This window comes from Mytilus edulis, chromosome 3 (assembly GCF_963676685.1).
Source record: "Mytilus edulis chromosome 3, xbMytEdul2.2, whole genome shotgun sequence".
NCBI lineage: Eukaryota > Metazoa > Mollusca > Bivalvia > Mytilida > Mytilidae > Mytilus > Mytilus edulis.
Window position 1 is genome coordinate 58,851,028 of NC_092346.1, and position 65,715 is coordinate 58,916,742.

Genomic DNA, 65,715 nt, shown 5'->3' on the forward strand with positions numbered 1-65,715 from the left:
TATTGACTGGAAACTACAAAAATGCTTATTTGGACCCTTTTTTGGCCCCCAACTTATTGCAACCCCCCATGGACCAAGAACCCAAAAACTTAATTCCAGCCTTTCCTTTGTAGTACGAATCCTTGTAGAATAATTTCAGGTAGATCCAAAAACTTAAACACAAGTTATTGTCTGGAAACTAGAAACATGCTTCTTTTTGGCCCCTTATTCCTACATGTTCAGGGAAATTAACCCCAAACTCAATCCCAGCCTTCCTTTGTTATATGTCAGAGAGATCCATACAGTTACACACAAGTTATTGCCTGAAACTGAAAAATGCTTGTTTTTGGCCCTTAATTCCTAGACTGTTTGCCCAATAACACTTAAAATAAATTCCAATCTTCTACTGATGGTATTAATCATTGTGGTATAATTTCAGAGCAATTGAAATATTTGTTTTGGGTCCCATTTGGCCCCTCCTTCCTAAACCTTTGAGACCATAACCCCAAAATCAATCCTAACCTTCCTTTTGTGGCTGGAAACATTGTGTTAAAATTTTATTGATTTCTATTTACTTTTATTAAAGTTATTATCCGGAAACCATCTGTCTTCGAAGGACGCTGACGATGACGAAGTGATACCAATATACGACCATTTTTTTTCCGTATAAAAATAAGTTACAAAATTTTAGACCTTGAATAAAAAATATGAATTACCAAAAAGAATGTGCCCATAGCACACAGATACCTCGCTAGTGATATTTATTACAAAAGTCGTTAAAAGGAACATGTGTACTAAGTTTCAAGTTGATAGGACTGAAACTTCGTCAAAAACTACTTTGACAAATTTTTGTAAACCAGAGCGGGTCAGATGAAGAGACTCACAGACTGAAAAAATAATGTGGAGCATAAAAATGAGAAAACTGACAGGAATAAGGTCATACAGTTTTAATTCCTTTTTTTAATGTATCAATATGTATAACGAATTGATGAGAATGTCAACGTCACAAAAGCACTAGTGAAAATTAATCTTGATCAGGGTGATGTAATCATCAGTCTTTCTCTGCAATAGCTACTAAGTGTTGGTCTATTTCTTCTTCACTCAGAGTTCTGAAAAAGAAAATTAAACCATTGTTCATATGGAAACAAAAAAGCTACCAGGTGTAATAATAATATGCATGGCTCTAATATTTCTAGAGGGCCATTATTTAAGAGGTCAAGTGTACTTAAATGTAGTAAACATACATCCAGCTAGACTGATGTTCAAAATTAACAATTCCAACCAGATGACAGCTGAGCTCCTTCAGAAATTTTCAACCCTCATAAAATTTGTATAATACTCTTAATTTAAAACATTCATTCTTGACTAGATGATTGGTTGATTGTTGCCTGCTTAACTACCAGTGGCAAATATTTCATTCATTTTCAAGACAAGAATAATTAACATACAATCAACTACTGAGGATTCATTTATTTTCATGGGTACCAATTTTCTTAGTTCGAGTGTTTTAAAATTACTTATCTAAATTCAAAGAAACATGATGTTTTTGCCCCCATATTCATTCATACAGTATTTTAATATCATTGAAATGGAGATATTTTATATAGGTGAATATATGGCAGCCATAAATAATATTAATATTAAAGCCAAGAATTTGTCCATAAAATGATCAACTAAACATCTTGATCATAATTACCTGAATGATTTTTTATCAGCTGAGATTACTCCAACTTCTATTTCTGATGATTTAAAATCTGCAGACAAAACAGTTGACAAACATGTTATAGCCACCTGAAAGACATTTCATAGCACTTGGTTATCAGAGTTTAATTAAATGTACAGAAAAGAAAACAAACAAAGAAGAAATATTCTGTGTTGTGTATTTCATTTTCTTCATGCAAAAATTATATAATTTATTTTAAAATACAGTTGTTGATGAAATATTGAAACCGTTTGAGCACTATGTTACAGCTCATGGCTTTGCTTGGTACAATCAAAATGCATACAGTTATATAGGTAAAATCCTTATTATCCCTATAAAGGGAAAAATATACCTCAACTGCTTCGTTAAATGTAAAATCTTGCTTCTTTTTCACTTTCTTTTCTAGAAAACTGTTGGCTTCTAATTGTTTTACACCAGCAGCTGTAGCTTTGTATCCACAGTAGTAACCAGCTGGGTCACACTTAAATATCTGTGGTCCATTCTCATCATCATATCCTAATATTACCATACCTTAAATAACAAATTAATAATAAGTGAAAATAAAATTTACAAGCACATTTTCTATCAATAATATATATGATTAAAAAAAATAAAAATTGTATTTGTTTTATAATTTTAATTAAGTGAATTTAAAATAAATAAATCATTCTGGAATGAGATATCCCAACTGATCCTGAAATTTGAATTGTTTCCTTGATAGGGTTTATGAGCCAATATACCCTGTTAAAATCCATAAAAACATAATAATACTTGTAAAGGATTTTTAAAATAACTTTACACAAAACTTTGGTATAAACTACTGGAAAGTTGTCACTTTAGACATAGGAAAAATTGTTATAACAAACTTACTGCATCCTAGAGGTCTCATTTCAGCACTTTGTGTATAGATCTGTGATATATCAGCAATTCTCTTACATAACATGTCTACTGGAATCTCATATCCATATGTATACTTCCATTTGGCAGCTTCATATCTTGCTCTCTGTACCTGAGATCGACTATCAGCTGTTGACGAAAAAAAAAATTCCATTTATTAATACCTTGAGAATGGTGAAAGTGAAGCTTAAGCCACCCAAATTAGCACACGTTATATGTTTGCTGGTCATAACCATTGCTTATAAGTTTTACAACAATTGGTTGAAGCAAAGTAAGTTAGAGAACGGAAACCAGTTTGAGGACGTACAGACACAAGTACTGCGGAAAAGGCAAAACTTAATGCCCTCATTGCCCACATAAAAACCTAAACAATTGAATTAAATTTGTGTCTGTTTTTAGAAAAAAAAGTAATCTCTTTCCTTTAAACATTATTTTTAATGCATCCTTACCAACCATTCCAGTCATTACACATCCTATATTTTCTGTAAGTTGAAACAAATGGGTGACTGTTGAAGCGTCTAATAATTTATCCTGAAAAAAACAAAACAATGGTCCTTATCTTAAATGTTTTTTTAAATAATGTAAGATAAATTGCTACTTGCTTAAATCATTCATTTATTTTCTCAATAAAAATCTTATTTTTGAAGTTGTGTCCTTCAAATCTTTGGGAGAAATGTTTTTGTAGCAGTTTTTCCTCTTTTTTTCCAACAAACGAAAGTTACAATTCATCGTATATAGAAATTTTTCATGGGTAGAAATTAGAACCTTAAAAAATGCACTGATTGACAAATTTAAAAAAAAAATGCACATCAACATTTTTATGTATCAAGCAAAGGTCATTACTCTGCCAGTATTCATACAGTATACATGTAAATTGTACAATGTATCTTTGGCATAAAACAAAGATGTACATGTATGTACTGGGATATTAATACATTCAACTGAGTATTACACAAATGTAAACCTAATGAAAAAGTCATTTATTGCAGTTTGTAATATATGCAATTTATTTCTCCCAATAATCTGCAAATTAAAGTTTAGACCAGGTGCTCCGCAGGGTGCAGCTTTATATGACCGCAGTGGTTGAACCCTGAACAGTTGGGGCAAATTTGGTCACAATATTCAAGCTTGATACTGTCTGAATTTGGATTGTGATCTAATTTTTGACATAATATAGGTTTTTGTAACAATATAAATGTGGTCAAAGATCTAACAAATCTATTGCACAATACTGTGCAATTGAAGATATCTCCTTTAAACTTTAAAAAAAAAAGTAGTGTAAGGGAGGTAATCAAGTAATCAAACATATATATAACAGTATTCTTTAAATTCTAATAGCATTACCTCCATTACACTGCCTTTAAAGTGTCTAAATTGTCCTTTAACCAGAAAACCCTGGTTTTCCCCCTTTTCTGCCCCTAATGCTTAATGATTTGAGCCATAACCCCCATAATCATCCCCTTGTAGTATGGAAACTAGTGGTATAATTTCAGGGAGATTTATACACTTAAAACACAAGTTATTGACTGAAAACTAGAAAAATGCTTACTTGGGCCTCTTTTTTTTTACCCCTCACTTATTGAAACCCCCCTCCCACCTTGGAGCAAGAACCCTAAAACTCAATTCAAGCCTTTCTGTCGTGAATATAGGCCAAGAGACATTAGAACGTTTTGTAATGTAATTGTTTCCCGTACTTTCGCGCACACTATTGTTAATGTAACGTAACGTTATTGTTACGTATATATATATATCATCTTACGATCATAAAGCATCTAAACTAGCAAGACGTTATTATTCCTCCACAACAAAAGAGAATAACCCTCAAGATATTGGTGCCGTGACGAAAACCTCAACTAGAGATGAGTTCGAAACTCAAAACAGTACGAGCCGCACATCGACGAGCAGTAATAAAACTACTGAAAAAAGCAGACCCGACAGAAGAACCGCAACAAGATGTTGTCAACCTCAGATCCATGATGGAGCTTATCAAAACCAAGAAGAAGACATTGTCCGACCTCAATGAGAAGATTTTAGAATCTATTGAAGAAGAAGAAGACCTCGACGAAGAAATTGAAGAAGTTGACAGATACGAGTTAGAGATTCAAATTGGAATAACGAAAATTGAAAAGTTCATAAAAGAAGTAAGTGTTAGTCAGTCTAAAAATCAATCAGCTCTTAACCCTAATGCATCAGATTTTATATGCAATAACCCCAGCGTGCAAGAACATTCTAACCAGATAATTTTCAACTCAGAGCAAACAAGCCTAAGCCAGTCAAGCATGCCCACCTCCACAGTGTCAAGTCATTATAACAAATTGCCTAAACTCAACTTGCCAACTTTCGGCGGAAATTTATTGGAATGGTCAGCCTTTTGGGATTCGTATAATAATTCCGTACATGAAAATCCTTCATTGAGTGACGTGCAACGATTTAATTATTTAAAATCGCAACTTTATGGAGAAGCTAGCCAGTGTATTTCGGGAATGCAAATGACTAATACAAACTATAATCAAGCAATACAAATTCTACACGAGAGATTTGGCCAACAACACAAAATAGTAAACGCATACATGCATAATTTGCTAAATTTGCCTGCACCAACGCCCGGAATTAGGGGACTGAAATCGTTCAGTGACACAATAGAAAGTAATATACGTGAATTAGAAGGAATGGGTCGATATCAGGAATCGTACGGAAGCCTTTTAATACCACTAATACTCAACAAACTTCCATGTTTTGTCAGACAAAATATTACTCGAGACCACGGTAATGATGATTGGGATATTTCAAGTTTACGCAAAGCAATAAAGAAAGAAATTTGTATCCAAGAGGCCGCTAACGCCAATCCTATTGAAACCGATATTATCCCCACCGCATCGTTCGTGACAGAAACTACAAACAAAAGATGGAAGTCAACAGGGTCTAAAGATAGTAACAACAATAGTTCCGTTAAGACTAAAAGGCCGTGTTTGTTTTGTCAAAACCCGCATCACCCAAATGAATGTACAAAGATCACCGATATAAACACCCGCACCCAAATCGTAAAGGAAAAACGAGTTTGCTTTAACTGTTTCGGTAATCACAAGGTTTCGGAATGCAAGTCAAAATACAGTTGCCGAAATTGCAGTATGAAGCATCACAGTAGCATCTGCCGTAATAATTTACTAAATGAAAACTCCACTTCAAATGAAAATAAAGCCGTAACAAAACCTGTCAACGAAGAGCTACAAAGTACCACAGAAACAAAGAGCGCCGCTATGCATTCTGCCGTTACAGCACATACCGAAATTCTATTGAAAACCGCCGTAGCGCCCGTATGGTACCATGATGAAAGTGTTATGACTAACATTCTACTCGATGAAGGCGCCCAGAATTCATTTATTTCTCAAGAACTAGTAGAGAAACTCCATATCAAACCAACTGGTATAGTAAGCATGCAAATTTCTGCATTTGGCGGGAAAGAAGGTGATGTACGCAACCTGGAGAAAGCAACATTATCCATTGAGACCGAAAGAAAAGAAAGAATTCCAATGGAAGTAATTATTGTTCCAAAAATTGCCGCACCGATACATATGAAGAAACGGGTAAACATTAACAGCTTGCCCTATTTACGAGGATTACAACTTGCCCACCCAGTCACGCAGGATGAAAAGTTTTCCATTTCCCTTCTCGTTGGAGCAGATTACTACTGGTCTTTAGTACAAGATGAAATTATTCGAGGTGACGGACCAACAGCTGTTAAATCCAAAATAGGCTATTTGCTATCAGGACCGCTGAACACAGATACTGACAATACACAATGGAACTCTACAATGATGAATGTTTTAGTGGTGCACAAACCCGAGGAGTGCAATTTACAGAAATTTCGGGAAATTGAGTCGAGCGGATTAGAGACGGATTCTGATGACACCATACAAGATGTACAAAACCTAATGCTTGAGTATCAAAACTCTAGCATAACTTTTAAGGAAAATAAATATGTTGCAAAACTACCTTGGGAACCACCACCACTACCAAAGGATCGAGTTAAAGACACCATACCATTTTGCACATCTGTGATAAATATTACCGGACCTCTACACATCAAGGATACATCTCATCTTTTACACGGAAGGATTATTACGACCACAGAGATGCACAACGACAAACACAACGCGAATATTCAACAACTTGATACGATCACAGCAAACACAATATTTGAGCAGCAAAAGTACGGACTTCTAGAGGACTAGCTACCACACGATCAATTGTGAAGTTATATCCATTAGAACTATAGTAACTGTTAAAGGATTTTTGTGAAGGACAGTTAACGTAAAGTGAAATTACTTAAAACTTTCAATGTGATTCATTTATAGAACTTCAAAGTTTTGATTATTTATCATTTCAAATAATTATATTTATTATGCATTTTTGAGGCCCCCAGAATGTCGTGAATATAGGCCAAGAGACATTAGAACGTTTTGTAATGTAATTGTTTCCCGTACTTTCGCGCACACTATTGTTAATGTAACGTAACGTTATTGTTACGTATATATATATATCATCTTACGATCATAAAGCATCTAAACTAGCAAGACGTTATTATTCCTCCACAACAAAAGAGAATAACCCTCAAGATACTTTCCTTTGTAGTAAGAAACCTTGTAGCATAATTTCAGAGAGATCCATTCACTTAAACCCAAGTTATTGCCTGTAATCAAGAACCAGATGCACCAGATGCACTGCAGGGCACAGCTTTATACAACTGCAGAGTTCGAAATCTGAACTTTGGGGCAAGTATGGACACAACATTCAAGCTTGATACAGCTCTGAATTTGGATTGTGATTAAATAGTTGACACAACACAGGTTTCTGACACATAATCAGTGTGGTCTAAGAACTTAAACTTAAAAACTTAAAAACTTTAAATTTTAAATTGTACATTACCTATTATGGTCCAATATCCAAAATCTAAATATATGGTTAGATTCAGCATATCAAAGAACCCCAAGAATTCAATTTTTGATGAAATCAAATAAAGTTCAATTTTGGACCCTTTAGACCTCAATGTGGACCAATCTGATAACCGGGCCCAAACATCAAAAATCTAAATACATGGTTAGATTAAGCATAATTATATCAAAGAACCCCATATATACAATTTTTGTTGAAATCAAACAAAGTTTAATTTTGGACCGCAATTTGGACCAACTTAAAAACTGGGCCTATAATCAAAAATCTAAATACAGGTTTAGATTCAGCATATCAAAAAACCCTAAGGATTCAATTTTTGTTGAAATCAAACAAAGTTTAATTTTGACCACGATTTGAACCAACTTGAAAACTGGGCCCATAATAAAAAATCTAAGTACATGTTTAGATTTAGCATTTCAAAAAACCCCAAGAATTCAATTTTTGTTGAAATCAAACAAAGTTTAATTTTGGACCCCAGTTTGGACCAACTTGAAAACTGGGCCAATAATCAAAAATCTAAGTACATGTTTAGATTCAGCATATCAAAGAACCCCAAGAACTCAATTTTTGTTAAAATTTTAATTTACTTTTGGACCCTTTGAACCTTAATGTAGACCATTTTTAAATGGGACCAAAAATTAAGAATCTACATACACAGTTAGATTCAGCATATCAAAGAACCCCAATTATTCAATTTTTGATGAATTCAAACAAAGTTTAATTTTGGACCCTTTGGGCCCCTTATTCCTAAACTGTTGGGACCAAAACTCCCCAAATCAATCCCAACCTTCATTTTATGGTCATTTACCTTGTCTTTAACTTTCATAGATTTCTATTTTAATTATACTTAAGTTATTGTGCGAAAACCAAGAAAAATGCTTATTTGGGCCCCTTTTTGGCCCCCAATTCCTAAACTTTTGGGACCTCAACTCCCAAAATCAATCCCAACCTTCCTTTTGTGTTCATAAACCTAGTGTTTAAATTTCATTGGTTTCTATTTACTTATACTAAAAAGTAATTGTGCGAAAACCAAGAATAATGCTTATTTGGGCCCTTTTTTGGCCCCTAATTCCTAAACTGTTGGGAACTTAAACTCCCAAAATCAATCCTAACCTTCCTTTAGTGGTCATAAACCTTGTATTTAAATTTCATAAATTTCTATTCACTTATACTTAAGTTATAGTGCGAAAACCAAAAGTCTTCAGACGACGACTACAGAAGACGATGACGCTGACGTGATACCAATATACCACCAAAAAATTTTCAATTTTTGCGGTCGTATAAAAATGCTTCTTTTTGGCCACTAAATGTTCAGGGATATTAACCCCAAACTAAATCAAAGCCTTCGCTTTGTAATATGGAACCTTGTGGTACAATGTCAGAGAGATCCATACAGTTATTCAAAAGTTATTGTCCCGAAACTACAAAAATGCTTGTTTTTGGCCCTTAATTCATAGACTGTTTGCCCCATAACCCTTAAAATAAATATCAACCTTCTACTTTATGGTATAAACATGGTACAATATCAGAGCAATTTAAATACTTATACACAACTTATTGTCCTGAAACTAGATAAATACTTGTTTTGGGCCCCTTCAGGCCCCGTATTTCTAAACTGTTGGGACCGTAACCCCCAAAATCAATCCCAAACTTCCTTTTGTGGTTGCAAACATTGTGTTCAAATCCTATTGATTTTGATTACCTAATACTAAAGTTATTACCTGGAAACCATCTGTCTTCGGACGACGCTGACGTGATACATGTACCTACATGTACATGTATATGACCAAAAATCTTTAATGTTTGCAGTCGTATAATAAAATACACAAGGGAAATCCCTAATTAACTTACCTTCCAATTTATAAAACTGATATAGTATACTTACTGGAACTTTTTTCTGTGTAACACAAACAGCACTATCTTTTCCACGAATAGCAACTGATGTTAACCCTCCTTGGTTAATGGCTTTAAAAGCATACTCTGTAAAACACATTTAAAGAAATTTACTAAAACTTTTATTAAATACTGTAATGTTAATTCAGAATTTTTTCTAATACTAATGACATCCATAGGATAAGTTAGCCACACCTTCTACAGATGTATCGGCCATGGGACAATATCTTCCATAGTTTTTTGGGGGGAAATAAATTTTATTATTTATAAAAAGTAAAGTGATAAATACATGTACATTGTAGATGGTAATACATGTAACATATTGTATGCTGTATTCACATTGTTAATTATGTTTTTTTTATGTTCTGTTCACTTGGAATACACATTATATATATATTAAACATGAACAAGAGAAGAAGATATTTCTAATCGAATTATGGGCCCCAAAGGGCTTAAACATTACAACATCAATAATTTTCATAAAACAAAACAAACAATGAGATAACAAAAATATATTAAAAAAGTTTTTAATATCTAAGGCAGACTAAGTATCTACCACATAAGGGAAGTGCTCCTGTGAGACTTCCCCCACCTCAGTAGTCATGGTGGTCATCATATCATTGTGACTCTACTCATCTCTAGCTAAAAATCCTATATAACCACCGTGGGATTCTTTAGTTAGGTCACTGTGCCAATGTAACTGGAGAGCATGATTTTCATGGTAAAGACTGAGTGAAATTCACTCAAAACCTGGACTTGTGGGATAGGAGTCCCGAGTTTGAGTGTAGAATCATGCTCGCAAATTACACTATAAAAAGTCTTTGCAGGGTGTGTACAATGAGTCCTATGGACAGTATGTCTTTGCAGGGTATTGACAATGAGTCCTATGGACAGTATGTCTTTGCAGGGTATGGACAATGAGTCCTATGGACAGTATGTCTTTGCAGGGTATGGACAATGTATGTCTTTGCAGGCTATGGACAGGGTTGGCAAAAACCCGGGTTTTATGAGTATTGCCCAGCCCTGCAGTCTTAAAAACATTCAAGAGCCACTCTCAAAAGAGTTATGAGAGACTTTTACATAAAAAAGGACAGCTCGATAAAAATACAAAACATTTTTTATCTATATAAAACATTCGTCCTTTGAATTAAAATATCATGGCAGATTTTGGCAGAATAAAAGCACAAATTTTCATTTGTAAATAAAAATATAAATTTTTCATCATCATTTAAGTCTAAAAAATCAATATTAAAAGAAACTGCTCTAGTAAAAACCTCTTGTCTTGTATGTGAATATAAAGGGCATTTGAGTAAAACATGTTTCTCATCTTCAATGAGTTTCTGTTGCATACATGAATCATTAAAACAAAATCTATTTTCACTTAAAACCCCTTCATATCTGCCTGTTTCAATTCTTATTGGCGCCACACCACATCGAAATTTAGCAAAGGCGCTTTTATATTTTCCTGGCATATGAACACTTAAATAATGTTCTTTATAATATTCTTGTTTAAATGAATGTTAAAATGACAATTCACTTAAAAAAAAGCAATTTTATCAAAGTTTGGATTATTGAAATAATGCTTGGTAATTAACAAGGTACAATATGTATCCTTAACCCTTTCGCTGATGAGTCCCGGTTTACCGGGATTCACGCTTCAGACAGCTGACGATGAGTCCCGTTTTACCGGGATCGGAATACCTCTTTTATATTTCCCGCTCAAAACAGTGCTAACATGAGTTATCTTTCTTTGATGAATACCCGGATGAAAGTGTAAACATGGCGCTTCCGTTTGTTGAAAACCGTGTCAAAATCAGACGAAATTTACGGAATTTACGAGAATTTGAAATGAGGGAAAAAAAAATTTGAAAGAATATGGAAGAATTGAAGCCAAACTAGTATACTTTTTTGACATAAAATGTTGTTTTATGTACAAAACACTTGGAATGGACATCATTCAGTGCGAGGAATTTGTACAGCCTCATAAAATTTTTCAAAATTTTGCCGTTTTGGGTTAAAAAATTACGATTTGGGTCTTAGAGCAGAATTTTGAGAATTTCACCTAGATAACGGCGAAAAATTGAAAATTTGAATATTTTATGAAGAATAAGTTATCAAAACATGAACAAAACTGTGAACATGGTGTTAGTGAATGAAATAAATACACAAATAACTACAAACAAGTTTTTATTGACATTTATTATGAAGATCTCCCACTTGAGTAATATAGTAGCCAGGGAAGCCATCGTCTCAGAGTAGCTTTTGTCTGGGCATCAATCGGTGAAAGGGTTAAACGTGATAATCTTATATTCTGCCTGCATATAAAATTAAGGAAAAACAAGTGAAATTGAATATTCATTCTTCTAAAAATGACTCTCAATGGTTATCTGTATAAAAAGAATGTATTTAGCTGTAATACTATGAAACTACAACAAGTCTTTAATATTTTGTGTTAAAAAAAAAGCTTAAAAAATCATATTGCCCAGTAATGCCCACTATTACCATTTCTGGGAGTATTGCCCAGCCCGGGAAAACCCGGACCTGGGAATTACCGGGTGGGTAATACTTTGCCAACCCTGGCTATGGACAATGAGTCCTTTGGACAGTTGGTCTTTGCAGGCTACGGAAAATATAGCTGACGTCTATGGACGTTGTGGAAGTGTGGATGTCAAGTCTCGAAAGGGTACATACATGTATAATATTGTCTGTATGCTATATGCCCTCCTGGGGCCCTAATTTGGTAAATAAAATATTCTATTCTATTCTGTACATGCCTTCTTTATTATAATTAAGTGTTCACAAATTCTTATGGAGATAAACAAAAAAGAACTTGTTCGGTGTGAGCCAAGGCTCTGTGTTGAAGGCAGAACATTGACCCATAATGGTTTACTTTAAGTCTTTTATAAATTGTTATTTGGAATAAATTGTTATTTGGATGGAGAGTTGTCTCATTGGCACTCACACCACATCTTCCTATATCTATGATAATAATAAGATATAATAAGATAAGATTCTTATGAAAATTTTGATATGAATACATGTAGATAACAATACACCTTATCGCTAATCCAGGCTGACCTGGCCGCTTGAACTTTTCACGTCAACAACAATCAGTTTTCCATTGTGGCGTCAGAAATTTTGTTTTATGACGTCAAAATTTTACGGGAACCTGTGTAATATCCAGTAATGGCAGACAAATAGCGATAAGGTGTATATGTTACAGGGAATTTGTGAAATCAGTGATTTTGTAAAATCACTGAAATTTCAGGGAATTTGTAAAATCACTGAACTGATTAGTGATTTTATAAAATATCTGATTTTGACTAGTGATTTTACAAAATCCCTGAAATAATTAAGATCTTTTTTACAGATTCACTGATTAAATTCAGGGAATTTGTAAAATACATTCATTCATTTTTATTAAGAATTTCTGTGAAAAAAGACTACAACAGTAACACTCAATAAGTTTGAGGTTAATTTAGTCTTTATTTTAATATTAAGTGAGCGGTTTTCATGCACAAAACAACTGACATACTGTAGAACAATGGCTCAGGCACAAATGTCTTGAAATCAAGAGCAAACATACACACAAAAGTTACTTCAAATAATTGAGGTAAAATTAAAGTGCAACATATGGAACCAGGGAATATGATAAACATTTTGGATTATTTGGTCAATGAGCCACAGAAGGAAGACAAAACAAGCTGTTATCACTACCGTGTTTGAAAGAAAGTTACTGTTTATTATAGTTTTTCTGTATAATTACAGTAGAAAATAAAACCAATTATATCAATTTTTTAAATCAAATATAAAAACTGATCAGAACATTAGGTTGATTGCTGTCATTAGAGAAGAAAAACACATATATGTAAGGTATAAGAAATTGAGTGGGTTAGGGTATGTGATCCAGTGGCAAATATTACATGCATATCAGATCAAGAGCATCTTATTGCTGCATGAAAAAGTGTTGTATTATTAATTTGCTGCCTATAAAATAACATTTATATTCACAAAATAATAATAAAAAAAGACAACAGAAAACATTGGTAAAAACACTTTGTTTTGCACTTGCATGTTCATGAATAGGTTAATCTAACCAAGCAAAAATAAACAAAGTTTTACCTACTTTGATCATTTATCAGACACATGTATTCTATCACAAAGTAGTATAACTTTGAATAAGTTTCTAAAATTTCTCAACTCTTTTAATCCAAATAAAGTAAATATTTTGTTGATAAATGAAGGTATGAAGTTCTTCAATGTGAAGATTTGAAAAAATTGTTAAAAACTATATTCATCAGATGAAGATGTTTTAAAAATATTATGTATGTCTTGAAGACATGTACAGCATAGTTAAGAGAATTCACATATCAATAGCTTATAGTGGTAGGGATGTCACCCAAACTTGTCTTGCAAAAATAAGCAAATTCAGAGTGGTCTAAATACCTGTTTAAATGCCTTTTAGTCATTATCATTATACACAAGTTCTAGCTCATAGAGTTTATTTATTAAACAAATATACATTGTATTTATAAATCATTAGTGATCATTCATTTGGTCTATCTTTATATTAAGAAAAACACATCAGTGCTCTAGCTAGAAATCAAAAGGGGCAGGGTGCCAGTGGAGGGCAGGGCACTTTTTATGATAAGAAAAGGCGCTGCTCATTTTTTTGTCTACGTTTCTGTGTGTATCACGAGTTAACGAATCTCTTTTTTTTTTTACTGTATATGGTTTTTTTTTTAAATAAAGATGCTTTTTAACTATAGTCTTTATTTAATTGTTTGTGTAGTTATGAATGATATAGTATATCTTCATCAACATATTATGTTTTTACAGTTTAACTTCACTCTACCCATTATCAAAGAATATGTGTTTTTCTTATCTATATAGGAATTATAGCTTTTAATACATGATATGATCTGAATCTGAGAGCATTACTAATTTAACAATGTCAATGTTTAGAACATGGATTGCTAAAAGTATAATTATCAAGTAGAAATTGCAATATATATTTTTTAATATGTTCAAAGACAGTTAATATCTTTAAGGTAACATTATTATGTTATTATATATTCAATTGGTAATTTATTCCTTTTTTTTTATACTAGATAATAATTTTAGAGCACAAATTTTTAATAAGCTAAAACAGGGGAAGTAACTCCAAAATCAATTCCCACCACGTTTGGGTTAATTAAAAACTGCTTGTCGCTAACAAGTTGAGATGGAAGGCATTTCTGTAAAGGCATAGTTTTATTTTGATGACTTGTATTCAATTCTAAAGTCATGAAAGTCTTCATTTATATTCGCTCTTCCATTGTGACTTGGAGATCGAAAATGCCGACCCAAGCTAAACACACTCGCTGACACATTCATCAAAAGTATGACAAAAAGATACATTGTCCTAATTAAATTACCTAGTTATTAACACCTTCGAAGTCTTTATCATTGTAATTGATTGTAATGACATGATTAACCCGGGGGCAATCACACAGGTGTCATATATGTAATTAACTTGGAGATCAGAAATCGATGAAACAAAATTTTACCAAAACGGCACAAGATAATTTTGGAAAAAGACGTCAGGGCAGAAGGGCGCGGATGAAGGCACCCAGGGCGCGGCTGAGGGCACCCAGGGCGCGGCGCCCTTCTATTTTGGGCTAGCAGCCACTGCACATTTCTAATAGCATGTTATACTTTTACAAAATCTCTAGCTCTATTTTTAGTGATTTTGTAAAATCCAGAACAATTTCAGGGATTTTACAAACCACTGAAACTGTTAGTGATTTTACACAATCACTGATTAGTCCAGTGATTTTACAAAATCCCTGATTTTACAAATTCCCTGTAACATATACTATCATGCTATAGAATGTTTATTGAATTATATATATAGCAGCTAGCTTTTAATTTTTTATCATAGATATAGGAAGATGTGGTTTAAGGTTCATCATAACCTTTTGGCTAAAATGGCCGTATTTACACCCCAAATTTTACTCCGAGTACAGACTAATCTATACACCTGCAACAGTTTTAAGGGATGGCAGGAACTAGATATATAAATTTTAAATGCATTTTATGTTTCAGAAAATTATAAACTTTTCTAGATTTTGCTATCCATTTTTTTTCGTTCCTGCAGAAGGTGCAAAAATTAACTAAGTAGTGAAAACGATTGAGAAGCTCCCCTCATATAATCAATGTTGTGAGTAGTATTGATTTAAATGGACAATAGATGGACAATAGACACCTGTAAACAATAGGTGATTTAACAGGTTTAAACTGTGTAACTGAGTGGACCGTATCAAATGAAACTCGGGTGTTTGTTTATTTTGCTATCTTCTGCAGACTGGAAAAAAATGAACATCAAAATCCAGGTAAGTTTTTAATTTTCTGAAACGTAGACTTCATATAACTTTTATATATCTAGTTCCTGCCATGCCTTAAAACTCTCCTGGATGTACCAGTTTGTCTGTACTCATAGTAATTTTGGAGGTGTAAACACGGCCATATTTTTCAATTCCTTATGATGAACCTTAAGAATTTATGTAGACCAAAAGTTCAAAAAGCTTTAATGATGCTAACCTCTAAGTCTTGAAAGTGGTGTGTACTGAACTTATAGAGACGTATGTAAAGTAAAAATATATGTGATAATGTGGTTGTCACCCTCCCCCTTTTTTCGTTTCTTCTTATCGAACCAACAGTATCCCTTACCAACTTGATAAAGTCGTCCTTCAGGAGAAAATATAGTAATATGTCTGTCGAAACCTGCACTGCTACCTCGAGACATCTTTTTATGAACAAATGTCCATGAAATTATAAAAAATACCGGGTGATAAAGCTCTTTCAAAAGTGCTGACTTTACTGTCTGATTTCGTATTTAAAAAAAAACTAAAATATCATAGAGTAAATTGATAAAAAGCATCAAGCCGTGTTATTATATTTTTATTTATGTTTTCCATTAATATAAAAGTTTCAATTCAAACTGAATATTATTATCAAAGCTAGCCTTTCTTTTTTATCATTATTTTTCGTACCGGAAGTCAAACCTAGCTGGCAGCTCGTCAATCAATCAAAAAGTTTTGTTCCAAGGAAATCACAGGTAAATTGACATTTATTCATTACGGTTCACGTGTCACACACATAAATAAACTAAACAACTTTCTGTAATAGTGATAGTGATACGGTTCAGGCCGAGAATGAACAATAAGAGGAGTTTTACAGTAAAAAAAATAATAACATGAAACCTTCTCACAAAAGGTACTGTAAACTCTTTACTATACTTAGTTATATGTGGCTGTCACATAGTAACATATTGTTACTGTTTTAATCAGCAATTATGTGCTTTTCCCCTAAAATGTCACATTTTTCAAACATATGGCGTGACAATACTGACATATTTTATCTTTTAGCCAGTGCATTATGTATTCACTTCATGGAATTAGGACCAATAATGACAAAAACTGGAATGGAAGAAAACTTTATATAAAACAGTAAAATGTGCAAAAATGATGTAAATTTTTGGGGAAAATATTCATGAGGTACTACATATTTTTTGGGAAAATATTCATGAGGTAGTACCTCACACTTTCAGCTCTTTTAAGAGTATTTACAAGGTTATTTTTTATTTCAACCGATTTTTCATGTAGAAGTTTCGAAGATAAATGCTTTCTGCTAGGCACTTGATACTTAGTGTCAGCTTTTTCCATCAAGTTTTTAAATTCTTCACTTTCGACAATAGAGAGTGGTAAAAGATCCCCAGCTATGAACATTATAAGAGCATTTGTCATTTCTAACTGTTTTGGATCAGACGGTGAATATTTTACACTTTTTTTTATGCATTGTGTCAATGTTGGTTGAATTTCTTTATTCTCAGAATGCAGAATGTACAATTCTCTGTGTTTTCTCTGAAAATTACAAAAGGCCTTATTTAATATCTTGAAAATATTAAATTGTTTTAATTTACCTATTGAAATTTTACATTTATTTAAATTTATTTGATTGTAAATGATACAAAAAAAGAGCACTATTTTTTATTTTTTGAAATGATTTTCATTTTTATCCCAGCTTATTCAAATTATTTATCTTAAATAAGTGATTTAGAAATCTGACTTCTTAAAACAAAAATAAACTTTAGTTTTAATCACAACTAATTAATTTAATAAACAAAATATTTTCCAAATTTAAATGTAAGCTATTAGAGGATATAAGATAAATGAAATCTGATTAGAAATGAAAAAGAAGCATTATGAATTTATTAATTTTTAAAATTCTTATATAGTATTACCTTCATATGTGTAACAAAGTTGGATGTAACTTTATAACTTCCACTAACATGACTAATGAGGGTGCCACAATGCATACATTTTCCTTTGAAAGTATTTCCATTTTGGAAGTCATCAGGAACAGTAAAATGTTCCAGTACACTCTTGGAGCTCATTTTTAAATCTGATAAAATGTTTTCTTTCAACATTCATATATATAGTGAACAAATTTTGCAAGTGAGATTTTGTCATATGCATTATCCCTTCAAGAATTTAAACATTTACCTATAGGCCCTAGGGGTATATTTATCTCTCTCTAATTAGCCTTATATCTGTTTAACATAACTGTTATAAAAACAGTCATTATATAGTTTGTAATAAAACAAATAGCCAGAGGTTATATTTATTGGTTATTTAAGTCCTTGAATAAAGTTAATTATGTTAAATCAATGTCTTAAAATATCTATCTAAATCTACTAATTAAGGTCAAGACAGTGACTTCCTAGTGGTTTCTTATGGCATGTGTCTACATTTTTTTTATCATTCAATACAAAATGAAGAATCTACCATGGTTGTGTTAATACAGAAAGTATACTGTGAAGGCTTTTCTTTGTCAGCTTACAACATTTGTTAAGATTATTGCTTTTAATAATTTTTTGAGAAAACACAAGATTTAATCTTTTGATCCAAAATTTCAAATGTAATTGACTTGTAATTGAAAAGTAATTGTCAATTACAGGCAATTTTGGCTATGTAATTAATTACATTCAATTACATGTAATTGAAAAAATGCTCAATTACACATTACATTCAATTACATGATAAATTGTAATTAATTACAGTCAATTACAATTACATATTTCAATTACCCCATGTCTGTGAGGTACTAATGTTAATATGATGACAACACTGTATGGTAGGAACTTTTCTGGTTTATACATCATACAATGTCAGGGCGGTAAATTACATAGAGGCATGTAGGTAGTTGCCTCCTATTGCGGGCTGACAAAAATAAAAATGGAAAAAAAAAAACCACTGAATAGAAAAAATTGGTTGAAATCATGCATTATTTTTATAGCACTGGTTGTAAGTTAAAACAACAAGGTGGTTAATCATAATGGCATGCAGGTGTGTTCAATATTTGGATCTGAACGGTCGGTACCCAACTCAACTCCTTTGCACACATAAAATTTTCCCACCAAATACTATTGCATCTGCATACATAGAAGTGACAATGTTGGGAATATTGAATGCATAGAAGTGCTAAAAAGATGGGATTTGTCCAGTTAGAAAAAAATTACCTTAGCATTTCACAAAGCCAGAATAAAACTTTTTGGTGTATACAAACATTGTTACGTTTTAATAATTTGAACTTGATAGATAAAATTATGAGTGATTGAGTATGCATTTTCATTTTAAGGTTTGAAAATTGTGTCTTTGAAACGAAGTCAAAATTAGTTCGACTTGGACCACAAAAAATGACCAACTTCAGGGGGCTTTCATTTTAAGTCTTTTGCAAAATTTTCCCTTAACTAAAGTAAAAATATCCTTTTCTGCATGGAATGGGTCAAAAAAAAATTTTGCCCTGCTCCGCTCGGCGATAATAAACTGCCTCCCCTTACAGGGCAGGCAATTTACGGCCCTACAATGTACATTTTGTTCAGGTTTATACCCCCCTTGTTTTAGGGTTGTGTATAAAAAAATCAAAGTGCAAAATTTCAAATATTAAAACAGCTAAGATCAATGAAGATAATGAACAAACTAAACAGGCAATTTTGTACATACATGGATACAATGTATACAATGAGAAACATCATTCACCATGTTCACAGCCATAATATTTATTGTAGCATTGCATTTATGTCAGATTCACCTGTTATGGAAAGGTGTACTGGAATACATGTAGGACCATAATTGTATTCTGTTTTTATTTCATATCTATAATAAACAAGTGCTTTCAGATGGAGGCATTTTTTATGTCATTTTGATCATATTTTAATTTAAATGTCCTCAATTTGAAACATTAGTCTGACAATATTTTGGTTAACACTTGAATTGTACATGCTGAATGTCACACAAGTACAACAACATGTAAGAATATTATTCATTGAAATTCAAATTTACGAAAACAGTCATGATGGTGGGGAGGACATGTACATAGTTTTCTGAATTCTAATAAATTTCTAAATGCATGATATTTTAACAAAAATGTAACTGAAGCTGTAAAATGATGTAATGGGTATATATTACATGTATTATATAGAGAATGGAAATAGGAATGTGTTAAAAAGGCAACCACCAGACTAAAGAGTAAAAAAAAAACAGCTGAAGGCCATCAATGGGTCTTCAACACAGTGAATACATTCCTTTTTGAGATTGATCTATGAAATTCAATTACTGAAGATATTCTGAGAGATTCATCTTGCAAATTATTAAGTTTCTGGAAAACTCAAAAACCAAAGATGCTATATATTTTTTTTTATTGCTTCAAATAAACAAAAAAGATTCTAAACATATATTCATTAGATTAAATTCAAAATTAACATTTTTATACGACCGTAATTTTTTGGTCGTATATTGGTATGACGTTGGCGTCATCGTTGTCGTCAAAAGACATTTGGTTTTTTGCACTATACATGTAACTTTAGTTAGTAAATAGAAATCTATGAAATTTAAACACAAGGTTTATGACCATAAAAAGAAGGTTGAGATTGATTTTGGGAGTTTTGGTCCCAACAGTTTAGGAACTAGGGGCCAAAAAGGGCCCAAATAAGCATTTTTCTTGGTTTTTGCACAATAACTTTAGTATTTATAAGTGAAGAGAAATCTATGAAATTTTAAATTAAGGTTTATGACCACAAAAGGAAGGTTGGGATTGATTTTTGGGAGTTTAGGAATAAGGGGCCAAAAGGGTCTAAAATTAAACTTTGTTTGATTTCATCAAAAAATGAATTATTGTGGTTCTTTGATATGCTGAATCTAAACATGTACTTAGATTTATGATTATGGACCCAGTTTTCAAGTTGGTCCAAATTGGGGTCCAAAATTAAACTTTTTGTTTGATTTCAACAAAAATTGAATATATATTGGGTTCATCAATATCATGAATATGCTGAATCTAACCATGTATTTAGATTTTTAATATTTGGGCCCACATTGGTCCACATTGAGGTCTAAGGGGTCTAAAATTTAACATTATTTGATTTCATTAAAAACTGAGTTCTTGCAATTGGGGTTCTATGATATATGCTGAATTTAACCATGTAATTAGATTTTGGATATTGGACCATAATAGGTAAATGTCCAATTTAAAATTTTTAAGTTTTTAAGTTTAAGTTCTTAGACCACATTCATTCTGTGTCAGAGACCTATGTTGTGTCAACTATTTAATCACAATCCAAATTCAGAGCTGTATCAAGCTTAAATGTTGTGTCCATACATGTAGTTGCCCAGACTGTTCAGGGTTCGACCTTTGCGGTCGTATAAAGCTGCGCCCTGCAGAGTATCTGGTTTGCATTGTAAACATGCATTATTTTCTTTAAGAATATTACATATACCGGTACACTGAAAACCATAAAAATGTTTTTGTTGGTCTTAGTTTATATCTTGACATGAATTACAGAGTTTTTTATGCATGTGTGAACTTCTTTTACAGTTATAACAGTAATCTATGCAATGAGGTTGCAAGTTTTAACTCTTGTAAAGGTGAAATCTATTTCAATCTTAAATGACGAAGATTGTCAGTTTTCTAGCCGTATATGTACATGTATGAATGTAGATTGTTGGTTTTTCCGAAATTTTTATAGATGCTGCCTTGCAAACAAAAAACTGGCTGGCATTATATGCATCGTAACATGAAGCTATTTTAAGGGCATTGAAAGTGGCACCTAACCAGCAAATTAAAAAAAAAACAACATTCATTTGTAGTCATTGTCAAAACTATATTCAAAATTAGGAAGACTATTGACTTAAGCCTAAAGTAAAAATAAATAAATTGCATAAAAGCATACTGTTCAAAACCTTAAGCACAATTTCCTGCTAGAAATTTGCTAGTGCTAATTAATTGTAACAGAAATTTCTAATTCTTATTTTAATTTTATAATACCTTATGCTACAAAAATCTATTCATAATTCGGCAAAATGCATTTAACATCTGATTGTATTTTGTTAATGCCAGCTGTTATTCAGGATTTTGAATGTTAACATGCATCACATCCTATTAGACATTATTTTCAAACTGGATTTTTGAAATAATCCCTTGTATACACGTACTTAAATGTATATTTACATTACACACATGTCACAATGCAAAAGCTAAAAATTATGCTTGTTTTCCCTCTATTAGACATGGTTTAATTTGCCAAAGTCTTTAAATTTTCAATAATAATTATGGAGCAATATGTGCATGTTTCAATTCTTTTCTTTAAATTTGATATGTTTAAACTTTTTATACTTAAATTTCTGTTTTAATGATGTAAATAACCATTTGGTTTGTTTTTGGTTTATTTTTTACTAGGGTGAAGTCGATGTTCTTGTTCTTCTTGACCCTTATTATCATGGATTAATTTGTGGGGGTTGATTATCTCAAGACATAGTACATGTAGTAGAGTTGAAAGTTACTGTTTGAGGTTGGCCTGGCTATGATGGTCATCATTAATACATGTATTACAACAAACACATTTTCAATTGAAAATGTTAGTAATATCAACATTCAAATATATGTACATTTGTACATTATGCAATCCATTTCACAATAACAGTTTATGATTTATATGTATTAACCATTATCTCCATTTTTGCCCTGTGTTTTTTTATATGACTGTTTTGCTTAAGTCTTTACATCAAACACGCTGCATTTGTTTGCACCGGTTCTAACTTAGGACTCCTTTACCTGAAAAGTTATGCATACCTTTATGACATAATTTACAAGATGAAGTGGACCACCTGTATCCTATTATAATTAAAGCTCATCAAATATTTTTGTGATCATCATTATGAAGGAAAAATTAAGAAAGAATTCCCTCTTTTTGACAACAGTGTTGATTATTACTTATTAGAATTTAATTTGCAGAACATTTCATGCAATATAGCATCCTATTTTTTCAACCACACAGTGACACTCAACATGGGAAGGAAGTCTATTTTCACTCTTTCAAAAACTGAACTTACTTCTGCTCATATTGTTTTATCAGACAATCATAAAATAAAGTACTGCCCAATCAGATTAAGTCATACATAAAAAAAGGCTGGTATATTTCTTTTAATCCCCTTATGAACAACATAACATCTCTTGAATTACCAAACATTAATTTCAAAAATAACATTACATAATGAATACCTTTTTACTTAACACACAAAGGAAATGACAGCTTTAACTTTAAGGTGATAATTTAGCTTATCTATCAATTTATTTCAAAATTTAGGTAAAAGGCCAAACTTGGATGAAAATAATTCGGAAAAAATCTTTGTCTTTACTACACTTCAATACCAAGTAACAAAATGAATGCATTCAGCCATGCAGACTGATCACTGCACCATCGTTTTACTTAAAAAACTTGACTGCACCTTAGCCTTAATTAATTAATTCAATACATGTTATATTACAATGCTTTTGGTCATGCATTTTATAGGTCATAGATTGTTTTGTATTGTCATCTTATAGTATGGATATCTGACATAATGATAGAAATTTGTCAATTATTGTATGTACTTTAACTTAGAATTGTAGAAATATTATTAATTATCATTTTTATTTAATTTAAGAAAACATTTGAAGTGAAGGTTAAAGGTATTTATTAAACAAAACCACATATAAAATGTAGCCACACTGTATGTTATATCTCTATTCTGTTTACCCTATCAAATACTTGTCTTTTTTGGGCTAAATAAAAATACATGTTACTGCTAACAATTTTGTTTTAAAATTTGTTTCTTTTTTATTATTGTTATTTTTTTGGCAATTTGGAAAAAAACAACATACAAAATCATAATCTAAATCAGTTTAATATATTATGATCATGATTATAAAGAATGAAAAAAACAGAAAACCAAAACCAAAAAGTTTTCAGCCGTAGTACATAGTCTATAATAGACTATTTTCATATTACCGACTTTTGACTACGGTTTATATGATTTTTCGACAGGTTATCTATGACATCCTGGTACTCAGTCAATTAAGAGCAACGTAAAGGAGTAACATCAAACATTTAATCAGTGTGATATAAGGGGAAATTTTACTATTTTCCGATGAGTTTGTTGTGTAAAGAAAATATGAAGCAGCATAGCTTCCCCAAGAATTGTACCAATTAAATGTTTGATGTTACTTAAAACTTTACGTTGCTCTTAATTGACTGAGTACCAGGATGTCATAGGTAACCTGTCGAAAAATGATATAATCCAGAGTCAAAAGACGGTAAATGTAATATGAAAATAGTGTATTAAGATACCATGTTAGCAGAAAGGCAGTCTTGACATGTATATTCTGTTTGCCTTTCAAAACTGGTAAGTGACAGTATTTTGGTCACTTTATTGCACCCTTTCTTTCTATATGTATATAATGTTTTGTAATCACCTCCCTTCACCTTATTTATTGTTTAAATCCTTATTTTATATATATATATATCAATAGTTAATTGACGGTATAAATTATTTTGTACTGTGTAATTCTGGGCTTTTCAGAGACACATACGATTACGTCTTTGTATTGTCTAGATTTTTTCTGTTTTATTTTGTTTTTATTTGTGATAACATGTTACAAGAAATTAAATAGCTTCGTGTACATTAATAGATGATTTTTTAGGATTTGTCAAATATTTTCAAAAGGTAAGTTAATAATCATAATTATTAAAAAAAAAAAAAAAGCTGTTTAGTAAGGTAGAGGAAGCAATGATATTAGACAGGGACTTTCTATACTAACTACTAGTAACAGGTTATCATTTCAACTTATATGCATCATTTCTTGTGCTTGAAATTTTTAATAATTTAGATAGTGACTATTATTAGTGTTGTGCATGGCGCTGTACATTCTTTTGAAAATGTGGTATTTCTTTCTAATAGGTAGTCTTGTGCACGGCATAGAATAATAAAATATGGAATAAACATGGAATATATTGAAAATTTCAAGCACAAGAAATAATGCAAATTCCATAATTAAATATAATTCCAAGTTGAAATAATAGCCTTTTCAGTATAGACTGTCACTGTATTAGATAAATGGTAGAGAGTAAATTGACATAAGGTTGTCTGTACACAAGGGCCTTAAATGTCGACCGGCATGAAGAGGATAAGTGAGGTCAGGTGTCTGTACACAACTAGTCTCTATGACGCTTAAAATTGTAAATTATAAGTTAAAGCTATATTATGCATTTGCAGGTCTTTTTTTTTAACAAAAAACCCGGTCAGGTTATGAATCCTCAATAGGCACTTATTTATCATGTTTAAGAGTTTTGAATTGACTTATATTACTTTTAATTTGAAATAAAGATATTAGTTTACAGTACATATTTTAGAATTGGTAAATTATTGAATTCTGATGAATAACCTTTTAAAATTACTGCAGTCCAGTAAGCTAAACTTTATGAATATATGTGGAGTTTATGAATTAAGCTTAACTGTATATAAATATGTGAAGTTCAAGAATAAAGCTAAACTATATAAATATGTGAAGTTCATGCATTTAGCTAAACTATGTAAATATTTGAAGTTCATGCATTTATAAGCTAAACTATTATACTTAGTATATAAATATGTAGAGTTCATGCATAAAGCTAACGGTTAACCTATACAATGCTATGTACATATGTGAAGTTCATGCATAAAGCTTAGCCTTATAATAGATATGTTGAGTTCACACATAAAAGATAACTTTATAGATTTATGTGTAGTTCATGCATAAAGCTCAACTATATAAATATGTGGGGTTCATGCATTAATAAAATTGAGAATGGAAATGGGGAATGTGTCAAAGAGACAACAACCTGACCATAGAACAGACAACAGCAGAAGGTCACCAACTGGTCTTCAATGCAGCAAGAAATTCCCGCACCTGGAGCTGGAGGCGTCCTTCAGCTGGCCCCTTAACAAATAAATACCTATTTATTTTTATATTTGTGCTTATGAAATAAAGGTAAATGAAAATGTCATTTGAAGACAGATCCTTATATTTCATCTTTCCCATAAGTGTATGATTTCTCTGGCATTGAGAATAATATTACATTCATGTATACATGTATATAGTTGAGAGGTTTCAAATATTTACACTTAATGTTTAGCTTTGTTTATAACTCTGAGATACAATGTCCCTCCCAAGGCTTATTTGTCAAGATGTTACAAAAGATGTCAGATAAAACTGAACATGCTGAAGTAACATCTGTTTCTAGTTGAATAGATTTTGATGAAATTTCTTATAATAATTAATCAGTTTTCTATCATGTCTATACATGCTATATACATGATATAGGAATGTATAAAAAAAAAATATTCATCAATAAAAATAAGCACATCACGAGATTGAAAATAAAATTCTAGGTATTCATATGCATATTTTTGAGATTTTACCAATTTGGTTTTTATCTTTTATTTCATATTAAGTTTAAAGATCCAGAGACAGCTATGAGTCAAAATAATTTTATTTGTAAAATATGTAGATTTTGAATTCTGATTATATGAATGTTCAATAATTTCTTATTTAACTTCACATTTCACAAGTCAGGGTCTTTTATATCCAGTTATATGGTATGGGTTTATCTCATTGTTGAAGGTTGTACAGTGACCTTATATCAACTTCATTCAACCTCTTGTGAATATAGTTGTCTCATTGGTCATTAATCACATCTTCTTGTTTTTGGGGTAAAGATTGCATATAATGCAATTAAAACCCAATGTTATTGACTTGATATCTAAATCTTCCAAGGATTATCACTACTTTTGATACACAAAATATTGTGCATTGATCGAAACATTCTATACATCCTATCAATGAACATTTCCAGAAATTCTTCAATGTACTATACATGATATAGTCTCAGATAATCAAGTCACAAAATGATGTTACACCTGTCAAGAAAATAACACATGCTTTTGCAAGGTGCATGAATCTAATATCTGTTCTAAAAATATGAATGATGTCATTGTTAAAGTCATCTTTGAAAATTGGAGTTATCTCCCATTATTTAGAATTGACTCAACTACAACCAATGCGTTATTGACAATTTTTGCAATATTTAATTTCACTTCCTACTGATAAATAAACACAATTTTTTACCCTCCTGTGCTTACAACCAATTTGATTTATATATGTATGTACATAATCAGTGCATGTATTTAACTTTGTCTTAAAATTCTCTTTTACAGGGCAGCTTCTGTTGCCATCATGTGGTTTGTTATCTTGGTTATTATAAATGTCATATTGCCATGTGTTCTGGGAGAGGAATCACAGTCAGGAGACGGCACCCATTGGATGGATTTCTGGGTTGTTCGTCTTCTTTTAAACCTCTTAGGCTATGCAACAATATTTGTACCTGGTTACTTGTTGATGAGATACTTGAGGAATATCAGATACAATGAAACAGCTGGTAAGATATATATAGCCATTCTGAACAGTGTTCTCCCCAGGTCCTTAAAGCAGTGTGGTACTATTGTGCTATATTTCTACCATGGTGGTATCATCCAGGATTTTAAAATAAAATGTATAGGGCCCACGGTGCTTTATTGTTTGGAAAACCAATTTTATGTTAATTTCTAGGGAACTTTTTGAAAATGCTGGGGAGAACACTGAATTTCAAATTTTTACATTTTAATGGATGGCATAATTTGTTCACATTTTAATGAGCACTGTACATTAAGATTTTTTTGGTATCTAACAACTATATATGGGGAACTTTATGATTGGGAAAATATAATGAAAAAAAAATTGTACATTTACATGTACATGATTTTACCTTTTACACAAATCAAATCAGTTTAATAATATTTGTTTGACAAGATATTCTTGGAGGAAAAACATTAGTATTTCATTAAATCATACTCCTTCACGCAAAGTTGATCTATTACATGGTTTTATTCTTGTTATTTATAAGCCTTTTTGGTGCTTTGAACTTTTAGTACAGTTGAAGTATTAATTATAAATAAACATATCAATAGTAGAAGAGAGGCTTTTATTTTCTGTGGAAGTGTAACATAGTTCTATGCAGAAAAGTAAAACTATTCTCACAATTTTTTTTAATGAATTACACCCTTCTGGTGAGCTTCCAGTCCAATGAATAATACATTTCCCCAACTTCTTACAATGAGCATTCTTGATGAAATCTGACCAAAAAAAATATGTACAATCATGCAACAAATAGCACTGAAAACAAATATTTTATGAAAAGATTATTTACAACCTTTTGGTTTTATTCAGGGAGTTCCATACTTAATGAAGGTGGAGAAATTGGTAAAGGTAAAATTTCAGAACAAATCATTTTACTTTTAACCTGTTTATTTTGTTTTTTTGAAGGATTTGGACTTCTTCATGTCAATCTTAACTGACCCAACTCACCCTTGTCCAAACTCTTGATCTACATATTAACTTAGTGTTAGAGCTCTGATGTAGTTGTTATACTTAGTAAAATGCATGTTTAGGTTTCTTCATTGTTTTTAAATAACTGAGTATCTTGATCCCATTCTATAATCATTTGCCTGTATTAATAAGTATTTGTAACACAACTTTTAGCCTCAATTAAAAAAAGTTAATGTCACAATGAAAGAATCTTTTTTCCAAATGATTACAGACAATATGTTCTTTTTCTAATTTTTCTAGATCTTTCTGATGATTTCTTAATGTTTTTTTTTTTTTTTTAAGAGAGAGGTCAGCATATCTGACCTTTTCCATAACAATACAGAATATTTAAGTTGTAATTGAATTTTGCTCAATGAACAGCGCATCACTTGTTGATATTAGTCAGGAAAATTATAGATTGACCAAGAATGACAAAATAATGCATTGTTTACATTGATTGAAAAAAGAAACGAGCTACTTGTAAATGAATAGAATTGCAATACACCCTTTGTCAGGACAGAACATTTCTTGTAATACATTGTATGTAACATTTTGTCGTTTAAAAACCATCTCAATTGTTTCTCAAGTAAACTATCTGTATTAGTAATTGGAAATTGACTATAAATGAAAAGAAAATATAAAGAATAACTACAAGTCACCATGATGGCAAACTTTTATTTGTTTTAATATAAATTCAGAATTATTGGTTAGTTTTTTATTATTGCGAAAAATGTGACAGAGTTGTAAACACAATAATTTAAACTCTTATTTTGAAATATTTTATATGAATTAAAAAGGATTTTTCTCAAAATCGTAAAAATTAAAATTGCATTTAAGTCTAAAGTGACAAAATCGCAATAATAAATGCACACAATAATTTCTGAATTTACAGTATTAAATTCTATTACCAAACTTGTTTATATCTTTTCAGCTCCTTCTTTTCTATCCAACCTGATAAAACATTGTGTGTTTGGAAATGATGACAAAGTCAGCTTGGAGAGCGCAGAAGAAGGCGGCGAAAGTCCTTCAGGGACAGAAGAATCTCAAAATCCAATGAAAAGGGGTTTTACTCTGGTCTTTTGTTTAGTTGGCCTACAGGGGGCTTATCTGACATGGGGTGTACTTCAAGAAAGAATAATGACTTTCGAGTATGGAAAAGAGGATGGCCAAGGTGAATTCTTCAAAAACTCTCAGTTTTTAGTTTTCATCAATCGAATTCTAGCATTTATCATTGGAATGACAGTAATATTTTTCCGACGACAGCCACATCATACAACTCCACTATATAATTACTCATTCAGCTCATTTTCAAACATTATGAGTAGCTGGTGTCAGTATGAAGCACTAAAATTTGTTAGTTTTCCCACACAGATTCTAGCAAAAGCATCAAAAGTCATACCTGTTATGTTAATGGGAAAAGTTGTATCTAAAAGAACATACCAATACCATGAGTATATAACTGCTGGTATGATATCAGTTGGTGTAACATTGTTTCTTCTGAATAGTGGTGATGTGACCAGGCACAAAGGAAGCGTGACAACAATATCTGGAGTTATACTACTGGCAGGTTATATGGCTTTCGACAGTTTTACATCAAACTGGCAAGGAGAGTTGTTTAAACGTCACAAGGTTTCCTCTATACAAATGATGACAGGAGTCAATATGTTTTCCTGTTTACTAACTGGGGTCTCACTATTAGAACAGGGAGGGTTTTTTGACTCATTTGCATTCATGGCAAGACATCATTTATTTGTTGTTCATGCAATTGTTTTAAGTCTATGTTCAGCCGGTGGGCAGCTATTTATATTCTACACAATTTCACAGTTCGGAGCTGTGACATTCACAATAATAATGACTTTACGACAAGCCTTTGCTATTTTGTTATCATGTGTTATATATGGACATCCTGTTACCTTTATAGCGTTGATAGGTATAGTCATTGTATTTGTTGCCTTATTTTTACGCATCTATGCAAATCAGAAAAAGAAATCTCAAAAGCCAACTGGTTCAACTACAACAACTTCAAAGGTCTGAAAAATCCAATATATAACTTTTTGAGTGGAAGCTTTATATATTTTAAGGTATAGTTTTAGTAAAGTAAAACCATCGAGATAAAAATTGTTAAATTTTGAGTGTAATTTTATGAAAAATCTGGAGTCTTCTTTTGTAATGTTTAACTATTGATACAAAAAGTTGTTACATGTACATTTTGAGTGTTTATTTTTATGAGAAATTAGAAGTCTTTGTTGTGTTAAACTATCAAGACAAAATAATACTCCAAATTGACAACAACACTTCAAATGGTCTGCTATTTTATTTGCTATGGTCTACATGTTTCGCCTGCAAGGCCATCAAAATTGTCCAGATGAAGCCTGCCTTGCAGGCCAAACATGTAGACCATAGCAAATAAAATTGCAGACCATTTGAAGTGTTGTCAATTTGGAGTATTATTTTAATGTTGCATTCATTTGCATAATTTGACAACCCTGCATACCAAGGTATCCACTTCAGGGACTCTATCAAAATGATTCACACAGGCGTTGGTTCACCACATGGAGTTTATATTAAACCAAAGTTGTAACATTTATATGAGAAACCTGAAGTCTTTTAAAGTTTTGTTATAGGGTTTAGTTATTAAGAGTTTAGTTGCACTTTAGAGGATGAAAAATACTCTGACGGCTAATTACTGCATTGCTTGTTTTTGTTTATAATCAATTGCTCATATTTATATATAAACTCTAAATCCAATTTTTTTATTCTTCTACAGGAACATAATTTTATTCTTTGTAATATTTGAGAATCACATATTTGATAGAATTTTGCTTTTGTATTGATTAAAGGCATTCAAATGGTGTCTGCTTATTGTGAACTTTGATAAATAGCTAAAGTAAAACCATGACGGCATTTTCTGTAGAATACTTCTATATTCATCAGAAAAAAAAATCAATATGTGGTCAGTTTTAATCTATTGTTTAAATTTCTACATTCCTTTACAACAGACTTGCATATTTATTATTTATTTGTTTGATGTGTCTATTAATTTTTGATAGTTGTGAATAGAGTAGATGTGGTTTTTTTTAACCTTGATATTATTTTGTTTGGTCATCTAATTTTAGGCATCTATGATTGATTATTTACTGGTGTACATGTTTGTCAGAATGATATAAAATTGTATGATGAAATTGCTTTAAAACACTGAAGAACCAGCTGCTGTATTTTAATAAATGGAGATGTGGTGTTATAAGTCAATGAGACAGAAATTCAATGGAACAAAAAGTCTAAAGAAATATAGACAAAATGCTCTTTGAAAAATGTTCTTTAGGTCAAACCTTGAATGGAGCTATATTATGTTTAGGGCATTTCCTTAGAAGTCTGTCATTACTTAAATTTCAACCATGAATGAATACTGAATCAATACTGAATCATTTCAGTATTCTCACATTACCCAATAGGATTAGCTTAAATATCAAAATTTAAGGGAGATTTTCAAGGCAAAAATTCCTTGTCAATCCTGAAAATAGAAATTTAAAGAACAAATATTAGAGATATTTTGATCTGCAAAATGTTAATACAAATGTATAATACTTTGACACCAGTTTTAGTGGATTTCTCTAATTTCGAAGTAACTTGATTTCACAGTTCATTCAGTTGTATATAGAACACATTTAAAATTAGGTAGTTTTTTCCTTTCCTTAATATGATAATCAAAACTATCATGTTTTAAATGAATATGTGAACCTCTAGTTGATTTATTAGTTGAACATGTATATATTTTTAGGAGTATACACTTGATGAATTGTTATCTTGTATAATAAATGGAGGGGCATTTTTTTTTTATATATATATATAAACCTTTAAAAATGTAATCTTTAGATTTCCAATGTATGCTAAATTTCTCTTTACCTCCCTCTCCATATATTGGCAATATTTGGTATTCAAATATCTAAAAGTTATCTAGTATGGATGTTATACAATTATTTTTTATAATTTACCCTTTACCTCCCATATTAATTATCCATATTTGATATTCAAATATTAATACCCTGTTGTCTGTGAATCAGTCAGGAGGATACCATTGTCATCCTTTTCTATATTATTTTAGTTTGGGTAATCTCTTCAAGATACATCCAGGTAAAAAAAAAAATAATTAATGCACGAAAACCATGACTGCCTTATATAATTTATGCATAAAGGTTGACGGATGATTTTTTTCTTGGGAAATTTTGTCAAATTTAGTTGTTGATATATATTTTAAAATGTTGTCTAAATAGAAATAAGAGATGACTATTGAAAGGAGAAAATCATATCAAATTGGTCAGTTCATTTATAGATAAATGTCTGACACAAAAGTCACTTTTTCCACACAGTACAAAGTAAGTGTGAACTTAAAGTTGAATATCAACTTGCTATGAAACAAGGGGGGGGGGTGTTTTAAGGGCATACGATACAGTTACAGGGGAGGTAATGACATTGCTAACGTAAATTGTTATTTTCGCGACGTCAAACTATGACTTATCAAACTTATCTAACTTGAAAACATCTTCTTTTTTATATTTAAGTATAATACTGCACTGTCGCTATATTTTAATCTAGTAATTAAAAATCCCCAAAGTCTAAGCACAATACAAGACCAGAACAGTCAGACAGATCTGGTATTAATGTTTATTAGAATTACGATATTTGCTTCATCCTACATATCGGTCTTTTAATGGTGTTCCTAAAACCTAAAAGACTTGAGACTTAAATTACAATGAATCTATGTTTTTGCTTTGAGACCAGAATACTGTCGAAAAAATAGCTAAAAATTCATTATGTTTCAATGTAAGAAAGTGTCCGAGAAACGCTCAGAATGCACGATTTTGCGTTATTTCGCTCAGAGCTTCTGGGGGCATTAAGCGGCCCAAGAACCCTCGCCCAAAACATATTCTGCCTTACTATTACAAGAGGCTAGTTACAGCCCTGTAATCAAATCTGGGTTCAAACGCACGTGTGATTAATCAATAAAAAGTGAAAGGAAATATGAAAACCAAAATGTCCAGCCATCAGTTGTTGTTGTTTCGGCTCTATGCCGAGGACAGGCGATCATTGATCAAACGGCTACCCGTTGTTCGTCATCATTTTCATTCGAAGATATCTTTTATGAAGCTAAAAGGGTAAATAAAGTCTGTCAATATTTCGTTTGTTTACGATTTCGACAACAGCCGTCGGTATCACCTATCATAGTTCATGATTACTCTGACGTCCAACGGCTGTTTTGCCAGACAAGCTGGGGCTGGGGCTGGGGCTGGGGCTTGTCTTGCAAAACAGCCGTAGGACATCAGAGTAATTTTGGACTGCACCTATCAATATTGGCACTGACATGGATATTTCTGCGTTGGAGAGTTAAACTGTAAATTTGTGAATTTCGAAATAGATAGAACACCCTCCGATCCAAACAATAATTTAATTGAATTACCAACAGGTCCCCCTAAAGAAAATTCGTTTGCACTGTTAATGAAAAAAACAATAGAGCTTCCTCATAAACCTAAACCATGGACCCCTCTTTTTTAAAATGCCATTTGGTTTGATTGCGCGAGAAGATTATGTGTGCCAATTTTCATGAAAACCTAAATACAAACTGTAGTGCAATTTTTTTAAATTTGATAAATATACAGCAAAAAATAATGTTTTTTTTTCTTCATTCATGAACATTTGATAAATATGAGATATTTCTGAAAAAAAATGTATAAATGCACATGAAGGTATATTTTTTAATACATATTTGATTTAATCAGGTAAAAAATAGTCTATATGGAAATTTTTATCAAAATGTAAATACGGGTACAAAACTGTATCGTATGCCCTTAATGACCTTGCCTACCCTTGAGGGTCTTGCACAGTCAGTTAGGACTTGCTATGTTATAGCTTTCAGTGGCAGTAACAGAAAATTCCATAAGTGGGGGCCAATTTACTGCGTAAGAGGGGCCCGCTCCAGTCATGCATCAGTGATTCCCTATATAATCAACCAAATTTTTCCCAAAAAAGTGGGGGAATTTGGAGTTTTATTGCAATCATAAGTTCAGCTATGAAAAAATCCATACAAGCCTGTTTGATTCTTAAAATATAATTCTGACTGTGATGGTGATATGTTTTGTTAGTGTTAGTTTCCATGACATGTCATTATCTGTCTTTCAATAGATTTGAAAAAAAGACCAAAAAAGAATGTTCCAGGAGTAAATGCTCCTTTTCATTGTGTTTAATTTTTTTCAATTTGTCATTAGAGAGCAAAGGGATTTTTATATTAATTATTTAATTATTTTAGGCATTTAAAATTTTTTTATTTCAGATAAATCAAGTTTCTTAAACAAATTGTTATGCTGGCATTTGTAACTAGTATGTGACTTTTTACATTGGAGTCAATATTTTTCATGCGACTATTGTGGAAGGATGTTCCTAAATACTATAATGATTATGAGTTAGCTAACGATGCCAGTTAGATACATTAGGTTATAATACTGTGGATTCATTATTTGTTGGATATTAATTTTCGTGGGTTTCATGGGTACAGGTGAACAACAAATTCAAATGTTCAACAGATTACAATTTTTCAATAGGCTTTGTATGCAGAGATTGGCAAAACCATGAAAAGGCCAGTTTTACTTAATCCACGAAAATTGTACCCACGAAAAATAAATGAACCCACGAAAATAAATGAACCCACGAAAATAAATGAACCCATGAAAATAAATGAACCCACAGTACATGCTTTGAGTTAGTGAACCAGGCTCCTTGAAGCCTCTAGTGGATCAATTTATTAGAACTGTTACAATGAATCTTTTTAATATGATGCTATTGCGTCCTGTTTAAATCCATTATTATTTTTGTTATACATATTTTATGAGATTATTTATACTGGCTGATCTGTTATTAATACTGTGGTTTTGAATTGTAATTATATAACTGTGGTTGATTTGAACTATAGGTTTAATATTAAAATTGGGAATAATTTGATTGTTAGTTTGCTTTATTTCCAAAATAGTAGAAATTCATGATTCTGCTAGAGATCATTGACATCCTGGTACACCATGCTAGAGATCATTGACATCCTGGTACACCATGCTAGAGATCATTGACATCCTGGTACACCATGGTTGACTTTGCATGATTGATTGATCCATATAAAAATGCAGAAAGTTGATCTAGTGTCAATCAATTTTGAACATAAACTGGCTTTATGGTACCATGCTCAATGTTTGCTACCTCTTTCTCAAACATTTGGCATTTAGGAGGAAGAGCCAAGATATATTTTAATGAGGAATTAGTTTTGAATCAAAGGAGATGTGGTTTTAATTGCCAATGAGACAACTATCCACTAGATAACAATAACATAAAGCAATTGTAGGTCATCATACGACCAGAGAAAAAAACACATAAAAAAGGAAAAAACATGAAATATGTGAAACAGTCCACACAAGGAAAAGAATGTGACACACAGCTTCTGAGAGAGGACAGACACATAAAGAAAGAGGCAGGGTTAAACATGTTTGAGAGGCTAAACCTTCCCCTAACCTTGGTCAGTAGTATAATAGCACAACATAATAGCAAACTGTTTTCTCTAAACTGTCTCATTAAGATGTAGGGTTTACATGGTTTATCATATATCATGATGATAAGTTCATTGTTAAGTCATAGTATGCAGGGTGTTTGCACCCATGTTTGTCTTGTCTTCACCGAGTTAAAAAGCAAGACATAGGTATGCTGTTTCCAGTGTCAACAATGTATTCATTTATAATTTGATCAGATTATGGTCAACCACTAGTGCAAGGTCAATGATATTTGGTATTTTAATTTAGTTGTTTAAGCATTGGCACATCTCATTTTCATGGTCATGGTCTGTATTGACTGAAACTTTTGCTTAATTTACATGTATAAGTTTGTGATTAGGTCAGTTTATATGGAACCACTAGTGGTAGATCAATGATCATTGGTATGCAGTTGTATCACCATTGGCACATCTCAATCCAGACCCTAAGTCATGGTTTATTGGCTTTGAAGCTTGTGATTCCCCTTTACAATTTTGCCATTTCCAGCATAGACCTGATAATAACTCCTTTTACATGGAATCGACATGAAACTTTGTATATTGTTAGATTCTAATATATACCAGTAAATGTGTATGCAAGTAGGATGTTCACAAGTCTTAGAAATTATTGGCCTGTGTCACTTGTCATGGAAGTTATTACATTGTAAAATCCATATATATGCAAAATTAGATCTGCATGTGGGTAAGATAGTCCATTGGGTTTTTAAAGAAATACTACATTGAATATTACAACGTTGGCTCCTTCCTTTTTTTTGCAAATCCTCAAAGATGGTTAAATATATCTTTATGAAATGATATGCATTAAAATCCATGGATGAAGGATGTTCGTGTATGTGAGACGTTATCAAATAAAGCACTAGAAAAAAAAAAAATTTAAATGATCAACTTCTTCGATTCCCTATAAATCAGTCCCTAGAATATTTAAATGTCAATCCAGGATGTGGGGTTATATGTCCAACATATCTTATGTGGCTATATAAATACCCGCTAGCTTTTGACTGTGTTATGGTTCTATTTTTAGCTCACCTGGCCCGAAGGACCAAATGAGCTTTTCCCATCACTTTGCGTCCGGCGTCGTCGTCGTCCGTCGTCGTCCGTCGTCGTTTACTTTTACAAAAATCTTCTCCTCTGAAACTGCTGGGCCAAATTAAACCAAACTTGGCCACAATCATCATTGGGGTATATAGTTTAAAAAATGTGTGGCGTGACCCGGCCAACCAACCAAGATGGCCGCCATGGCTAAAAATAGAACATAGGGGTGAAATGTAGATTTTGGCTTATAACTCTGAAACCAAAGCATTTAGAGCAAATCTGACATGGGGTAAAATTGTTCATAAAGTAAAAATCTATAATCCCTGAAACTTTCAAATGAACAGGACTACCGGTTATTGGGTTGCTGCCCCCAAATTAGTAATTTTAAGGAAATTTTGCAGATTTTGGTTATTATCTTGAATATTATTATGGATAGAGATAAACTGTAAACAGCAATAATGTTCAGCAAAATAAGATCTACAAATAAGTCAACATGACCAAAATTTTCAATTGACCCCTTAAGGAGTTATTGCCCTTTATAGTCAATTGTTAACAACTTTTTCGTCATGTTTTTAGGAAATATTTGCCACTGTAATTACTGGGCCAAGTTCATTATAGAGAAATATTTGTAGCAACAAGAATGTTCAGTAAAGAAAGATCTACAAACACATCACCATCACAAAAACACCATTTTGTCATGAATTTATCTGTGTCCATTGATAATATGCACATAGACTAAGGTGAGCGACACAGGCTCTTGAGAGCCTCTAGTTAATTTATGCTTTGTTTTGTTCTGATTGTTAAGACCTTTCCAAATTCCAACAGATTTTTCTTGTCCTGCTGTACTAGTCAATATCTTTGCATTTTGAAACCAAATTGAAAGGTACTCATCTTATAAGGTTGCATTTCTATGATCCCAAAGGTGATTGTACACAATTCAACTCTTCACATCACAAAATGGGTATGTGGTATGATAACAGCACAATACATATAATATCAGCTGATGTTTACAGCTCTATATACTCAAGTTCCAAGATACTGTAGTTAGTTATATATCTGTCAATGAATTCCTTCACAGTGTGACAAACATGTTGAGCAAATGGGTGAAGAAGTTTGAAGCTAAGACTGCATGAAATTTTTCAGAAATTAAAATATAATTAGTTTCATGGTCACCCTCCCTTCAGTCGTAAGGGAAGAACCTACTGAACATGAATTATTTTTAGATTCTAACATGACTTCCTTCAAACACTTTGAGTACACACCCAAGGTAAAATATGAATATATTCCTAGGGCTGTTCCAATTGTACTCCCACTTCATATGCTTATTTATGAATGATGTACCCGACATCATAGAACAATGACGTTAGAATATAAGCATTTTATGTGAAAATACACGCTTGTGAATCTAAAAATCATCACAACAAGGAAACATAAACAAAGGATGTTAAAATGTGGTATAAGCCATTTTTTTATATACATATAAGACATAAAAGTAAATAATCATTTAAATTCATCCAAAATTATCTAAATACCTTATTGTAAATAGTTGAAGCATGTAACTTATTCAGTTTGCTCCGTTCTTTTATGCCAATTTAATAGTGCGTTTATTTATGGGAACGGCAAATATGTGCTTCTACCTAGATCACTTTGATCCAAAAGAATTGCCCTACTTGTCCTATTAGAATCTAAATAATTCATGGGGGCTTGACTATCCCTTTATGCTGATATTTTACCCCTTGCTTTCACTCAGGGTAAAATATTTGTCATAAAGGTCCAACCTGTGGTAAAATCATGATGTATTCAAGCCCCCATGAATTGTTTCTTAACTATTCTGGAGAATGATGATCCTGAAAAGGATTTGCACTTCAATAGTGCAGGATTACAGACAGGTTGTGTAAAACTGATGATTTTCCAGTGAGAGACAAACTTCAAGAAAAAGCCTATTATTTATGAATTACAAGTATAGATCAATAAACCACTTTTGAGTCCATGTTCACTGGAAAAAACTCATCAATTATGCGTGCCTTTATGACGTCATTAACCAGATAGAGGGGATCCCCTGTATCCCTGCACTATTAACGTTTATCAAGCGTCTTAGCGATCGTCATTGTGCGAGATAAATTAGAAATAATGTTTGTTTTGTAAATACTTAATAACTCAATTTTGAGAATTTAATTTGCTGAATAATTCATGCAATATAGCTTTATAGTTTCCCAACCACTCGCTCAACATTGGAACGAAACGATGTTCACTAAAACCAGAGTTTTTGACTGAAATGCATCAAACTCGAAAGTTGTCTATTTTTTATCATACATGTATTTTTATAAAGTTTTAGGTAAATTTGTTGTCCTTTTTATTTCTAGCTTCATTGTTCATAATAAGCAAGCTCTCATGCATCATGATCTCACAGTAACAAAAACATTATAGAATTTGATTTTTTGTTCCATGTTGAAGGCTTTACTGTGACTTTGAGATGAAGAACATCAATAAAAGCACTATTCCTTTGCTATTTGTGTTAGTTTGGTTTTTTTTTGCTGTGTGTGTTCTGATTATGTGTCATGGATGGATTCCTTATATTCTCTGAAATGTCTACTTTTGAACTGTCAGAGTAAACTTATTTCCTAAAATAAATAAAAGACATACCAGGTACATATCATTTAGACAACCTTTCAAAACAAAACAAAAATTCAAAACAAAATTTACTATCTGATTGAGGTATATCCCATATCTAGAAGCTTCTTAGTTCGTAAAGATGACATCTAGAAGTTAGAATGATTGGGCTTAAAACATTAAGAATTATCTTAATATGCTGCCTGCAGAAATGTAATGAATAGTATGAAAATACTATATACAAGAACTGATTTAATCAATTTTAAATTTTGCTTATAGAAAAGATAGAACATGTTGTCATTTCCCTTCCTATAGTATATGGTATTTGTAAAATGGCAATCATACAAAATATATCTATATTAAACTGATTTATTTAATATTAAATTTTGCGCACAGGAAAGTTGTTGGAGTTTCATAAGATGTTATCCTGTTATTTTCACTTCTAAAAGGAATGTGTAAAGCACCATCGTCTGTCATCTGAGCTCTTGGATCATAGGTCCTTGGCCACTGAAAAAAAGTAAATAACTTCTGAGGTATTTTTTAAATTGATTGTTTTAAAACCACTTTTAAGTTCCCAATTTAGGCTATTTCCTGGCAACTAGTTTTTTTTTTGGTAGAGGAAGCCTGGCGAAACCACCAACCTTGGGGGTATTTTTTAAAGGAATTGCATAACGATGGCACTTTCATTTCAGCAATATAATTTCTAAACATGTCCATATTTATGAACAAAGTACATGTATTGGTACACTTTTCAAAAGTATGAACCCTCTTCTGCTATGGTCAAGTAAAAAAAAAAAGTTGTTTTCTACTCCTTTTCCAGGATAGGAACCATATTAAAAATTCACTGTTTTGTGTCATGGTGTTCAATTGCTTATTTGAATTCTTTGTTATGACACTAGAATGTGTGATATGTTATGATAAGAAGCATCAGAGCATACAAATTAAATGCAAAGGATAATAATGAAGGGCATTCGTGGCCTTATTTGGGAAACATTTGTAAATAAAATATAAACTGTATAGATCATTCAATAGATTTTGCTAATAACAACTCATTAATTAATATAAATAAAAAACTTTTTCAAAGAAAAATCAATTGCTCTACCAGCAGCTTATTGTTAAATATATATTTTGTAGAGGATTTTCCATTAAAGTCTGTTTGGCAAAACAATCTGACAGAATGACTGACATTAGTAAAAACAATTTGTAAAGGTTATTTTGTGGTGTTTGATAACATGGTGTTTAAAACAGAGAGATATAAACCATGTTAAGGTGGTACCCAACACTTTCACTAAAATTAATTTGGCTCATTTAATTTTCATGAAATTTTGACAAAGTATTTACTTTGAACCTTTAACTAAAATATATAAATTTCAAAAATTTTGAACCAACCATTTTATCAGAAAAATTACACTGGTTATATAGCAGATTGACAACCACCAATTTTGATCATTGATTAATATTCCCTTTACAACACAACGTTATTAAAACGTTTGGCTGATTTTACAGAGTTATCTCCCTGTAGTGTTAGGTACCACCTTTATTACAAATCTTTGCTATCGAAATATATTTTTTCTGTATCCTACTAATTCTTTATATTTTAACTTTTTGAAATACATACCAGAACAGTAAAGTGATCTTTGTATGCTTTTGTTAGCAAGCTAACCTGCCTAGATCGCTGCCATTTTTGGAAAATCTCTCCATGTTTTGTTCCTAGCCTATGCTTACTGTCACGAAAATAATCTTTGGACATAAACATACAGGAATAACCACTGAACAATGCACCAAATAACATGTAAGAGTCGTCATGTGTACTGCAAAAAAATAAATATACAGGAATAACATCTAAACAAAATACCAAATAACATACAAGAGTCATCATGTGTACTGCAAAAAATAGGATATTTATGTCACTATTAAATACATAAAAATAAAATGCAATTGTCAAATAGGACAGAGATAAAAAAAAAAATTATTGAGCCTTCATTTGTAATTGTTGAAAAATGCAATCACATTAATCATTGTCAAAACTAATACTTAAGGATTTAAGAAGCCTGCTACTCTTTATTTTTGGATAAAAATGACTGAAATAAGTAAATTGTTTTAAAATTCAGATGTTTACAATTACAAGGTTGAATTAGGCCTACTGATAGAAACCTGTATTTGAGGATTAAATGGTAACCATTTTATGTTTATACAATTGGGGGACAAGTACTAGCCATAGCATATCCAGGGAGGTGTTGTCACTGACCCCTCCTGTTACAATATAAACAGAATTTACCTTCTATGAACTTTAAATGTGTTTGCATTTCTGTATTCTCTAGGGAAAGTTTTTCTTGTTACAACTAATACTCTCTTTCCTTTGTTTGCAAAATAATCCACGGCCTCTTGACACTGCAAAATAATTTAATAAGTTTTAAAACATTTTTTTTTATGAGTAAGTTTTTTATCTTTTCCTTTTGACAAGAAAACTATGTAAGGACTATGAAAACTGAGAACCAAACTACCACACATTTAAATTGATAAGGCTATTTCCATGTTTAGCTATGTGAAACCCCATTTAGATCTCATGTCTTTAAATAAACAGAATGTGCTTATTTTTGTTTTTATTTTTAAGTTACTGAAAATTTTCTAGAAGTTTCATTGAATTTCATTCACTTAACATTATAGCTTGCTGTTTGGTGCGAGCTATTGCTCTGTGTTGAAGGCCGTACTTTGACCTATAATGGTTTACTTTTACAAATTGTGACTTGGATGAAGAGTTGTCTCTTTGGCACTCACCACATCTTATTATATCTACTTAAGTAATACATGTAGCAGTATAACAAAGTTTACCACCCTTGAGTTTATAGGTTAGGGTCATGTTTTTCAATTAGAAACTTGTAAACATGTGGATGAATAGAAAACAAACAACAAAAGAAGACACAAAGATCATTATACATTTCATTACAGAGGATATATGATCATCAAAGGCATTCCTTTTGTTATTTTCCCATCCAAATTACTGGAAGCAAAAGGTATGTATATATAATTGAACTATCAACTTTAAATTCAGAAATTGTTGTGTGTGTGTTTACTATCGGGAATTTTAAAGAGTGAACCCAAAATGTGAGATTAATTTTTTGTTATTTCAGATAAATCGGCACACAGATGTATGTATCATACATAAGAATGCGAGTTCTTATTATTGTGATTCCCACCCAGTTGCATTATTCACATTAATAATGCCTTGCAATGATTTCTGAATTTACAGTATGTTATATGTATTAGTCTATCTGAGACATTGGTTTAAAGTCTAGGTTTCAATAAATCATACAAACCTTCTGAAATGAACTTCCATGATGGTTAGGCCTTGTGACTTGAGAGAATATCAAATTCAGATTATCTATCACTATATCAAATGGACCATTTTTTTCTAGAAAATCAAGGAATGTCTTCAACTCTTCTGGTGATGTCCAATAAAATGTGTCACCCTCATACAAGGTACGATCAAGAAATACACTTCTTAATTCCTGAAATTCTTCTTTTGTTATTTCAGCATGTTCCATTTTTCTCATACAACTTTTACACTCTCCCCTGTAAACAAATGAAATTATTTTTTGGAACTTTAATTCAAACTTTAAAAGTAGATAAAACTTTTACTTTTCTGTGAATAAAACTTTTGTTTAACATTTAGTACAAATCATACATTTATTTAAATCATTAAAAAACTTTTGTCTAATCAATTTATCAAATCTTCATAAAAAGTTTTATAGCACTCAATTCTTGTCAATGCTTGTGGTAAATTTCTTTTACAAAGTAAAACATGTAATTTGATTCATTCTGTATTTACTTATTTCATGTTAACCAAAAAAAATCAAAATTTAATCAAGTTAATCAGTTTGTAGAATGGAATAAAATAGTTGAATCTCTAATTACTAAGAGAATATGTGCATACTTGTAACTAATAACAGTTTTCTTTACTTCACAACCATAAACCCTGAAAAAAACCAAGAAATAAACTACATGGAGATATATTGTCAAAATATGTGTGCATTATTGCATATTTTGAGAGTGCACACCAACATTGTCTTGTGTTTTATCTCAATGAAAAATCAACAAACATGAAGGATCACTTTTGTTTCAATAGCTTTAGACATGTTAGAGAGGAGCACACATGTATTAATTACAAATTCAGTTGCATTTAGTCCTTCCAATGACTTACTTTTAGATTTTTATAATACTTGAAGATTTGAAGGTAAATTAAATGAGAGATCTTTCCTGTATTGTATTCCCTTAAACAGCATTACATATTAAAACTTCAAAGTTGAAAGAAGATACATTTGTATATTATATAGATAAGCATGCAAAAGAAAAGTAACCATGTAGAAATATTGACATAAAAGAAAAATTGTAAACTATACAACCCCAAAAATTATCCTAGGGTATAGGAGCCCAGTGGCAAGAGGGGGGCAATTGCCCATTTTACAAAACTGTTTTTGTCCAGCTTCCCAACTATTTGGCAAAAAGAAAATTTTATAAAATTGAAATAACATGAAAATGAGTGAGGACACTGCTTAATTTCTAGACTATTAGATTAAGGATGTTTGTCTAATAAGCTAATAACTTGCATTTACCTGTTTGTTTATTTTTGATAAATTAGAAGATGTTGTATGACTACCACTGAGACAACTATCAAATAATGACCAAAGAACAAATATGTGAACAATTACAGGTTTCTGTATGACCTTTAAGAATGAGCAAAACCTATTTGTTATATGTATTCTTAAAACATGTATAAAGCCACTACACTGCAAAATGTAAACAACTTAAATGATAAAACCAGCAACTTGATTTATTATTACAATAACTATAAAAAAACAAAAAAGGTGACAGCAACCATTGTCACCCATTCAACAATAAGCTACTGGTTTTGGAAAGACACACAAAAAAGTACATGTAGAGTGGTTAAAAGTCCTTTTAAACTCTCAACCTCTACATGTAGCTTGGGACAGTGGTGTAACAACTTAACATAAGAACAACATGTAGAAATCAGAATGCAAGATTGTACTAGTAAAATTTTAGATCAGAGCTTTTTGAGTTCTGGCATATAAAAAATCTAACAGTTAAAAATACAAACTTTTCCAAGTAGTTTTGAATGTCATTAGCTGTGTCTTCATTTGGAAATATATAATACTTTTGAAGCATGTTGAGAAGATAGTCAAATGTTGGACCTTCCGGATACTTTTTACATACATCTATAGTTTCCTCCAGAACTTCTTGAATAATGCTTTCATTTGGATCGTGTGAAGGTCTGTCATTGTATGCCATGTCAAAGGTAGAAATGAAGCACTCTAAATCTTGATTGTTCAAAGCAGCCTTTAAAATAGGGATATAAAATGAGAATGGTATTCCTGTATAAGAATCAACCTTGTTTACAAGCTCCAGGCCTTTCTTCCATTGTGTAGTTGTTGAAAAAGCAGCAATTAATTTTTGTAATAACCTCCTGTCTAAAATATCTAGATAACCTTCACATTCCTTGAACTGTGAGTAAATTAGTTCATCGTTCTCATGATTACTGTTAGTTTTCCCTAACAACTCTATGTACTCAACTCTTGGGATAATTCCAAGTTTTCTTCCTTTCTGGGACAAATATTCTAAAAATATATTAGCTCCATCTAAATTTTTATTTTCTTCCAATTCTATCATAACAATATTGTCAAACAGTTTGGATTTATGATGATTTTCCTCTTTCACTCTTGATTCCAGATCTTCAAAATACTGAACAGTGAACTGAGTGTTTGACTCAGTAACAGCTAAATGAAACTCCTTTAAAACTGTTCCAAATCCATTCCATTTGTCTGTACTTATTTCTTCAACATTTTCAGTCTCTTTTTTAAAATAATGGCTTTTTGTGTTTAATTGTCTACATTGTTGAACTTTGATACTACTATAATAATATCTTATTTTAATATATGTTGGTTTATTATAAAGACAAATACTGTTAGAAGAATGGAAGTGTGATCTTGTCAAAGTAGTACCGCATCTACATGAGAGCTTAATCAATTGCCGAAATGTCATGATGACTGAGTATCTGTATCAAAAGAAATATTTTCTATTCCATAAAGGTCAAGTCCATCTTTCTAAAAAATAAACGTTGAGACTGTTATTTATAAAAATGTATGTTGCGTAACATGTTATACAATGTATGGTCGATAAAATGTTATGTCATGTAAATGTAACATATATTTTGTATCAAATGTTTATCTAGTTTCAGATATGTATGTACTTTTGTAGGCTGCTAATTACTTTTTCAGAGTAGATTAATGAAAATATAAAAAAAAAAGTCATTAAGTCATTCATGTTATTATTTGATTTATTTACATCAGATACAAAATGTGCATCGAAAAAAATTGCATTTGGATAAATGTCAAAAGTTCTCTTTTTGTTTATTTCAGGCTTTATAACTAGTTTGCTCTAAGACATTTTGGTCTTGTAATATAATGTCAGAAAAGATGTCCTATTTTTTGACAAAACGTAAATGAACATGTATGAGGCTCCCAAGAGTCTGAATTGCTCAACTGTGCCTTCATTGTGTAGTTCTGTGAAACAATCTTCTAGAGAAAACTGTTTTAGGCAACTGAATTTGTGATATTTATTTGTTGACTTCCTTATTTACCAGTATTAAATTTTTTACATTATTTTCAGTATTACCTTTTATATTAAATTAATAATGAAAATGGAATTAATCTAATTAAATGACCAAGAAGTGTATGATCATCAGTTTGATCAAAATAGGTAACCAGTAAGGGAAAATAAACTTTATTCAATTCAATTATGCAAGCTAATTACAGGTTGTTAAGGATGTACTTGTGAGGTTTTGGAATTCTTGTCAAATTTTCGGACTCTTTGGTGTTTTTCCATACAAAACAAGGTAAAAAATTTTGCCCCATAACACCCATTTATTTTTTCAGACAAAATAGCTCATGAAAGGTCATTTAACAAAAATTTAGAAGATTCTTAATTTTATTTCTTCTGTTTTGGGACCCAAATAATACCAATGCAATCATAAGGTAAAAGTCTGAGTCAGCCTTTTCCCGCCATATTTTAAATCTCAAATATCTCGAAAAGGAGGTCCATGTTTTTAGCTTATTTTTATTCTTGAATAATGCTCTACCAGCTTATAGTATCAAATTTAAATTCTTGATTTATTAACTTTCACTTCACTTCACCTAAGTACAGTGTACATCCTTAAGAAATCAATTTTACAAACTAACAACTCAAAAGATATAAAACTTACATCATACTTATAAATTATTATATAAAATTATGGAATAACTTGTGTTTCAAAAATGTACCGGACTAGAAATCTGACAGTGGCAGATCCAGAAATTTTCATAAGATGTCCCACTTACTGCCAAAGAGGGATCCCACTTGCCATGCTTCAGTGATTACGTTTTCCGACTTTTGAAAGTTCCGGGCGGAAAGAACTAACTAGACGAAAAGTTCTGGAGGAACTTATTAACTAGCTACTTTGTTCTTCCTCTGGTTTAAAAGTTCCAGCGGAACAAATTGACTAGTTGAAAAGTTCCAATCAAAGCATAAACTTTGCTACTTAAAAGAAGCAAAAAGTTCATTTTTTTTTAAATTTACTAATTAAAAGATATTATTTAAACCTTAGTATGTGTTTAAAATTTTGAAACTACAAAATCCCAATTTGTGACAAAACCTTGAATTTGCTACTCAAATAAGTGATTTAAAAATCACTTATTTCAGTAAGTCCCCTAACTGTTATATGCATTTTGGGTTTAAGAAAGAAAGATAAAATCTTTCTTCGTAATTGATGGGCATTTTTTTTTCCTTTCTGCAAAAGGTCAGGTGTAAAAATAAACAAACACCTGAATTACTTTGATACTGTCCACTCATTGACTCAGATACACTCTCTAACTCACCTATAGTTGTGATGTCAATTAAGGACAATCAAAACAATACAAACCGTTGTTTTACCTGAGGGAGCATCTCATAGTTGTACCACAACCTTAATTAATTTTCACACCTTTAGCACGAAGGAAAAAAAATGCCCATCAAAATCCAAAAGAGATTTTATCTTTCTGAAACACAAAATGCATTTAACTTTATTATATCTTGATCTATCTAGTGGATGCCAGGCATTAAAACTCCACAGGCAATGACAGGTAAGTCTGTACTCCGAGTAATTTTTGGCATGTAAATACAGCCATATTTGTCCGTTTGTTATGATGAACCTTAAGGATCACCATAAAAAGATATTTTCGAGAACTGTTTTGAGTGTGTATGCATATTTTAACTTGTATCTTTAATTCTTTCACAAGAAATTAAAATCGTCCTCTTACCAGTCATAAAAAATATATCACCTAGTTGTATATTGACTGTCCTAGTGACTGTTGACTGATAGCTGCATGGCTCTGTTTTCCTTTTGTGCATGGGTTTTGTAGGAGATCAACTGTGGATAGGAGAGAAATGTTAATTTGATGTTCATTCTCGTCTATGCTTGTAAGGAAGTTCGTCCTATTTAGGACCACCTTTGGAACTTAAGACCTTTGAAAAGCACTATTTCCAATAAATCTTTTTAAACTGTTCAAAAAGTTAAGCTCTATTTGAGTACATGTACTTATAAATTAATAAAAAAAAACCAAAAAAAACCCAGGTAAATGAAATTAAGTGCAATGGTGCATACAAATCACTAAATAAAAAGCAAATAAAAGTGAGAATAGAAATGGGGAATGTGTCAAAGAGACAACAACCCGACCATAGAACAGACAATAGCAGAAGGTCAGCAATAGGTCTTCAATGCAGAGAGAAATTCCCGCACCCGGAGGCGTCCCGAAGTTCACCTGGCCCCTACACAAATACATATACTAGTTCACTGAGTGATAATGAACGCCATACTTAACTACAAATTATATACAAAAAACTAAATTTAAAGTAATACAAGACTAACAAAGGCCAGAGGCTCCTGACTTGGGACAGGCGCAAACATGCGGCGGGGTTAAACATGTTTATGAGATCTCAACCCTCCCCCTTTACCTCTAGCCAATGTAGAAAAGTAACTTGACGCATAACAATACGCACATTACTGAAATTCAGTTCAAGAGAAGTCCGAGTCTGATGTCAGAAGATGTAATAAAAGAAAATAACTCAAAATGACAATACTACATAAATAACAACAGCTTAATAATTTATAAGAACATGTGGAACACCTTTTGAAATACCTTTCGAATTGCATTTAACACATGACCTAGCTATTTGTATCTTCTATATTTCTTTCAAATAAGAAGCACAATCAACAGTATGGTGACATTCAATGATCAGATAGACCACAAGAAAGCATATCATATGGCAAGCCGTTCTCGTCAAAACTATGTTTAAACCATTTTTCGAGAAATTTACACACTGAGAATTACAAAAAAACACACTGAGATTTAAAAACTTCAAAACACACACTGAGAATTAAAAATTACACACTGAGAATTAAAAATTACACACTGAGATTTCATAAAGACGCACTGAGATTACAAAAATGAAAAACACACACTGAGAATTGAAAATTACACACTGAGAATTGAAAATTACACACTGAGAATTGAAAATAACACACTGAGATTTCAAAAAGACACACTGAGAATAAATAAACTGAAAAACACACACTGAGAATTGTTAATTACACACTGAGATTTCAAAAATACACACTGAGATTAATATGCAAATTACTAATGAATATTCATGAGATGAATAATTCAACAGATTAATATCTTGATCTCAAAAACTCTTGTCATTATAGTGAAATGCGATTCCTTCAACCAATTAACATTCGTAATAAATTTCATGACTTAACATCGCTCATATTCACAAGTTTGTTGCCTATAATTCATATCATTACTACCAGTGTATCGGGACTTAAAACCGTTTTAGCATGGGTCCCTTTTAAAAAGTCTTCCAACTGTTACCCTGATTTCGCAAGTTAATCTTTTATATTTTTGTTACGTTTATATGCTATTATAGACACTTAAAAAACTTCACTGCATTATATGTTTTTCAGTGCAAATTGTTCCAAGTTTTCTTATAATTTTAATATAAAGTTTTCCATTTGGTATAAATATTTTGTAAGAAGAATAAGCGGGTATTTTTCTTGTCCTTGTATTTCTAAAGTTTTTTTTATGAATAATTTGGAACCAAATCGAAGGACTAACGAGTTCTGTCCCCTAGTTGCTATAAGCTTGTAATAGATTCAGATTAAGTATGCTAATTAGATATGTGCGCATAAAAAGTGCGCACAAATCTCAGTGTGTCATTTTAAATTCTCAGTGTGTAATTTCAAATTCTCAGTGTGTGTTTTCAATTTATTTATTCTCAGTGTGTCTTTTTGAAATCTCAGTGTGTTATTTTCAATTCTCAGTGTGTAATTTTAATTCTCAGTGTGTAATTAACAATTCTCAGTGTGTGTTTTTCATTTTTGTAATCTCAGTGCGTCGTTATGAAATCTCAGTGTGTAATTTTTAATTCTCAGTGTGTGATTTTTAATTCTCAGTGTTTGTTTTGAAGTTTTTAAATCTCAGTGTGTTTTTTTTTATAATTCTCAGTGTGTAAATTTCTCGAAAAATGGTTTAAACATAGTTTTGACGAGAACGGCTTGCCATAATATCATATATGGAATTAGTATTGGGGTAACTGAAAAAATGAAATCATTGGATATGCCTACAAGAACGCGTGCTAGCAGCCAAATATTCATTGGCGGTGTGAAGCAATCTTCCAGTATTGATAATTCAACAAGGTTGCTTGGAATCCACGATTCTTACTTTTGTTACCAGATAAGGATCACTCTTCAAATGATTTATGTCACGGTGGGTATGGTTGTCCTGCGAGAGAACGTACTGTGCTGGTGATTTGGTCCTGACGGGTGCTGGTGATCAATGAAAAAATGTAAACAAAGACGAAAATAATGATTTTTGACGTTTTCACTCATAAAAAATGGAAGAAAACGGTTGAGATTTTTCAATTTTGTTTCTTATGGGTTCATATGTAAACCATTAAAAAGTTGACCCTCTAAACTTTTTCAGTAAGCGTAACACAGAAATGCTCATTTTCAGAAAATCTCGAACTAAAAAAATAAAACAAAAATGCTCATAGAGTCCACTTTCTATACCGCAATCCACGCGACAAAACTATTTTGTGAAAAAACATTGCAATTTATTAACATTTAGCATTTTCTCAATTTATTCATGTCCTGATACTGTGCTGGTGGGTCCTGTCATTGTGCTGGTGGGTCCTGATACGGTGCTGGTGATTTTGGATAAGAAGTTGGTCATATTTGAAACAAATGTTACAAAATCAATAAAATTGGGCAGATAATTGTTGTCAATAGGATCTATGACTCCTATTTTAGCTCTTGTGCATCCATTTGGCTGTTTAATATGTGTTTTGAAATGATCGTAATCAACAATGATCAAAGCCAATGCCGCATAGACATGTTTGTTAGCGCTCCGCATACCCCTCCCCACTTCCACCCAACCAACCCTCCTCATGTCCTCCTTCATTGTTACAGTGGTGTACCAACACAACAATTTATTACATAAAATAATAACACAAAGACACACATTATTGAATAACGAATGCTTGCAGGTACTGAAAGCTAGTTCAAAGCCGCATTTTCAACTTATAGATAAACCATGTTCTCATATACAAAAATCCCAATCGTGTAGTTTAAAAAAGTCTCAAAACTTAAGTTCACATTTTAATGTTTGATGAAGCAGAACTTTAAAAGTGTGCAGTGAATCTTGTTCTCACAACAGTTATTGTCATAATTATGTTTACATAAGACTCATAAAGGAATTAAGAAGGTACCAAGCAATATTTTACAGTTCAATTTAATGATCATGAATGGAAGGAAATGGTACGTACGTTTACATAGGACAAAAAGAAATTGATAGTATTTTTTGGCGAAAGACTTAAATGCTTCCTTGCATTATATAGTACAGCTCTTCTATAAAAGCATGCAAAAAAAAACTTTGATTGACTTGCTTGCTATGTTTGCTTGGATGTTTTCAAACAATAGGTAGGCGGAGTTTCAATACATACTGGGATTTGATTGAACAAATACAAACTGACAGGAATTGAAGTTAATGTTTATTTTCCAAATAAATTGTAGTATATAGTAAACAGACTACTTACCTGTCGTTTACAAACATCCAAACAATCATAGCAAGCAATTTAATCAATGGTTTGCTTTGCATATATTTATAGAAGAGCTGTAAATTCTAAAAAAAAAAAAATTGTTGTCGTAGATGGTTAAATCCTCAACAAAATCACAATATCTTTGTTGGAACGAATAAAGGTTTTAAATCAAATTTTCGTGGACTTTTTAGCTTCCACCCTGACGAGACATGTTAGCTGTTCGTATGCTGTTGCACCTGACGCACGGAAACTTTCACATTTCCATCTTCTTTTCTGAAATATTTTACCCAGCTCATACTTGACAGGACTGTTACCCCTAGTAAAAGGTGTAACCAATGAATTGAACACAAGTTAAAAATTCCATAATACTATATAATTCATTTTATGTGTCAATTTGTTCGAAAAAAGTCGAAAAGAAGAGAGTTTTTTTAATGCCATGATTATCTGCCGCTTTCTAGATCTATGCTTAGCATTTATTTCAGATGACATGGACTCCTCACCCTGGTGACCCTGCTGCCTTTCATAACTTTATCCGTATACATATATTAATGGATAAACAAAAGGCTGCAACTGGTATTTGATTCGTTGTAACGAGAATATTTGTGGTGAATGGAAACTGTGAGGGTCAAAATCTTAAATTGCTTATAAATGTTGCTGGACCCAGTTTCGTTATCTGATCTGAATTTTCTGAAATGTGCAAGGTGATAGACATTTTGATTTTTTTTTACTCGGTAAGTTTTGCCCTAATTGCTTGAACATTTGCAAATATTAAAGCCGATTTCAATGAGTGTGTAGACAAAGGGAATATCTTTGGTTATCTTGCTTGCTGAACAGAAAAGTCATTGTTAGGTTATGTAAACTACCCTACTTTAAGAGTAGACTAGTCCGACAAATGACACATCTTTCTGTCTGTAGGACCAGGCTAATTCGAAAGGAGGGTATAGACCTTACCTAACAATGACTTCACGGTTTAGCTAACAAGCAAGGTAACCAAAGATATAACATTTGCCTACATACTCATTGGAATCGGCTGTAACTAAAAACTCGAATACATTTTAACAGACAGTGGTCTGGTTTGTTGATGAATATTGTTTTTCCTAGATTCACTCTTGAAAAAATCATTTGGTAACATTTGGTCATTGTAATACGGACGCCAAGACAATAAATGAACCACATCTGCCTTTATCTATCTACTCACACGATCCCTCGACACAGTTGAGCTTATATATGATCTTATAGCGATTCGGGTTAAAAATCAGTTGAAATTAAGCCAGTTATTTGTGTGTGTAGATTTGTATTGTTTTAAACTGTTATGACTTTTTAAAGTTAAATCTAGGTGTTTAATCTAAGAATTTCTTTTTTAAACTTATTTACTTGTTTTATACTCAATTGGTAGTATGAAGTTACGAGATATTTTAATTTTTGAAATTGAAGGCACAATTAACAAAGCAAACGTTAGTTTCAAATACTTTTAAATAGATTTTTAAGGATAATGTACCCTTGTGTTGATCCCATGCTAAACATAACAAAAATTTCTGTACAAAGGTCTGTGAATTTTCTACAAAAATAGTGATTTTATTTTCACCAAATTCTCTTTTTCTACTAATTACAATAATGAACTATAAATAATAATGCTTTGCAAGAAGTTTCCCCTTGATACATGTATATGTACAAAATTATATCTCTATTATTCATTGTCTGTGCTGTTTTGATACTATTGCAGTTTGCACATTTTCGTAATTGACAGGCCACAGGAGGGGGTGATAAACCATACACGAAAATATAAAATATTGATCTAAGTACTTAATTTGCATCTCTGAACCCCCACCCCGGCTTGTTTTTTAGGAGGGTGTCTAAAAATGGTCGATTACAGACAGCCGAGTACGCATTTTACTTTCCAGGCCTCAGGGTCATAAAACTTTCGAGCATGATTTTTGTACTCAGACTCGAAAATCAACCAATCAAATTGCTGGATTTCATGTTTCGAGCATGATTTTTGTGCTCCGAGCACTTAGCAAAGTTTTATGCCTTCAAGGCCAGGCGTGTTTACGTTGATTGTTAAAGTCCTGAAAACGGATAGATAGAAACAAAAATGTTTGATTTATCTGGCTTTAGATTCAGTTTTTTTAAATATAAATTAAGTCTACATTTTAATATAATAATACTAAGAATTCACAATATAAAAAAATGCAGAAAAAAAATGGAGATGTGAAATATCTTAATAAGGAGTCATTACTACAGAGATGGTGTGTTTGACACACAAAACTTAAAAGCTTAGTGATATTACCAATATTAAAATAAAAATGTATTTTAGTTTGGTAGTTTTTCCATTTACTCATTTTCAATCATAATTAAGGCACATTTGATTTTTTATTCATAAAAATATTTAAATATAGAAAAGTAGGGCACATTGTTCACTTCCTCCCCTGTAATTCTTTATCAAAAATATTTATTTATTTTGGAATTTTGAAATGAAAAAGCTAAGAAATCTTAAGTTTTGTTAATGTTCTCTAGGTTATCTCGTCTTCATTCTCTGACATATTCTCTGACATATTCTAGTCTGCCCTTTCATAAAATAGTGAACTTTTTTTAGTGTTCTATCGAACTTTCGAAAAAAATACCTGATAACCGTTCAGACAAAAAAAATATGTTGAAAAAATCTTACAGATACAGCAAGTGATTCTTAATAGCTGTAAGATACATTTTTCTTTTAAAATACAACTTTTAAATCGGACGGGAAACTATTCCAAGCTTAACACTTTCACTGTAACCTCGCTCTAACTTATCCCCCATCCCCCCCAAAAAAACCAAACAAACAAACCCGCAATACTATTGTCATTCTTATAGTTAGCACTCAATTTTTCACAAACAAATGTGTTTTAAGCTGCTAAAGACATATGATTCAAACGCTCAGAAAGTCCTTTCTTCTATATTTTTTCTCTCCATTTTTATACAAAACCTTTTACATTTTTATTTTATGGGTTATTGTTGAAGGTCGTACAATGACGACGTATGGTTGTTAACACATACTTTCTTTGGTTTCTTATGGAAATTTGTCCATTGACAAGAAATATACAACATCATCTACTTTATATAAGTATTGTATAAATTACAACGTATTTTGGCGATCTTGCAAAATGATCGTAATCCCGAAAATCGTAAACATATTTTCTTATCTTACAAGTGTGGACACAGATGAGTGTGGATAGAATGTTTGGATGTTTGACAGTGTTTTATGATAAATGTAGTTCTATGATTTTCCTATATGTGTTGTTAACTGTGTTGCACGATGACAACCAACCGGAGCATTAGGAGTATTGTTTATTTTATATTTAGTTTAGTTTTTATGTTCAAGACAGGCATGGAAGAGACACTAATTGCATTAGTTACCAAATGATTATGATAGAATATGTTCCACATCTTTGATTTTGGATACATTTTATAGTTAGGAGAGCAACACATAATAGGTTCAATTTTTCGTGATTTTTTTAAATTGGGAGATGCCATCAGAGATATGATATCTGAGAACATGATATAAGGAGCCTGTAATTCAGTGGTTGTCGTTTGTTTATGTGTTACATATTCGTTTTTTCTTTATTTTTTGTACACAAATAAGCCTGTTATTTTTCTACTTTGAATTGTTTCACATTGTCATTTCGAGACCTTTTATAGCCGACTATGCTGCATTAGCTTTGCTCATTGTTGAAGGTTGTGCGGCGACCTGTAATTGTTAATTTCTATGTCATTTTGGTCTGTTGTGGAGAATTGTCTCATTGGCAATCATATCACATCTTTTTTAATATGTATTTGCTAACTATTTGTATGGTTCTATTTATATATACTGAGTGCCAATGAAAACGCAACACTTGGTTTTTAAAAAATAAAATTTATATTAGAAATCATAATCTTTCAAACTGAATTGTTCTTGAAAATTAACAATTCTAACAATAGATCGATATCAAACAAAAATGTTTCATTGTCATCTTTCGGGCGCAATAGATAAACGAAACATCCAATGTCGAATCATCAAATCACAGTCCTAACTAAAAATGTTACAACCCCGTTGTGCAGTGCAATCTCGACAGCGCCGTGGAATTGATCATCCCGGACGTTTAATGTGATCTCGGGGAATGTTATTCCACTTGTCCTGTAAAGCAAACTCAAGCTGACTTTATGATATTGGTGGTGGTTTTCATCGTCTAAACTATGTCAAATCTGATGCAAAATTTGCTCTATCGGACCTAAATCTGGCGAAACGCATGACTTTTGGCCAAGGCTGGTGCCAAACGTCTATGTAACCACCACTGATGATTTTTGGTACATAATAAATGATTTTTGGTCTAAAGAATTCGATGTTTACACCAGACAGCCGTTTAGATGTCGACTGAGGTCCTCTTTAACCGTTGAATTTCTGCGCAAATAGTGCTTTACTGAAATTGCTCCATAGGATCTACCGTGCCCACCATTGAACTCACGTGACCTTTGGACATTCATCAGAGTCGATATCGGATATGTTAAAGACCAAATGTATCGGTTTTACTGAGCGTTTCTTGCTTTTTGAACCCCGGGATGTGGCTTATCATTAACTGATCCATTTTTGTTGAATTTGTGGATGATTTGGGTTATTGTATGCTGTGAAAGGCTTCATTGGATCTTGCCCGAAACTGCATGTCGCTGGTTGTCAGAAAGTCCTGGCATTTACTCAGATGTTTATTGCAGTTTCCTTACAATAAGGGCGGGAAAATTCATGACATTAGCCAAGCTTTAAATGACAAAATCGTGAAAATGGTGCGTATGTTGAAAAGCGGTGAACTCGATTTATGTCCGTTCAAAATAACCCTTACTTTGCATTTGTTCCAAAAATCACCCAACCCTAAAGTTGTAGACAATTGTCTTTAAAGTCATTTTCAACCAACTTTACAAAGTTCTAATATAAAATAAATAAAAATTATCAGACTTTTTTGAAAAACAAAAGTGTTGCGTTTTCATTGGCACTCAGTATATCTTTGTGGTGGCTTGTCAGTATCATTAGTAAAACACCTTAAAATGTTGAATTGATCCTCAGATTAGAAGACATTTATTGGTTTTTAGTAATGACAATGCCTAACATGATGCTTGGGCCTGATGAGCTAGAAAGTAAGCTTCTGTGCTGTTTTCTATCAATTCTTTGATAATATCTCCTTCAAAGCTGGTGAAAGCAAAACAATTTTGGTCAATGGACAAATAATGTTTGGTTCAAACAGAAAAAAATGCTTTTATCTCCCTGTTACTTACATTGTACATAGAAATGATAATACTTGGAGACATCCTTGTACATGAGAGTTGTCTGTAAAATCTTTATTTCACAACGAATGAATTGCATAACAATGAACTGAGCTCAAAGCAAAGCACTTTAATAATACACTTTGACCGAGAGCTCAATCCAGTGATATACTTTGTACTACAGGTCCTTCATGAACATCCATCAACCAGAACCATATCTCAATAACATGCCATTCTACATGGTTGGATCAGAAGTCCTGAAAAAGACATGATTTTTTTTTATTGTATTTAAAGTATATATGCATACATGTAGGTTAAAACTTTCACAAATTGGTGGTATAATCATTCAGTGTCTGGCAACTATCAATCGCTTCATGCACAAACTGATATAGGTTGAGCATGAGTGCCCCTCTGTTGGAAATAAAAATATACCTCCACCTAATTTTAGTCAACTGATGAAGAAACATTCAAAACTACAAAATGTTATCAAAGACTTGTCAGTGTCTATATATAGCTAGTCACCATCGCCACTGAATCAGTGATATATGTACACATAAATACATGTAAGACTAAAATTAAAGTACATATATAAGACTAAAACTGACATTCGGTCTTTACCTTCATTCCCCAAGTCTTGTTCAAATCTGATTCATGATAAAATAAAAATCATAACCAATGAAATCAAAGGTAAATTAAGAGCCCACCCCCCCCTCCCCCTTGTCTGGAAAAAAAATGGTTGATTATTTAGAGAACCACTGGATCATGATCAGAGTGGTCCCTCTCTTAGGCAGTCAGTGGGCCCCCACTTATGAAAATTTCTGGATTCGCCACTGGAAATATCCCTCTAATAGACTAGCGTTTAAATCCCAGTTTTCTAATATGGTAGCTAGGTGGAACCTAAAACTAAAAAATTTGAAAAAAATATTTTAAATATATTTCAAATGCATGTACATGTGATAATATAAATTCTCCAAATTTCACTGTATTTTCCCTTTTGATGTTTTTCAACTACAGCCAGTTTGGTGTGGGTTGATGTTTGATTGTTGTACATGTTATATATCGACATGAGATTTGTTTATATACATACAACCCAAAGAAATTGTTCTGGTCATATAAAAAAATGTTAAGCGTCTTAATTTTCTTCCAGTCTTAGTACCGCCTACTTAACGTTTTTTTTGGTACAATTTTCAATAAGCACTGTTAAAGTGTGTGAATAACGTATAAATGTTAAGTTTAATAAAAGACACAAAAACTGTATTGCTATCAATTCTAAAATGAGTTTTGAGGGTGGTGTGAAGAAGCAAGCTTATTATAATTATATATGCCAATCTCTTATTATATTATTTATTGGCAACCCTTATTACCCTCGTGACACAAGTTCTATTTATTTTTCACTTTTAAGAGGAAAATAAATGACTTAGGGTTAGCGCTAAAATTAGGGTAGGTCATCAGGTAACGGTAAACAAACATATACTATTTTTTTGCCTAAGACTAGTCATTTTGCCACTGAGTTTTGAGGGCAGTGTGAAGAAGAAAGCTTATGCCAATCTCTTATTATATATTATGCAAGTGTATTTCGAAAATTTTGAGGAAAATACAGCAAGATTAGAGTTAGTTTAGCATGGGCTTAGTTTATTTATAAACATAATGTAAACTTACCTAAATTTTCACTATTAACTACTGAACAGGATCCGGAACACTAACAATACTATGGTATGAAAATACTTCTAATCTGCAACACCTACTAAAAGACCAAGAAATAAAGAGAAATCAAAAAGTAAAATAAATAAGTTTGATTGCACCTTGAGTGAATAATTCTACATATTCCCAAAAATTCATTTTTTATTGAATCTTGGATTTCTAAATACCTAAATTGACTGGCTGATTAAACATACACATGTATCAATGAACTTTAATAGATCAGGTTTTCAATGATCTTTCACTATTTTGGTTTCCCTCTTACACCTCAATTGATATCAATAACCCCAAATAAGAGGCCCACAAACCATAAACTGAATACAATTTCATTAAATATCTGGGAATCCACCCCCTTTATAAGTAACGTACCACTCAGAAATATTAATCTTAAATTTATGTAAATGAAAAGTAAGCTCCATAAATAAAATTCAACAATGTGGCTAAAAATTGACCATAGATAGACAAACAATTCACTTACATTCGCATTTGAACTATGTTTTTGTTAATACAAATTAAAAGTAAACGTCATTCAGACAGCTAAGCTAATTTGAGGCGCATTGCAATTCAAATTACAATTGATGGTAGGATGTAAACCTTTTCAAATGTGAATTAAACTAATTCAAATTAGTTAATGTCAATCCAATTCAAATTAGGTGTGAACTCTGTATTATTATCAGGTAGTTTTAAAACTGAAAGATACTTTTAAGGGAAGGGAAAGAAACGGTTGAAACCATGTGTGTTACAAACACTGTTTATTCAAGTCAGAATCCTGGATCTCAAAAGCACTTTCGTAATGTCAAATGAAAACATGAATATGATAGTAATATACAAAACTATTTATTACTAAGTAAACGACATTTATTTTAGTGAAAAATCTGCATTCCAGGTGTAAATTGAGGCAAATAATATCATTGAGTGCATTTTCTTGTCAAGTGACCAGCAGACATTGAAATCTACCTTTTGAATGAAAGGAGAACTCATAAGTTGAAAATGAATGATGTAAATCTAGATTCTAATAATAGCAAAAGGGAGCTCACATTCACAACAGTTAAAGCATTGCTGAGTTAGTGAACAGAGCATTTTTCTCATTAACTTAAATCCACCTATTGGAATGGATAAAACCCGAATTTTAAGACATAAGTTATAAAATATCTGATAAAAAGCAGTACTAAGCGTGCATGTTACGCTAGAAACATATTCAAAGAATACAGTTTTATAACTTCTTAATGTCATATCCAATATTTATCAAAACCTAAAGGGGAGATACATGTGTACATGCACCTTACTTCCTATTTTTTTCCGTGGATGTCAATACACCTAATCGCTATTTATTCCATACCGGATAAGTTCTAACATTACACAACTTTTTCATCCAGTTGAAGCTATCTGGGGGCCGTTGAAACAATTCACCATGCACAATACTTTTTAATGAAAACCCTTTTAACTTACCGTAAATACTTAAAACAAAATCATTTTTACTTCAATTTAATTTCGAAAAAAGTGGATCATACTATATTAAAGTTTCTTGATGATCGCTTTCTAAAGTTTTTCCTCCCTCAGCTCTCTACTGAAAAACCTCTATTTTCAGCCGCATGACCCAAACAGGAAGTTTTACATGTGACTGGTTTTGCCAGATTGGACTAAATAGCAATAAGGTGTATTTTCTGGGATTGTTGAAAACTTGCATATTCATCACTATCTGATTTTATGGGTATAACAATCCAGACAGACAAATAGCAATAAGGTGTTTAGGAAAACATGACCTAAAGCCTCCTTCATATAAGTCAAAAACTTGGGAACTCATACTGAATGGTCAAATGTGTTCAATATGAAAATTGCAGTTAAGATGGTAAAATCACAAATCAGCCGTTAACGAAATGGACTGAAAGTATGACTTTTGCGCAAATTTAAAAGGGAAACAGAGGCGGATTTAGAGGGGGGCCCGGCCCCCCCTTTTTGGGAAAAAATTTGGTTGCTTATATAAGGAATCACTGAAGCGTGACTGGAGCGGCCCCCTCTTAGGTCAGTCAGTGGGCCCCCACATATGAAAATTCCTGGATCCGTCACTGGGAAATGACGGGGAAGGGCCAAATTAACATTCAAGCAGAGCAAATGCTGTTTAAATTAGTATGCGGGTTTTAAATATAGAGTGAAAGTGGAGTCATCTTTTTAAACTTAAGTTAAATATAACTTATGTAGACTTACCTTCTAATTCAATAAAAAAAAAAACACACGACTCAGAACTATGTCTAATTCACTTGGACTACTAATATGCAAACCTAAAAACAAAAAGAAATATATCATAAAATAGTGATTGAAAAATTCACAACACTGTGAAAGGATAATCCAGACACGTGTTACACGGGGAGCATGTTTGTTTACAAATAATAATGTCACATGATCGCGCACTGACCTCGCATGTTGCATCGCCCTTACAATTCACCAATACATAACCATTTTCATGCAAACATGCAACGTGAATGTGATTGGTTATCAAATAATACAAAAATAATGCATGAACCGTTGAAGAAAAAATTATTTCATCAAATAGATGGATTTTCACTTTCGACACGAATAGGTCGAGTTGACATTTCTGTCATCGGAGATAGTATTGAGATAAATGGGATAAAACGGACCGTCAAAAAGGTCTAGAGAAGCACATCAGTAGAACCTTAACATGAATAAGTAATACTTACAAAAAATTCTCTAATTGATAAACTATATGACTAAAATTTCACGAAAATAACAATAAATAATTTTGTTCTTCGTGATGAAACTGCTTAAATTGGCGCGAAAAAATATTCTTACTCCTACTGCTTCACGTAAAAAAAAATGTATAGAATTGAATTCGACTACAGTTCAGCATAAAAAAAACGTGAATATGCAAAAGTCTGATAATATGTTAATGAAAAAAGTGTGTATAAATTTTCGTAAACGAAGTTACCTGTATACTTCACCAAGAACTACATTTGAGCGCAAAGATCGTATGTGTGATTTGGCTTATGTAACAATCGTCAATCGGAACTACTCGGCTATTCACTTCGTGCAACCAGAAAGGCCGAGTAGTTCCGATTGGTAACAAAGTACAACATGATTAATGGAATTTTTTGCGTTGCTATTAAATCATTGAAACCACGTGATTGAGGCCATCTATTTTTATTGCGGGTTCCACATATCTAAATCGGAATTATAGAAAAAATGGAATTTTGTGAGCAGAATCAAAACAGAAATGATGAACACTGCAACATTTCCATCAAAATAAAAATAGGATGGAGGATCTGTGTATTCACATTATTTGTAAAACTCTCCTTCTTCCTGTGAAGCGTGTGCTTTACATCGAGGCTTATTATGCTAAGCATCGACGCCACAGTACTTCAACCAATCAGACAATGTTTATTTGGGGCATTCTATCTAATTTTACTCAGATTTTGGAATATTTTAATCGAAATTATAGAAAAATGGAACATTGTTAGTACATATAAAATAGAAAAAGATGAATACTTTTAGCTGGAGATAATTTGGATGGGGGTTCTGTGTATTCACATTATTTGCACAACTCTCCTTACTGATGCCATATTTTGGAATTTCCGTGACCTAAATGGTTCGCGAAAATTAATATTTTTATATATAGTATAGTAAAAAGGGGGCAAGAAGGGTTCCATTAACAGGCCAATAAATAAAATCACAGTTAATTATAAAAAGAATAAAAAATAGTTTTTTTTTCTCTCATAATAACAGTAAACAGATTCATAACAATGTCAATTTCAAGAAAGCAGACAACAGTTAATTACTAGTAGTCAATAACAGTACAGCATCAATGATCTTGACTGAATATTTGCCACTTTTAACTAAAATATAAAGGCACAGAACCAGGACATAGGAGCACAGAACCAGGACCGTTTTTCTTAACACCAGCACATCGTCAGGACAATTCCGTTTAACGAACTTGCACGACTTTTGCAATTTTATATTGTTGTAATATACTTTGCATGGTAATTATGACGCATCAGAGAAAAATTAAGCAACAAAACAGTCGTTTTATTGCCGTTCTGATACAATGTAAACAAACCCACCAGCACAGAATCAGGACCCACCAGCACCCGTCAGGACCAAACCACCAGCACAGTACGTTCTCTCGCAGGACAACCATACCCACCGTGTATGTTATCTTTAACTAATCTGGAAAAAAAACATCATACAGTTATATTGGTGGTACAAAAATTAATGATGGTTTACAATATTTCACCAATTTTTTTTTAGATAGTTTGTTTATTTTACATTATATTTATCCATTTGTTTATACCTTTTTTAAATTGTAAGCTTATTAAAAATTAAACATTTTCTTGTCAAAAATCTATTTTCTTCAAACTAGCGGAAGATTACTTTAACAAAACTTATAAATCTTCACCAATATCGAAAGCAAGGTTTGCCAAATATGTACTAGATTTTAACACTTGTGTAACTTGCTTATAATTTAATTTGTGACATTGTTATTATTCTCCTTAACTGTAACCTCATTTTTGGTCGGTGTTAATGACTTAACTAAAAAAATATACATATATATATATATAGCATATACAGTTTTCCAAGAAGACATTTATTGGCTTCCTCCAATGCTTAGATCTCTATTATTATTCTCTGATTATTCTGTGTATTTTCCCAAGTTCTCCCGTGATTTTATTTATTTTTTTTTTGCTCCCATGATTTGGATTTGTTTTGTTTATTCTTCCGATAGTTTGAAAAGTATTTTCGATAACTACTAAATCGAAGCATATACATAGACTATCAGTTAAAAGATTACAGTTTATTTTTAATATTTTTTCTAAGCTCTTCATATTGTATGACCGTTCATTAAAAACACGCAATCATATAGGTTATTTCATTATTCTATATTATAATAAAAAGATTAGTTAAATAAAAATTATCAGTTTCACATAGATAATTTAACTAACTTGTCAAAACTATTATAAAAACATTGTATATCGATGGTCATTACCGATTTGATATAACGGGTGAATGGCAATATGTCGACTTAAAAAAAATCCAAAGCTTTCAATGAACCGTTACACAAGAAGTCACTGGAAAGTAACATATACTGAGTGCCAATGAAAACGCAACACTTTTATTTTTCATAAAAATCTTATAATTTTTATTTTATTTATATTATAACTTTGTATAGTTGGTTGAAAATGACTTTTAAGACAATTGTCGACAACTTCACGGTTTTCTGACAACCAGCGACATGCAGTTTTGGGCATGATCCATTGAAGCCTTTTACAGCGTACAATTACGAGAAGACTGAAGTTGTAGCCTCTACAATAACCCAAATCATACACAAATTCAACCAAAATAGATCATTTAATGACAAGCCACATCCTGGGGTACAAAAAGCAAAAAACGCTCAGCAAGATCGATAAATTTGGTCTTTAACATATTTGATATGACTATGATGGCTGTCCAAAGGTCACGAGAGTTCAATGGTGGTCACGGTAGAACCTTTGGAGCAATTTCAGTAAAGTACCATTTGCGCAGAAATTGTTAAAGAGCACCACAGACTTTCCTTAGTGACATCTAAACGGCCGTCTGGCGTAAACATCGAATTCTGTAGACTAAAAAAAACAATCAGTTTGTTCCAAAAACCGTCAGTGGTGGTTACATAGACATTTGGCACCTGCCTTGGCCAAAATCATGCTGTTCGCCGAATTTTGGTCCGATCGAGCAAATTTTGCATCCGATTTGACATGGATTAGACGATAAAACCCACCACCAATATCATAAAGTAAGCTTGTTTGCTTTGCTTGACAAGTGGAATAACATTACCCGGGATCACATTAAACGTCCGGGATGATCAATTCCATGGCATTGTCGAGATTGCGCTGCACCACGGGGTTGTAACAGTTTTAGATAGGACTGTGAGTTGATGATTCGACATTGGATGTTTCGTTTACCTATTGCGCCCGAAAGATGACGATGAAACAGTTTTGTTTGATGTCGATCTATTGTAAAAATTGTAAATTTTCTAGAACAATTTAATTTGAAAGATTATCATTTCTAATATAAATTTTATTTTTGAAAAACCGAGTGTTGCGTTTTCATTGGCACTCAGTATAGTTTATTTAAGTATTGCAGTCATGTACGATATTTAAGTTCTAGAGCTTCTTAAAAATACCGTAGACATATCGGAATGACCCAAGACCTCGGTATCACTGTACGCATCTACAAAAGCTAGCTCTTCTCTCGCAAACAAAAGGTGTAAATGAAAAAGATCGTGCACAACCAAGACTTGCAAATTCAAAATTTAAAAAGCTACGATACCATGTGGAAGTAAATGTCACCCCAAGCCTACATGCAAGAATATAATTAGCGATGAAAACTTACTATGGCATCTAATTTTTACGTAGTATTTGAATTATAAAATTAATAAATTGTCATGTAACCATCATTGTTTTTTAGATAAAGTTTTTGTATTATTCCAACTTTTATAATGTAATTTAAAAAAAAATACCTATATGGTCCAAATACTCATATGGTCCTGCCCGTTAATAACCAAACTAGTATTATACTCATCTGGCCGTCGGACCATATGAGTATACGCATATGGTCATGACCATACGCGTATGGTCCAAATACTTATATGGCCCGGAACATATATATAAGCAGGTTTATTTTACGAAAGTATTTTGAAATGTTTTTGAATGAGTCGAATTAGGAAAACTCAAATGTCTTGAAAAAGATAGTTCTTTAAGTTGCTATGTATATTTGTGATGAAGTTTTTTTAATAAAGACTTCTAGATTATAATGTGCAAAAGATGAGAAAATAACTATATATATGCAGTAATGAAACTCCGACAGGAATTAAGATGGATTAACATCTATATCCTTGCTGATTGAGAGACAACATCTCCTATTTTATCATACATATATTATCTGCAGTATTACCAAATTTTCACAGACTGATCGATTCCCAAGCATCTAATAGTAAGCCTCTATTGATCTGTTCACGATTCCAATAATTTATTCATAACATCCGCCATTTAAAGAATAGATGGAACTTTGTATTGATTATACTAACCATGTGTATCTGTGTTTGTAAATAATGTCACGTTACATGAAAGCAGAGAAG

At 31.9% G+C, this 65,715-nt stretch overlaps 4 protein-coding genes across 15 annotated transcripts in view; 2 read left to right on the plus strand and 2 right to left on the minus strand.

The window, feature by feature from the left end:
- Window positions 1–911: 911 nt before the first annotated feature.
- Window positions 912–16,302, minus strand: LOC139514418 (proteasome subunit alpha type-6-like). Its single transcript, XM_071303635.1, has 7 exons — window positions 16,136–16,302; window positions 9,417–9,511; window positions 3,028–3,109; window positions 2,552–2,707; window positions 2,034–2,212; window positions 1,676–1,770; window positions 912–1,088 (listed from the first exon to the last, which is right to left on the minus strand). The coding sequence occupies exons 1-7, from the start codon at window positions 16,209–16,211 to the stop codon at window positions 1,031–1,033; spliced, it is 741 nt and encodes a 246-aa protein (XP_071159736.1). The 5' UTR covers window positions 16,212–16,302; the 3' UTR covers window positions 912–1,030.
- A 145-nt stretch (window positions 16,303–16,447) lies between these two features.
- LOC139514414 (adenosine 3'-phospho 5'-phosphosulfate transporter 1-like) lies at window positions 16,448–32,342 on the plus strand. 11 transcript variants are annotated; one of them, XM_071303626.1, is made up of 6 exons: window positions 16,478–16,523; window positions 23,449–23,473; window positions 24,485–24,507; window positions 27,037–27,257; window positions 28,085–28,123; window positions 29,154–32,342. In XM_071303626.1, exons 4-6 carry the CDS (start codon window positions 27,056–27,058, stop codon window positions 30,254–30,256), a joined length of 1,344 nt encoding a protein of 447 aa, XP_071159727.1. In that variant the 5' UTR covers window positions 16,478–16,523; window positions 23,449–23,473; window positions 24,485–24,507; window positions 27,037–27,055; the 3' UTR covers window positions 30,257–32,342. The 11 variants fall into 11 exon arrangements, 9 of the variants coding, with proteins under 9 accessions (XP_071159728.1, XP_071159724.1, XP_071159725.1 ...); XR_011662610.1 differs by lacking the exons at window positions 24,485–24,507; window positions 28,085–28,123 and having other exon boundaries at window positions 16,448–16,523; window positions 29,154–30,470; window positions 30,652–32,342; XM_071303623.1 differs by lacking the exon at window positions 24,485–24,507 and having other exon boundaries at window positions 16,449–16,523.
- Window positions 32,343–39,799: 7,457 nt separating this feature from the next.
- On the minus strand, window positions 39,800–47,910 carry LOC139516943 (mitochondrial ribonuclease P catalytic subunit-like). Of its 2 annotated transcripts, none has more exons than XM_071307427.1 (7): window positions 47,816–47,910; window positions 44,563–45,565; window positions 43,381–43,422; window positions 42,764–43,019; window positions 41,725–41,837; window positions 41,065–41,257; window positions 39,800–39,953 (listed from the first exon to the last, which is right to left on the minus strand). In XM_071307427.1, the coding sequence occupies exons 2-7, from the start codon at window positions 45,501–45,503 to the stop codon at window positions 39,816–39,818; spliced, it is 1,683 nt and encodes a 560-aa protein (XP_071163528.1). In that variant the 5' UTR covers window positions 45,504–45,565; window positions 47,816–47,910; the 3' UTR covers window positions 39,800–39,815. The 2 variants fall into 2 exon arrangements, with proteins under 2 accessions (XP_071163528.1, XP_071163527.1); XM_071307426.1 differs by having other exon boundaries at window positions 47,795–47,910.
- Window positions 47,911–65,500: 17,590 nt separating this feature from the next.
- LOC139516942 (uncharacterized) overlaps window positions 65,501–65,715 on the plus strand; it is a 2,333-nt gene continuing 2,118 nt past the window's right edge. The window contains exon 1 of the mRNA XM_071307424.1: window positions 65,501–65,715. This exon is cut by the window's right edge and continues 2,118 nt beyond it. Coding sequence (XP_071163525.1) covers window positions 65,689–65,715 — 27 coding nt within the window. The 5' untranslated portion in view covers window positions 65,501–65,688.

Bases quoted from the DNA above. Each gene is read 5' to 3' on its own strand.
- LOC139514414 (XM_071303621.1), top strand. From the start codon at position 16,662: ATGAAACCTTCTCACAAAAG. The intron at 27,258-28,084 runs GTAAGATATATA...GGTTTTATTCAG, and splicing joins CAGATACAATGAAACAGCTG to GGAGTTCCATACTTAATGAA. The intron at 28,124-29,153 runs GTAAAATTTCAG...ATATCTTTTCAG, and splicing joins AGGTGGAGAAATTGGTAAAG to CTCCTTCTTTTCTATCCAAC.
- LOC139516943 (XM_071307427.1), bottom strand. From the start codon at position 45,503: ATGACATTTCGGCAATTGATTAAGCTCTCATGTAGATGCGGTACTACT. The intron at 43,423-44,562 runs GTTTGTATTTTT...GGTTTTTTTCAG, and splicing joins ATTCAAAACTACTTGGAAAA to GGTTTATGGTTGTGAAGTAA. The intron at 43,020-43,380 runs GTATGCACATAT...ATTTGTTTACAG, and splicing joins AAAACTGTTATTAGTTACAA to GGGAGAGTGTAAAAGTTGTA.
- LOC139514418 (XM_071303635.1), bottom strand. From the start codon at position 16,211: ATGTCTCGAGGTAGCAGTGCAGGTTTCGACAGACATATTACTATATTT. The intron at 9,512-16,135 runs GTAAGGGATACT...TGTGTTTTACAG, and splicing joins AGGACGACTTTATCAAGTTG to AGTATGCTTTTAAAGCCATT. The intron at 3,110-9,416 runs GTAAGTATACTA...TGTTTTTTTCAG, and splicing joins TTACACAGAAAAAAGTTCCA to GATAAATTATTAGACGCTTC.